General features: G+C 43.2%; 1 protein-coding gene and 3 pseudogenes across 1 annotated transcript; 3 read left to right on the top strand and 1 right to left on the bottom strand.

The window, feature by feature from the left end:
* Positions 1–17,507: 17,507 nt before the first annotated feature.
* Positions 17,508–19,083, top strand: LOC122890189 (annotated as a pseudogene).
* Positions 19,084–24,467: 5,384 nt separating this feature from the next.
* SPINK2 (serine peptidase inhibitor Kazal type 2) lies at positions 24,468–32,628 on the bottom strand. Its single transcript, XM_044224338.1, has 4 exons — positions 32,522–32,628; positions 31,629–31,681; positions 26,987–27,096; positions 24,468–24,783 (listed from the first exon to the last, which is right to left on the bottom strand). The coding sequence occupies exons 1-4, from the start codon at positions 32,574–32,576 to the stop codon at positions 24,738–24,740; spliced, it is 264 nt and encodes an 87-aa protein (XP_044080273.1). The 5' UTR covers positions 32,577–32,628; the 3' UTR covers positions 24,468–24,737.
* Positions 32,629–39,996: 7,368 nt separating this feature from the next.
* Positions 39,997–40,088, top strand: LOC122890581 (annotated as a pseudogene).
* A 17,719-nt stretch (positions 40,089–57,807) lies between these two features.
* Positions 57,808–58,599, top strand: LOC122919233 (annotated as a pseudogene).
* The last annotated feature ends 13,239 nt before the right edge of the window (positions 58,600–71,838 follow it).

Here is a 71,838-nt window from a genome sequence, read left to right as displayed (position 1 = left end):
ACCAAAAACCAGGTAGAATATGGCCATTGATTCCCACACATCAACCACTCTTCCCCCTCCTCATCAGAATGCCCTGACCCAGCCCTCAGAATAGATGCAACCCTAGCATGAAGAAGAGAGAGAAAAGAGTCTGATTGGCTGAGAAAGCTTGATTAATTAAGATTACCTTTCTGCCACCTGCCAGAATGGAGGCTTAAAGTTAAAAGTCAAGTTTAGTTACAGCAAAAACTAGAAAAGTTTCGTTGCTTGCCCACCCTACAATGTGTACAAAAATTTGTTTGTGCTATATATTAGTCTGGGTTCTCCAGAGAAACAGAGCCAATAAGATATATGTAAAGAGATTTACTATAAGGAGGTACCTTACATGATTATGGAGGCTGAGATATCTAAGATCTGCAGTCCACAAACTGGAGACCCAGGAGTCAATGGTAATGGTATAGCTCCGGTCTGAGTCTAAAGACTTCAGAACTGGAAGAGCTGATGGTGTAAGTTCCAGTCCAAGTCCAAAGGCAGAAGAGCAATGTTCCAGGTCAAAGACAGGCAGAGAGAGCGAATTCTCCCTTCCTCTCAGCCTTTTGTTCTACTAAGCCATCAGTGATTGGATGAGGTCCACTCCCATTGGGGAGAGAGTATGCTTTATGCCATCTACTGATTCAAATGCTATTTATAGAAATACCCTCACAGACTCCAAAATAATGTTTATTTTGACCAAATATCTGGGCACCCCATGGCCCAGTCAAGTTGACACACAATACGAACCATCACAGGTTATGACAGTTTTTAACCTATTCATGTGCCTCTCTACCCAGTAGACTATATACTCCTTGTGGCAAGGACCATGTCTTTTCATCTCTGGCTCCCCAGCACTTATCACAGGGCTTGAAGTACAGAGTGCCTCAGTGTATGTTCAGCGAATTCATCCATTTGATGTCTAGTAGATCTTCATAGTCAATGACAAACACTCTGGGGTAAACTAATCCATTGGGTCCAATCTGTTTAGTCAAGACTTCATTTGTATTTGGGACAGAGATAAAGAGATGATGAGGGTAAGGGGGAGATAGCCCGTGGAAAAGACACCTGTGTTCTTAGTCACTGGAAATTATAAGGTTACAAGATCACAGAGAAATCCTTTAGGGGCTGAGCAATCAGCTCAGGATCTAACCCAAGACAAAGTCAGACATTTTTGCCTCAAAGCCTAAAGACAGGACTGGTTTTAGTGTGAGTGGGTTATACCTTTGCCTCCATGGTGTGATTTTTAGGGACTCAAGCAGCCCCTTCCCTCCCATCTGCTCCTGCTGGGTGATGCCTGCTATTCAATTGTCAGCACTCTGTTCCTTAATCAAAATCCTGAGATTGTGATCCTTGCTAAAATGGAGGCACATTTGGGAGATATAATACTTTGAATTGCTGTCAATGCTTGAAGTGACCAAAGAGTTGAGGAATTTTTTACATAAGAGGTAGTAAGGTAGAGAAGAGGAGAGTAATTAACAGGTATCTAGAGATCGAGAAAGGTATTCTAGGCATACAGAGAAGAGACAGAATGGAAAAATCTGGAATGCAGATTGTGTGGACATTGCAGTTCTGCCTTTGACCTACTGTACATCTGTAAGAATGGAATTTGGCTCTGGATCTGGGAAGACTGGACAAAGAGAACAAAGATGACTGCCCCTCCCCCTGGCCCTCCTCACAGTCTCATTGGCACTATAGGAATTGCCCTGGCTGGCTTGCCAGTGGTTTTCTGTCTTAGATTAGTGGGTGCTTTTTTTTTTTTCCTTTTCTTTTCTTTTTAAGTTTATTTATTTAAATAATCTCTATACCCAGTGGGGGACTCAAACTTGAGATCCCAAGATCAAGAGGAACATGCTCCTCTGACTGAGCCAGCCAGGTGCCCCTACCTGGTGCTTTTCTAAGGAAGAAGAGAACTGAGTTGGACTACAGTAGAAGTAAACCCTGGGACACGGGCCAACTCACCAAATTGTTTCCTGGGCTTGGGATGCAGGGAACTATGTAATTATGAGACTGTAATACATAGAAGTTGGCTTAAAGAAATTAGATACATATACCCAGTGGCCAAGAGCAAGGAGAAAAAATAGATTTGTTGGAGTCAAATGGATTTTATGGAGGCCAGCAACTGAGAGGCCTGGATTTTCTGATGAGAAGATATTGCAGAACCCAATCCGATTATTTTATGAAGTTGCTCTCACCAAAGCAGAGATAGTGATGGCTCTGGCTGGGCTGTGACAGGCAGATTCTGAATCTGTGTCCCAGAATTCCCTGAAAGGTTTGACTGCCAGAGCAGCCCATTGTTCTCTTCACTTACTTGTGTCTTCTCCAATGGGGTGAAGAGGATCTGTCTCTTTCCAAGTTTATCTCAGCTGGGTTTCTGTCCAGTTATTGAACAAGGTATGTACCTGCTTGGAGTAGCTCAGAAATAGGTGTGCAGTCATTGATTGTAATTTAAGTGTCATTGGAAATGTAGCACCTTAGAATGACATGGAGTCGGGGGAAAATTTAAGAGATGGAACTTTCTACTTCCTCTTTGATCTTCGCCCTTTCTGCCAATGGCTCTGCCGACAGCTCAGCCTCTTGGTTAGCATGGTAAAGTAGCTCTTGCCAGGAGACGAGGAAATCCTTCTAGAGTCTTGGCACTAGGTTATTTCAGTATTAAGTGGGCAGGACTTTAATGCTAGAGCTTGAAATCCAGTGAGTAAGCATGCCCCCAGGGATTCCTCCTGGCAATTTTCACAGGGGGGAGAAACTGCACTGGGGTGCGACATCCCTTCCCTGTGCCTGAGAGACAACTTCAGCTGCGAGAATAAATAAATGTGTAAGAATAAATACACACTAATGTCAAGACTGAAAAAATACTGAAAAGAAATCAAGAGTCATTCACAATGCTGGAATTGACATCTCAAAATCAGGGTAATGGAAATATCAGCAGTTTCCCCCAAAGCCCACTGTATTAGACTTCTCCCGAGAAACAAAACCAGTAAGACAGATATCGATATAGATTTGTGGAAATTTCTCATGCAGAATTGGCTCACATGATTAGGGAAGCTGAGAAGTCCCATCTGCAGTCTGCAAGTTGGAGACCGAAAGCCAGTGGTGTCATTTTTAGCTGGAGTTCAAGGCCTAGAACCAGAGGAGCCAGTGATGTAAAGCCCAGTCTATTACAGGAGAAGGTGAATGAGATGTCCCAGCTTAATCGGTGAGGCAGAAGAACTAAAAGGTAAATTCCTCCTTCCTCTGTCTTTTGTCCTATTCAGGCCCTCACCGTACTGGTTGATGTTCACCCACACTGGGGAGAGCCATCAGTTTACTGAGTCAAAGAATTGAAATGGTAATCTCATCCAGAAACACCCAGACACACCCAGAAATAGAGTTAATCCCGGGCACCCTTGACCCGTCAAGTGGACACATACAATGAACCATCACAATCCCAGTCTTTAAACGTGTCATACACATGTGTATATTTAATGCATGAGAGTTTTTCCCATGAATTTTTCTCTTTTAGTTTAGCATCTTGAAATATCTAGCGGTCTTCTCCTTCACATGGGTTTACACAGTGGCTTTTACAAAGTATTCATCAAAGGTTTCTTTACTATCTTTGGGTTGGGATTTAATTTAGAAATATTTTCATTTAAACAACACACCAGGGGCACCTGGGTGGCTCAGTGGGTTAAAGCCTCTGCCTTTGGCTCAGGTCATGGTCCCAGGGTACTAGGATCAAGCCCCGCACGGGGCTCTCTGCTCAGCAGTGAGCCTGCTTCCTCCTCTCTCTCTCTCTCTCTCTGCCTGCTTCTCTGCCTACTTGTGATCTCTGTCTGTCAAATAAATAAATAAAATCTTTAAAAAAAAAATAAACAACACACCAGGGATATTTTTCATTGTAGGCAAGCTGCTCTTGTAAGGAAGGTAGAAAGCAAGGCAAATGTGAAGGGAAGTTGCCTTTCCCCCTTACAGTTCATGTTCATAAGCTGTCCATCCTACCACCTCCCTGTTCTTCCCTTGTTTCTACAATTATCTCAAGATCATCTGGCCATGTTCCCCCTAGGGTGAAAACACATTTATAGTGAATGTCTTTTGTGGTCACTTTTTATCGTCCTCCTTTCCCCAGCCTTCCTGTTTCCTTGCTTCTGTCCTTGCAAAGGAACCACCCCTCTCCCCAGACAGAAACCTCTGCCAGTCCCTTCTTCCTTCCTACAAAAGGAGATACGTGTCTACCCGCAGCCATTTTTACCCCTTCTTCGTCACCAATAAGCTTTACTTTTACTGCAAACGTCAATATGTTCAGGTCAGTAAATGTGGTCCGTCACTTTCCCCAGCCTCTCAAGTGGACGCATAGGAACAGGTGGGGGGCAACGCTCTGGCTGGCGAGCTGGAGGCAGAAGTTGAGCAGGACATCTACGAAGCTCATCAAAAGGGGTAAAGGGCTCACCTGGCAGACCCCTTAATACACTTCGCCTTCCCCTTTCCTGCTTGTGTATATGCCGCACAAATACATGTGTTTCAAGGATATATGTGTACTCAGGAGCACATCTCAATCACATCCGAGTGGGAGGGCTGCAGTTAGGCATGGCTCATAGCTGGTGTGGGTGGGGAAAATTCAATTGTAAGAAGAGAAGAGCTCTATATAGAGGGCTGATGAGAATGTTATTCTGAGACTGGTGTTTGTTTAACTCAAGTCTGCACCTGGTATGTTGAATAAAATGGAGGGGGCAGTGGAGGAGGAAGACCAAAACTAAAAAGGAGCCAGTGCAGAAAGTTGTCAATGATCTTATGAAATTCTGCAGAATGACATATGGAAAACATTCACCTGGCATCAGCTGACCTCCCATCCTAAGTCTTGTGGAGTCTGACTTCACACCTGGGAATGCTCAAATGTCCGGGGGCCAGGGCTCTGTGCATCACTAGGGGAATTCTCTGCTTGTAGTACCTCTCCCAGCAGATGTGAACAGGAACCCTGTGGTTCAAATCCAAACACTGGATTCCCTCTCCGGATACTCTGTCCTGGCTTTGGGCACCTACCCAGCTTCAGGGCCTTGATCATGGTCTTTACACAGCTGTCCCTTTTAGGACTCAACAAACTTAACTTCCTGTTTAGGTTCTGTCCTCCCTGGGGGGAAATTGCTGGCTGGCTTCTTCCTCCAAGCAGAGATGCATAAACGTAAATGTTAAGTAAAACCTCTGGGCCGTGAAAGAGGTTTTTGACCAAAGAACCTTGCAGTAGAAGCCTAAGAAGAAGTGTGTAGGCTGTCGTATTTGTAACCCACCATGAGCCATGCCTCCTGGCATTCATACCCTTGTAGAGCCCCTTCTCCTTGACTCTTTTTTTTTATTCAATTAATTAACATATAGTGTATTGTTAGTTTCAAAGGTAGAGGTCAGTGATGCATCAGTCTTACATAGAGTCCAGCGCTCATTACATCACATGCCCTCCCCAACGTCCATCACCCAGTTACCCCATCCCTGAACCCACCTCCCCTCCAGAAACCCTCAGTTTGTATCTTATGGTTAAGAGTCTCTTATGGTGGGCACCTGGGTGACTCAGTGCATTAAGCCTCTGCCTTCAGCTCAGGTCATGATCTTAGGGTCCTGGGATCGAGATCCACATCGGGCTCTCTGCTCGGTGGGGAGCCTGCTTCTCCCCCCGCCACCCGCCTGTTTCTCTGCCTACTTGTGATCTCTCTCTCTCTCTGTCAGATAAATAAATAAAAAAAATTTTTTTAAAAAGTCTCTTATGGTTTGTTCCCTCTCTGGTTTTGTCTTGTTTTGTTTTTCCCTCCCTTCCCTTATGCTTCTCTGTTTTGTTTCTTAAATTCCACATATAAGATCATATGATAGTTGTCTTTCTCTAATTGACTTATTTCACTTATCATAATATCCTCTAGTTCCACCCACGTCCTTGTAAATGGACATATTTCTTTTTTTGATGGCTGAGTTGTATATAGATAGATAGATATCTATATATATCTATATTGTATTTAATAATATAGATATATATTTAGAAATAGACTTAGAGGGAAAGGTAGTATTGCTTCACACAGGGAGACTGGTCTTTTAACAGATGGATTTCCAATCAAAGCTTCGGAGCTGTGTGTGTTAGTGCAGAATTTTGTGTGACTCCTAACTTCATCTCATGGCATGTCTCCTTAGTCCTCTCCTCTGCCTGCACTGCCTCGCAGCCCCTGCATTCGCCTGAGGCTTGTCCCGCTCCTGTGGGTTTTGCTGTGCTGTACCATCTCTGTATGATGTGTATGATGGCTCCTCCCCTCATCTCTGTGCATGAAAGTCCCACCAGTTGTCCCCGACCATCGTGAAATAGAACCACTCTAGGAGTTTCCCATGAATGCTGCAGCTCCCAGGGAACACTCGTCCTTTCCTCTCACCTCCATTCCCAAAGCATTTCTAGAACCGGAAACTCATTTGGCCATTAGCCATCTTGTAATATCATTTCTCTTGTTATCCTGAACTGATATGTAAAGGTATTTTGATTTAACTTTATACCAGTTTATTTCCTGCTCCCCGAATCAGATTGTAGCTTATCAGGCACAGGAACACGTGGGTGTCCCCCAGCAGAAGGTCTGTAAATGTCTATTGATTTCTCCTGTACTTCCCAGTTATCACCAATTCAAAGGACCCAAGAGTTACATTTCCTTTCTTTCTTTCTTCTTCTTTTTTTTTTTTAAGATTTTATTTATTTATTTGGCTGAGAGAGAGAGATCACAAGTAGGCAGAGAGGCAGGCAGAGAGAGAGAGAGAGAGAGGAGGAAGCAGGCTCCCTGCTGAGCACAGAGCCCGATGTGGGGCTTCATCCCAGGACCCTGAGATCATGACCTGAGCTAAAGGCAGAGGCTTTAACCCATGGAGCCACCCAGGCACCCCTCTTTCTTTCTTCTTGTATGAAGTCTGAAATAATGCTTTTTCAATGTTCATGTTTTAATTTATTTTTTTTGTGATACAGTTGACATCTATCATTATGTTAGTTTTGTGTTTCTTCTTTAAAGCTTTCCTTTCCTATGAGAAGGGTTGTAATTTTACATTTTTGCCCAAGACTGAAAGGGTTCCTGGGAAGTGGAACCTTCTGTTTTAAACCGATGTCAGGGGGGCTCCTGAGTGGATCAGTCAGTTGGGCCAACCGTCTGACTCTCGATTTTGGCTCAGGTCGTGATGTCAGGGTCAGGGGATCAAACCCTGCATCTGCTGAACAGAATCAGCTAGTCCCTCCCCCTCTGCTGCTCCCTCCACTCGTGCATATTTACAAATAAACAAATAAAAATCTTTAAAAAATAAAAAGTAAATAAAACAGATGTCAGGGAGAAAGAATTCCTGTCCCATTCAAGACTCCTTCTAGCTGGGCTAAGAATCAGATTGACACAAGGCAGATGAACAGGATAAAATCAAATTTAATAGCAAACATTCGGGGAATCCACACAGACATGGAAGTTCCAAAGACAGACAAAAAGGTCTATGTGTGATTCTGAACTAAAGAGAAGGGGGTGGGGGTCTGGGAATGCAGAGGACAGGAATGCATTTCACAAGGCAATTGGAAGAGCAGATGTTTGATAATTAGATGTTTGTCCCGTCACAGAGATGGGTCACTCTATCCCTGCTGATAACCCTTATTCTGGGAAAGACTCCCAGCTTAGATTCTTCTGTGTAGTTAAGGGAGGAACAAAACTTTCTCTTGAGCCTGTAGGGCCCCTATTGCCTTCAGCTCAAAATAATCTTCCTGCCAAAGTGGCTCGTCTTGGGCGGCCCACCTTCAACCCCTACACAGTGAGCCGTCTCAGTGGAAACGTCGGCCACCTTTCTACTAGGTCATTGCCATGGCTAATTCCCATGCTGCCCCACCCAGGGTTCCAGCTGCAGAAACTGCGGAACAGCTGCCCAATCCTGTTTTCACATAAATTGCACCTGTGCCCTATAAAGTTCTAGCAGGTGGTCCCCTAAACAAGTTTCAGTATCATTTAAATTTGATAGAAAGGGTTTTGAAAACCATTTGTGGTAACTATTCATTAGCATAATGGACGTTGCTGTCATGGTAGCAGCTATAAAAAGGAGTGATAAAAACTTGCTGGGTTTTCTCCAGCGTGGTTCTACAGAAGGGAGCGGTATGGAACAAACACATGCCATCCAGACCCCAGAGGGCTTACTGTGTTCTGTCGTGCAGCAAAGGCAGTCCAGCTCCTCACTCTACCTCGGTAGAGCATTTATTACCTATTCTATAACTTGCTTCTTTACATGTCACTCTTCATCTGCCACTACAGTGAGCTACTCAAAGACTGGTGTGTTTATTTGACAACATATACGACGTGCCAGACCGTGTTCACTGCTTTTTACTAATGTTAACTCATTTCATCCTTACATCTCTCCTACTGGATAGAGCAGATGTCTAGTCCCATTTTATAGATGAGGAAACTGAGGCACAAAGTAGTTATTTAACTTGCCAAGCTGACAAGTAACAGAGTTGGAATTTTTTAAAAGATTTTTATTTATTTATTTATTTATTTTTTTTTAAGATTTTTATTTATTTGACAGAGAGAAAGAGAGACAGAGAGAGCACAAGCAGGGGGAGCGGCAGAGGGAGAGGGAGAAGCAGGCTCCCCACTGAGCAGGGAGCCCTACATGGGGCTTGATCCCAGGTCCCTGGGATCGAAGGCAGTCGAAGGCAGATGCTTAATCAGCTGAGGCACCCAGGCGCCCCTGGAGTTGGAATTCGAATCCAGGCAATCTGGCTGAATACGCACCAACCGTGACACAGCCCAGCTTAGTCCTTATTCATAACAATGAATATCCATGGCACCCAGCCCCATCCCTGACATGAGACTCAATACATATTTATTAAAAAATGAGTAAGTGAGGGGTGCCTGAGTGGCTCAGTGGGTTAAGCCTCTGCCTTCGGCTCAGGTCATGGTCTCAGGGTCCTGGGATCGAGCCCCACATCGGGCTCTCTGCTCGGCAGGGAGCCTGCTTCCCTCTCTCTTTCTGCCTGCCTCTCTGCCTACTTGTGAATTCTCTCTCTCTGTGCCAAATAAATAAACATCTTTTTTAAAAAATGAGTAAGTGAGTATCTCATATGTAAGACTATCATATGTCCAGGATATTCTTGGAGAGTTCTCATTTTAAACATTCTGTCATGTTTTCAAGATATGTATTAAACCACACATCGCATGATACCTGATGATTTGGGGGTCAGAATCTGTAAGATTATCAGTTCAATTTACTCTTTTTTTTTGTTCAAATTGATCATTCTTAGTCTAGTAAATCTTGATGCCAGGAAAGGGGTCCCCTGGATAATAGGCTTCAAATATTAGGCATTGCAAAAATATCAACTATTCTTGGTTTTTATATAAGGTGATTAAGTTTGAAGCTAGAATACTCCTAAAAATATCCATTATATATGGTTCTGACAGATTTGAGTCATGCAAAGGATTTGGGGGAAGGGATAAGAAGGATTCTTCTTAGCCCTGTTATTATTAGATGTAAAAACCCTTGGAAAGTCTTAGAAGGGTTGCCTCACCAGGAATGCATCTTGTTAAGACAAGAGACTATTTTATAAAAGGGGTCACGATCTCCTGTTACAATCTGGTTCCCCAAATATTTCCAGCTAAGGACTGCCAGGTCCAGAAAATTATATATAGCAGTGATTCTCAAAGTGTGATCCCCGGCCAGCAGCACCAGCATTTCCAAAGAAGTTATTAGAGGTAAAAATTCTTGAACCCACCCTAGCCTTACTGAATCAGAAACTCTGAGCTTAGGGGTGCCTGGGTGGTTCAGTCGGTTGGACATCAGCCTTTGGCTCAGGTCATGATCCCAGGGTCCTGGGATCAAGTCCTGCATTGAGCTCCCTGCTTAGCGGGGAGCCTGCTTCTCCCTGTGCCTGCCACTCACCCTGCTTCTGCTCACGTGTGCTCTGTCTCTGTCTCTGTCTCTCTCTCTCCCTCTGTCAAATAAATAAACAAAATCTTAAAAAAAAAGAAAAGAAAAGAAATCTGAGCGTGGTTGCCCGTGCATTTTAACAAGCCCTCCAGGTGACTCTGCTGTAGGCTTGAGTTGAAGAATCATGAAACTATAACTAAGTTTGGTTTGTTTTTAACTTATTATTTTTATTTTTTTGTTAATATTTTATTTATTTATTTGACAGAGAGAGCACAAGCAGAGGGACTGGAAGGCAGAGGGAGGGGGAGAAGCAGATTCCCCGCTGAGCAGGAAGCCAATGTGGGACTCCATCCCAGGACCCAGGACCACGACCTGAGCCGAAGGCAGATGCTTCGAGCCACTCAGGTACCCCTAACTTATTATTTTTTAAAAAGAGAGATAATTTAAGAATAAGTGAACTGATACTGTGAAATGAACTAAATACAGGATTGTTGAATTAGTATCTAAACAAACTTGTACACACACTTCCATGTGACAAGCGTGACCCAAGTTTCCGGAAGTCCCCATAGGGTTGAGAGGGTGTGAATCTCACATTTAACCAGAGGCTGCAGCAAAACCTTCCATCTGCTTCAATGGCCCTATTACGTTCTGCTCTCCTGCTATGGGGAAAAGAGGTCCCAAAACAAAGTTCGTGTCTCCTGGTGACACATTTCTTTCTTTTCTTTCCATGGCCCCCTTCCCTCAGCCACATGTGATGTCTTGGAAGGGGCTGGAGGCCACGGTGGCCAAGACCAGCCCTCTAGAATGCGCTCTGTTGGGACAGTCTCAAGTCCCCCTGCTCAGTCCAGCTGGTTCTATGAGAAGGTCCAACTACCCCTCCTTTTGGTCCTTTCTTTGAAGGTCATGGTCCATAAGTCCAATTTCTACATGTCTGAACTATGGCTCTGGACTGGGGTCTGTTCCCGTCCCATAGAATTTCTGGGCCCCGTGTGAAGCAGGGTGTGTGTTTCGACCTCTGTGTTAGTCAGTGTCCCTGAGCATGAGAAAATGGCTTGGCTTTAAAGCTCTCAGAATATTTTCTAACAGCCAGGAAACTGACCTGTCTAAATTTCACAGGGGCCTTGTAGAGTGGCTAGGGAAGTCGAGTGGTGTTGCCTGATGTCACGTGCCAGCCTTACCTGACCTGACCTCAATGATCTGTCAGACATACTCATCCATTCATCTGTCCCTGCATCCAAAAACACGCATTGGCACATACATATCCCAATGCTTTTAGTCCTTTCTGAAAGAGGCAGAAAATACCAGGATTTTAAAATATTGGTATGTATAAATGTGTTGGTGCATGAAAAAAAAAAACCCAAGTACTATAAAATATGACTCAGGGGCACCTGAGTGGCTCAGTGGGTTGGGCCTCTGCTTTTGGCTCGGGTCATGGTCTCGGGGTCCTGGAATTGAGTCCTACGTCGGGCTCTCTGCTCGGCGTGAAGCCTGCTTCCCCCTCTCTCTCTGCCTGCCTCTCTGTCTACTTGTGATCTTTCTCTCTGTCAAATAAAGAAATAAAATATTTTTTAAAAGTAAAATAAAATAAAATATGGCTCAAAAACATGATTTTTATACACATAAAATACGACTACCCATCACTAAGGAATAAATGAAACTTTAGTTAGCTGAAGGTAATGGAAATATTCCTGCCTCGACTATGGCCGCCCTCCCATTTTCTGTCCCCTCAGTCTATATTTTTTGCTAATACTTTTCAGTAGCTACATCAAAATCTTTTTATTTTGAAAGAACAATTGTCAAGACTTTTCTGCTCGCCACCAAAGATTTTTCTCTCTCAATAGGTCAAATGTCAGACCAAGACCAGAAATGACTCTACAGCTTTAAATGACCTCACAGCTTTACCTCCTGCTGTTAATATTTATTAGGAGTTTTATTCATGTTCAGTGCTTTATGTCACGGCCCAGCTGCAGCTGCCACTTGCTTAAAAGGGCTTCTCTCTTTCTGTATGATTTTCCCCGTGCTTCTCTATTATGGGGATAGTTCAGACTGACTTTTGTTTAGGAGGAGAAATTCAAGGCAGTTCTTTTTTTTTTTTTTTTTTTTTTTTCAAAAAAAAAAAAAATCAAGGCAGTTCTTTAAGCAACACTGAAGGACCAGGAAAATCTCCCCCAAGTGTGCGGGAGACATTTACTCGTTATTTTCTGGGTGACACTGTCAAGCTCCCCTTGGTGGTAGCTGCTTAACGCTTTTCCACTTAGCAATTTCTGGCCCACCGTGTGTGGTCCTCCCTTGGCTCAGAGATAGGCGAATTTCTGTGCTCAAGACTTGATGAATGAGCTATCCGGAGATGGATAGTTACCCATGTAGGAAGGACGGAAAAGAGTCCACTGTTGTAAAGTGTGTGTTGCTAAAAGTATCATGTTGTAGGTCTGCCACCCTGATTTCTTATTTCTGTTATTAAATGGTATCAGGCAAGGAACCAGGGGTGAAACTGTGATGTAGGACAAGTTTGACCTTAATAGCTGCTCTCATGCCCTTATTATTCACAGTTTCCTGGTTTCTAGAACCCTGACCAAGGGGATATTATATTAGCAACGCATTGAGATCACACTGCTAAGATAGGGATGCCAAGTAGGCTTCAGCCCCTGTGCCAGCTCTGATGAGCCGTAGAGGCTGCCAGTCGTGCTGTGTGGAGGGTTCTAACCCCAGTCTGCATGAGAAAGCAAGTTCTGACAGGTTAGTAACATCCCCCACAGGCTGGGAGCGTGCCACAAAACTTGCCTAGAACTCGCCATTCCTGCATTAAGAATTTAGCACATTACCTTTCGGTGGGATATTTGCACATTAGAAGAAGAATGTGAAAGAGACGACACTTGATTAAAACACTGATGATGAATGGAAGTTCAGACATTGGTAGAAGGCTGGTGAGGTATATATTTGGGGGATGCCATAGAGAGAGAGCAGAAGAAAGTGAAAGGAAGATCTGTTCCAGCCGAGACACTCAGGGGCAGCTGGGTGGCTCAGTCAGTTAATATCTGACTCTTGCTTTCAGCTCAGGTTATGATTCTCAGGGTCAGAAGATAGAGCACTGGGGGAGGCGCTCCATGCTCAGCAGGGCGTCTGCTTCTCCCTGTCCCTCTGCCCCTGCTCTGGCTCATGCTCTTGCTGTCTCAAATAAATAAAGCTTAGGGGCGCCTAGGGGGCTCAGTGGGTCTTCAGCTGAGGTCATGATCTCAGGGTCCTGGGGTCGAGCCCCACATCAAGCCCCACATCGGGCTCTCTGCTCAGCGGGGAGCCTGCTTCCCGCCACCCCCCGCCCCGCCTGCCTCTCCGCCTACTTGTGATCTCTGTGTGCCAAATAAATAAATAAAAACCTTTAAAAATAAATAAATAAATAAATAAATAAAGCTTTAAAAAAAAAAAAAAAACAGCCAAAGAAAAAAGCAAGAGAGACACTCGGTTCAAAGAGCACAGAAAAAGTGTGCATCCCAGCTTTACAAGCTACCATTTCATGGACCTAACGTTGAGTCTATATTTTAGTTAAGTGTATAAAATGTGCCCAAGTTGCTGTGATTTATTTTGCTGCTAATACGGTTTCCGTAGAACGACAGCGACAACTTCCCATGCTTCACATTACACTCATCAGTCTGTTGCTTATTTCATTCTCTGTCTGTGATTTGAGCCAAGGAGCCTGAGAAAGGGGGCTCACAGAGGCACAGATGTACCCTATGTTGTGATCGGACACCCTCGGCATTCAACAAATACTAACCCCACCTCCCCCTCCAAGGGCTGCCGCTTGTTTGGACACCAGCTTCCTTTCCCAGCTGGGTCTAAGGAAGAAGCACCTCACTCAGCAGCACTGCAAACACCAAATTCTTTCAGGGCTGTGGTTTTGTATGTTCAGAATGGAAAACGGCAGCCACCAAATCTACCACAGAGAGAGGAAGCCGAGGTGATCTGCCAAAAGGACTCCCTTCACTGAGTTAGATTTTTTTTTTTTAACATTTCATTTATTTATTTGACAGAGAGAGATCACAAGTAGGCAGAGAGGCAGGCAGAGAGAGGAGGAAGCAGGCTCTCCGCTGAGCAGAGAGCCCGATGCGGGGCTCAATCCCAAGACCCTGGGACCATGACCTGAGCGGAAGGCAGAGGCTTTAACCTACTGAGCCACCCAGGTGCCCCACTGAGTTAGATATTTTGAGAGCACAGTGATTTAAAAAAATAATAATAAAATAAGGACACTACATTTGGAGTCAGAAGACACGCTGTGCCCTTTAGTTGGCCAGGAGCCAAGGTCATTTAACCTGTTTCAGACTGTTTCCTAAACCATAAAACAGAGACCCAACAACCCCCAACTTATAGCAAATCATTGCTGGTCGACAAAAGAGAAGCCATCATGAATTGAACCCCGATTTCCTACAAGCACAATGCTTATCACAAACATGATGAAACTAATCGTAAAAAGTCGAACAAGAAAGTTCGAATATGGTTACAGGCATTTATTAAATATGTAAAACCACAGAGTCCTAAAAACTTAGTAGCAAATGCTCCTTTGGAGAGGTTTTCTGCATAGCTCAGACTTTTTGCAGCTTATCACAATATTTGGTTTATGAGGACAGCTTCTCCTAAGAAATCACCCTATGGCAAACAAAGGATTTCTTCACTCCTCCAAAGACTAACATACAACATGGAAAGTTAGGGTCATCTGCCTCACAGATACTCATTGCCAATTTCATGAGCGTGGATGCCTCTGAAAGTCTTTGAGTGGAAAATGCTTCTCTGGTGCCGCCTGGCTCTTCCTTTGCAGAGAAGAATTCGTTGGGGAGTTCCATAGCCAAGATTCTAGCATCTCTGTTCTTCAGCTTGGTCCGTGTTGCCAGGCCAACGCAAAGGCCTTGGCACTTGGTCCCCAGACTTTCACTGTCGTTGTTGTGTTTGTTTGTTTGTTTTAATATATATTAGGTTTCTTACGGTGACGTTCTTATTTCCAGTAATAAAATTCACTAAAGTGAGGGTCAAAAGTCAAAACATTTCAAATTGTGGGTGAAAACATACATGAAAATGCTTACTAAAATATAAAAGACTGTTTTATTTTTTATATTTATTTGGATTTTTTTAGTAATCTCTACACCCATCATGGGACTTGAACTCGTGACCCTGAGCTGAGATCAAGAGTCACATGCTTTTCCAACTGAGCCAGCCAGGTGCCCCTAAAATATAGAAGACTTTGTAAACTGAAAATAGCCAAGGAAATATTAGATATTGTGCCTTATCAGAAGTAATGCAAAAGCTCACAAGGGTAGAGGTTTTCATCAGGATGAAGGCTACCAGAGAGGGATGCAGAAGAAAAGCTTGGGAAGAAAGTTTGGAAAGTTCCTCATATACTTGCCCACCACAGAGAAGGGGTCTCCTAAATTCTCTTAGGCTAGTTTCCGTGTCAGAGCTGTTTGCTCGGTCAGCTAAGCTGAGTCAGCTAACCCTCCTCCTGGGGCATCTTTTCAAATTCCAGCTTCTCCAGACAATCTGGGGATGTTTCCCTAACTCCTCCTCCAGAGGGGAAAACTGTTTCTATGTGTCTTTATTTCCCCTCTTGACACTTAGGTCCTTGACCCCATGTGGATCCCAAATGGACCATTCACTCAGGTTTTTTGTTGTTGGTGGTGGTGTTTTTTTGTATTTTGGTTTTTGGGTTTTTTTCCTGAAGAAATGTGTCTTCAGAGAATCAAAGGAAAAGATGCTGTAATAAGCAGTTGGCAAGTGAAATTTGACTCTCCCAGGCCAGTGGCACCAAATGAGAGACATGTCACTTAACTGGTTTCTGGCTGAGCTCCCAAGCCGCTGGCCGTTCCCAGGAAGCCACTGCCCCCTTGTGTCTCAGCATTGGCCAGGAATTACCCTGAGACGGGGAAGAACATTCGGCAAAAGTCTGTAAAAGATTATTGGTGGGCTATTCCTGGCTCTTACATTTGTTGATTCAAATAAGATTTCCTTTCATCTCATGGCTTCTTAGGTTATAAGTATTCTTCCTCCCCATGAATTTTTAAAAGGCATATTTTGTTATAATTATCAAAGTAGTGTGTACTTCTTGAAGAAAAATTCATGTAGATTGATTTAATTTGTTAACGTTTGGATATATTTCTTCCATGGTTTTTTCTTTCCATATAAGGAAGCCTAAGTTTACTTGGGGATAGGAAAAAAAAGCCACAGAACTATGAAATCTAATTTTATCATAAATGTTATGTAAACATGATCTCTCTCCACAATAGGAAAATTAACTTTTGAGTTTACTAGAGTGCCAAGAAACAGATTGTCTTTTTCTCTCAAAAAAATATAAGACACAAAGGATAGCACTTTAGATCATAGAGCCTTATAAAATTTGCTTATTGTTCCAATTCTGTGAATTACACAGTGGTGAATGCAACTGTTAGACACATTAAATTGAATATTATCTCATTTTCAAGACTGAAAAATAGGGCGCCTGGGTGGCTCAGTGGGTTAAGCCGCTGCCTTCGGCTCAGGTCATGATCTCAGGGTCCTGGGATCGAGTCCCGCATCAGGCTCTCTGCTCAGCGGGGAGCCTGCTTCCTCCTCTCTCTCTCTGCCTGCCTCTCTGCCTGCTTGTGATCTCTCTCTGTCAAATAAATAAATAAAATCTTTAAAAAAAAAAAAAAGACTAAAAAATAAAATTCTCTGTTCCAAAGATGACCTGTGGAATTCAGATTTTTAAAGATTTATTTATCTATTTATTTGACAGAGAGACAGTATAAGCAGGGGAGTGGGAGAGGGAGAAGCAGGCTCCCCACTGAGCAGGGAACCTGATGCAGGGCTCAATCCCAGTACCCTGGGATCATGACCTGAGCTGAAGGCAGACACTTAACGACTGAGCCACCCAGGGCCCCCAGAATTCGGAAATTTGGCAGTCTAAATGATCCAGTGTGGTGTGTCATATTTCTAAATGCTGTGTAGATATGTTGCTTCCTCCCCACTTTGGAGAAGATAGAAACAAAGGCACAGATCTGGGCAAGCCAGACCTAGCTGAGAAGGAGTCCTTCGTTTCTCCACGTTCCTTTTCTTCTGTATCTTAATTCTTGTCCGTATCATCTAGATGTGTGTACAATACAACATAAATACAAACATATGGTGTCAGATTGAGTCATGGCTAAGAACTGGAATGGGCTTAGAGGAAGTTCAAGGTCACTCTGTGGCTTTATCTGATCCTTTATTCTCTTTGGAGACCTTGTGACTAAGAGGCTGTTTCAAAAGAGCCCTGGAACAGTAGTTCTCCATTTCTTTGACCCATAGACCACTTTAATTCTACAGGAAAAAAGTCCCACAGGCCACCTACTTCCTGTATGTCACTTTTAAAAAAATGTAAATGGGGCACCTAGGTGGCTCAGTCAGCTGCGCATCCAACTCTTGATCTCAGTTTAGGTACTGAGTTCAAGCCCGGTGTTGGGTGCCACGCTGGGCACAGAGCCTACTTTAAAAAAAAAAAAATGCATGTAGACACCATCTTTGGGGTAATCCATGGTGGACATTTTGAGGGCAACTGACCCGCAGCCAGCACACCCCAGACTGCCTCCAGGGGACGCCTGAGCTGGCTGTGTAGCTTTCTCCTTTTGTCTCATAACCATGTCCACCAACGAAAATGCTAATTCACCAGCTGCCCACCTTAACAGGTTCAAGAACAAGGGGAAAGACAGTACAGAAACAAGGCGGCGTAGAGAGTTCATGTGGCGCTGAGGACAGCTAAGAAGGATGACCAGATGCTGAAAAGGAGAAACGTAAGCTCGTTTCCCGATGATGCTACCCCTCCACTGCAGGAAACCCGCAACACCCAGGGTGCTGCAGAACGGTCTGTTGATGACAGTCAAGGGCATAAAGAGCAACAATGTGGAAAGCCAACTCCAGGCTGCTCAAGCTGCTAGGAAACTGCTTCCTAGGGAAAAAGACAACATAATCCAGGCTGGTTTAATTCCAAAATTTGTGTCCTCCTTGGGCAGAACTGATTGTAGTCCCGTTCAATATGAATCTGCTTGGGCTCCCACTGACATTGCTTCTGGGCCATCAGAATGGACCAAGACTACAGCAGATGGAGGTGCTTTCCCTGCATTCCCAGCATTCCTTTCCCTGTTGGCATCTTCCCACGCCCACATCGGTGAACAAGCTGTCTGGGCTCTAGGAAACATCGCAGGTTTTTGAGAGGTTATCAAGTACGGTGCAGTTGGCCCGCTACTGGCTCTCCTTGCAGTTCCTGATACGTCATCTGTCTTTAGCATGTGGCTACGTCCGTAACCTTCCTCGGACACGAACCTTTGTAGCAACAAGAATCCTGCCCCCCCCTTAGATGCTGTCGAGCAGATTCATCCTACCTTCGTTCGTCTCCTGCATCATGATGATCCAGAAGTATTAGCAGATCCCTGCTGGGCCATCTCCTGCCTTCCTGATGGTCCAAATGAACAGACTGAAACGGTTGGGAAAACAGGAGTTGTGCCCCAGCTTGTGAAGCTTCTAGGAGCTACTGAATTGCCCATTGTGACTCCTGCACTAAGAGCCATAGGAAATCTTGTCACTGGGACAGAGGAACACTCAGGCTGTACTAGATGCAGGAGCACTTGCTGTCTTTCCCAGGCTGCTCACGAGCCCTGCTAGGAAACTAATATGCAGAAGGAAGTCACGTGGACAACGTCAAACATTATAGCGGGCCACCAGGACCAGATCCAGCAAGTCATGGATCATGGATCAGTCCCATTCCTCGTTGGTGTTCTCTCTAAGGCAGACTTTAAGACACAAAAGGAAGCTGTCTGGGCTGTGACCAGCTGTACAAGTGGTGGGACAGTTGAACAGATTGTTTACCTCATTCACTGTGGCGTAATAGAACTGTTGATGAACCTCTTAACTGCAAAGGATACCAAAATTATTCTGGTCATTCTGGATGCCATTTCCAACATCTTTCAGGCTGCTGAGAAACTAGGTGAAACTGAGAAACCTAGTGTAATGATTGAAGAATGTGGAGGTTTGGACAAAACTGAGGCTCTACAAAACCATGAAAAGGAGTCTGTATACGAAGCTTCATTAAACTTGATTGAGAAGGATTTCTCTGTAGTGGGGGAGGAAGATCAGAATGCTGTGCCAGAAACTATCTCTGAAGGCCATCCGTCCCAAGTTCAGGGTCGCACTCCTGGGAACTTGAACTTCTAGATCGTAGAGCTGAGGAAGAAAGTTGTTAGGTGCTCTGTGTGGTAGAAGTTTGTCTTACTGCTTCTCTTCTAAGAACTCTTTTTAAATGTGTTTTGTTAATGTAGCACTTTTTACAACAAAACTCTATTTGACCAGTTCCAAACTGTACAAACTGTAGGAAGCTGCCCTCTCAGTGGGTTTCTGATTTCTATATGGAATCTCCTGTCTTGCAGTGTCCTGTAAATAAAGATTAAATTCCACCCGAAAACAAAAAATGCATGTAGACCTTTAGCCATTTTCAACAGAGAAAAATAAAACTTCCTTCTGTAGAGATGACCTATGGGAATTGTGGAATTTGGTCGTTTGAATGATCCAGTTAATGGTGATTGCAAATGGCCAGTATTATGCATAAACGAAAAATAACAATGCCTAAACCCACACAGCTTTATCAAAAAAGTCTACTGAATATTAAACTCTTAAGTATAACATCTCAAAGTCTCTGATCGGGGATAATACACATTTTTATTTGTTAACATGCTTGCAACTGGTGCCCTTTGTTTTTGTGCTCTCTTCTCAGAGAAACTTACAAGAGTAATCCTGTAGACCGCAATGGGCAGAGGCATGTTTTATTCATCATTGTACACCAGTGCCCAGCATGTAATAGAAACCCACAAATGTTTATGGCATACAGCAGTGGATGAGCAGATACTTAATTTAAAAAAAAAAAAAAAAGTCCTAAACCAGGTTTAAGACACGCTCCTAGAATTGTTCAAGATTCTTGGGCATTTAATGCTGTTCTCTTTTTCAGAGTAACGTAAGAACACAAATGAAATTCAATGTTGGGCAGGAATCCAAAAGCTTATTTCTCTTGTGCGGCATAAGCTGTGTGTTTGAATTATCTTGTCTTTTGGGGCGAAGGAAGGAAATTCAGGGAGGTTAGTGGTTTTGTTGCCATTATTTCATGATGCCTCCCAAACATTCCTTCAGTCAACAGATACACCCTGTGCTAGGCACTGTCTCAAGCATGGAAGATACCATAATGAGTAAGACTGGCAAGCTCTCTAACCTCTGGGAGCTTCTATTCTAGAACTCTCCCTAGACTTGTACTATTATTCTTTTCACTACTTACTTTGGGTAACTGAATGATGACATATCATTTTTATAATCAGAATACTTTTAAGAGAATATTTTTTAAGGAATTACTTAATAAAGGGTTACAAATCTGAATGTGTAATATGACTCTGAGCATTTTTGGGGCAGCACTGCCTCGATTACACAACCATGAAAGTGAAAAAAGACCAGGCACTCCCTTTACCACAAAAAAAGCACATAAATAAGTATAACCTTTGCAGAAAGAAATTTTGCAGTCTCTTTCAACATTTTTTTAAGTAGTCTCCACACCCAAAATGGGGCTTGAACTCACAACCCCAAGATCAAGAGTCATATGCTCTACCAACTAAGCCAGTCAGGCACCCCCCTTTCAACATTTTAAATCTGCCTGTCTTCTAACCAAGTAATCCCAATCTTGTAAGTTTATCCTAAAGATTGCTTGCACAAATAAAGAAGGATACATGTACCAAAATGGCACTGCCACATTATTTGTCATGATGGGAAATGACAACCTAAATGTCCATCACTAGGGAATTGTAAGTAAATTCTGGTATGCCCATACAATAGGAGATAATGCAGTCCTTTTTCAAATGAAGTAAATCTCTATGTAATGACTTGGGAAAATATACATCATACCTCGGGTAAGTCAAAAAAGCAGGCTGATTTTTTTTAAAGGTATGGTTTTCTATAAAATAGCCAACGTTTCAGGTGTGCTAAGCACCTGACATGTATTATTTTTTCCTCACAACAACACTGTGAAATAGGTACTGTTATCATCCTCACTTTGCATAGGAGGAAAGAGAGCTAAATCATAACTTGCTCAATGAATGCAGGTATGTGACTGTGAGCCCATGTGCTTAGTCATTCGGCTGTATCCAGGAACCACTTCTCCCTTTAATTAGACTCATTGAAGTTGGGGTTTTTCCACTTTCAACCAAGAAAATCCTAATAAAAAATCCAAACACAGCTCAATTGAGCCTCGATAAATAATAGCACAATGACATAATGTACTATGTAGCTTTAAGGAAAAAGAAACTACAGGGGTGCCTGGGTGGTTCAGTCGGTTGAGCAACTGCCTTCAGCTTGGGTCATGATCTTGGGTCTCAGGAACCTGATGTGGAGCCCTGCATAGGGCTCCCTGCTCAGGAGGGAGTCTGCTTCTCCCTCTCCCCCATCCCTGTCACGCAGGCACGTGCTCTCTCTCTCTCAATAAATAAACTCAAAAAAACAATAAAATTAAATAAAAAGAAGAAACTACATATATTAATATAAAAATAAACCTAATATTAAAAAGAAAAACAAGTTTACGGGGCGCCTGGGTGGCTCAGTGGGTTAAGCCACTGCCTTTGGCTCAGGTCATGATCTCAGGGTCCTGGGATCGAGTCCCGTATCGGGCTCTCTGCTCAGCAGGGGGCCTGCTTCTCTCTCTCTCTCTCTCTGCCTGCCTCTCCGCCTACTTGTGATCTCTCTCTGTCAAATAAATAAATAAAATCTTTAAAAAAAAAACAAGTTTATAGGCGATATATATAAGTATATATGCTTTAAGATAATAGACAAAAGTTTACACAAAAAAGCATAGAAGTATTAAGAGTTAAATGTCATAAAACCAATACTGCAGCAAAATTCTTTTTTTTTGTAATATCACTCACTTAAAAATATTTTTTTCCAATTTATTTATTTTCAGAAAAACAGTATTCATTATTTTTTCACCACACCCAGTGCTCCATGCAAGCCGTGCCCTCTATAATACCCACCACCTGGTACCCCAACCTCCCACCCCACCGCCACTTCAAACCCCTCAGATTGTTTTTCAGAGTCCATAGTCTCTCGTGGTTCACCTCCCCTTCCAATTTACCCAAAAGCACATACCCTCCCCAATGTCCACAACCCTACCTCCCTTCTCCCAACCCCCCTCCCCCCAGCAACCCACAGTTTGTTTCATGAGATTAAGAGTCACTTATGGTTTGTCTCCCTCCCAATCCCATCTTGTTTCATGGATTCTTCTCCTACCCACTTAGCAAGCAGCAAAATTCTTTTAACACATTCTTACACTGGTGAATCTTTTTTTAAATCATTTATTGAAATCATTATTATTAGTTCTTTCTGACTATAAAAGCCTTCCATGTCATTGTAGGAGGAGTGGACAGAAGAATGAGACTAAAAGAGGGGCGCCTGGGTGGCTCAGTGGGTTAAAGCCTCTGCCTTCGGCTCAGGTCATGATCCCAGGGTCCTGGGATCGAGCCCCACATCGGGCTCTCTGCTCAGCCTCTCTGCCTACTTGTGATCTCTGTCAAATAAATAAAATCTTTAAAAGAAAAAAAAGAATGAGACTAAAAGAGAGAGACCCTTTTACTTTATATGTTTCCAAATTGCTTGAATTTATTCGAAGAGTTTATGTGGTAACAACACAACTCCCAGTGCTATAGGAAAAAAAAAAAGGTGTGTAGCAGGGAATATTGAATGGACAGTGGGCCAGCTCACAAAATCAAAGGAAAAGTTGACCAACTAAGCCTAAACCTTGGCAAAGCAGGAAACAGGGATCCCTCAGCCCTAGCCCAGAATGTCAGCTTTTACCAAGATGCTCTGAGTCTTCCGTCTCTGCTTGCTTGGCGTGTTGGCCTCACGCCCTCTTACAATAGTCTTTCTCCATGGCGAGGGGTCACCATGCTTCTTTAGGGCAGAAGGGAGAGGTCCTGGGTACACCCAATGACTAATGTGTACTCCACAAGCATAAATTTCTCTCAAAAAATTTTTAGAGCTATCTTCATCTTGTTATGTGTAAATACGTTTTTTTTCAAGTGACAAAGATGTGTGTAGAGGAACGTTCTCTGAAACAGTTTTATAATCATTCGAAGTTGTAAACAACCTGTAGTTAACATTTGTTGTTTTTTTTTTTTTTTTTTCTCTTGGATTTTCGTCTTTCTTCCCTCTGGGAACAATGCACCCAGTGTACCATGTCAGCTGAACAGGTCCTACACCACCTTACTTCCTGTGGCCACAACAATCGGCCTGAAGCGTGGATGTCTAATGAACCAATCATGAGTCTTTGTCCAGAAGAGTCATTTTCTTTTCAGGTAGTACAATTTTAGGGGCTGTGACTTCAGATTCTTTTTTTTACCTGGAGCTCGTAGAAAAGAATGATTTCCTGTTAGTTCAGGAAGTTGCTAGGACGGAATCTAGAACTTCAGATTTTTGTCTCTTACACAGGAGGTGAAGCTAGTCTAAGAATGCAGCTCTTTATGCTAAAATAAACAGAGATAAGGGGCACCTGGGTGGCTTAGCCAGTTGCAGGTCACCTGGGGTTCAGGTCATGATCTCAGGGTTCTGGGATCCAGCCCCACAAAAGTCTCTCTGCTCAGCAGGGAGTCTGCTTCTCCCTCTCCCTCTGCCCCTCCACCCCACTTGTGCTCTCTCAAATAAATAAATAAATAAATAAATCTTAAAAAAAAAAAAATTACCGGGGCCCTGAGTGGCTCAATCCGTTAAGCATCTGCCTTTGGCTCAGGTCACAATCCCAGGGTCCTGGGATACAGCCCCATATCAGGCTCCCTGCTCATCAGGAAGCCTGCTTGTCCTTGTCACTCTCCCTCTGCCTGCCACTACCCATGCTTGTGTGTTCTCTCTCTCTGTCAAATAAATAAATAAAATCTTTTTAAAAATTAAAAAAATAAAGTAATCCGCCATCGCCTTTATTATTGCTAACGTTTATTCTTATTTTGTATCAAACTCGAAAACAGGATGTCCCAACCTCAGTACTACTGATATTTTGGACTGAAAAATTCTTCGTTGTTGGGAGCTGTCCTGGGTGCTGTAGGATGGTTGGCAACATCCCCTGCATCTACCCACTAGATGTCAGCGGTGCCCACCCTTCAACAGTGACACCAAAAATGCCTCCAGACAGTATTGAGAGACGTCCTCTGAAGGGGAAATCGCCCCAGAGCTGAGAACCACTGCTCTAAAAGGAGGGAAAAGCCAAATATCTGCATTAGCCCTGATGGGAAGCTATTGAAAGACACTGAATCTAGGAAATATTTCTACCTGCATGATCCTGGATTTCACCAGCTCGGGTTACAGTCAGCTCCAAGTATTTCACAGGCATGTGCCCAGTGCAGAACACTGTCCAGGTACCTATACTTTAACTGTGAAAGATGTGTAGGAAGGGAGAAAGAGAATAAATCTTGCCCTCTCAACAAAGACTCCACTTCGCCCTCATGAAAGTCACCTTTGCCTGCGAGAAGAAGAGCCACCAGGAGGCTGAGGAGTAAGAATGGGTATTCAACAGAGAACAGCACTACTTGAAGAAAAGGCTGATTTTATTCCAGCTAAATAAAGCAATGCACAGGGCAACAGGCAATAAGCTTAACTCAAGGGGCAAAAGCCAAGAAACAAGGGGTTTTTTTGTGTTTGTTTTAATTATCAGTAACTGCACATAGCTCTCTTCCACACCTCCCATGGGCTAAGAAATCCCATGCAAAGGAACATAGGAAAGAGAAAAGGGGAAATGGAATTCATCTAGCATACTGTTGAAGGTGGTTCCTCCGAGTTCTCTTCTATAAACTGCTCCATCAACACGGTCCACTCCGGATTATTTTAATATCATGACCATCTTCCCTGCAAATTGAACAACCATAAAGACACACTTATTACCCATCATACTGAAACTGTCCTGCCCTTTGTACCAAGAAGACCCATGAGATTCCCTCTCAGGGGATGCTGACTTAATCATTTTTAAAGCTAAATCTGGTACACAGTGAGTGTGAAAGCCTCAACTCTATCATTTTTTTTTTTCCTAATCCTGGGCACTAACCTCAGAAAAATCACTCCGAGAAGACCAAGGTAACTCACCAAAGACTGACATCAGAGAATGGACCCCCAATCTACAAAGCAGAATACCCTGTCCTGGCGTGATACTTTGGATATGATTCCTTCCCACGGAACACATTAGGCTAAGCTAGAGTAAGATGACGTAGGGTGTCAGTGGCCAATGTGAACTCCCGTATTAGTTGTTGGTCGATGTCTGACGTAGGACCTAGAGCATGCCCACACATTAGCTCTGTGACCAACAGATAAGTTAGAACTTGCTTGAAAAACGTGTGGTAAGACGAAGTGGGCTGAGCTGATGTGGCAGAGACTCTTGGGTACAACTGGTACACCCAACTAAGCAGACTCTCACGCAAGGGAGCTGTCCAGCAGACATCTGAAGGCTGATCGACCACCCAAGCTGTAGGTGTGAAGATGCTGTGTCAGGACAGATGCTGCTGGAGGCTCTGTCAGCACAGAAGGTGACCTGCCTGAAATCCAGGCCAAAGCTTGTTGCAGGACAGGTGTCTCCCTGCTCGCCTTGTGACACCCTCCTGGATCCTCTTCAGAGGGGCTTGTTAATTCCCTCCACTAAATTTTTTTTTAAGATTTTGTATTTATTTGACAGAGAGAAACACAGTGAGAGAGAGAACACAAACAGGGGGAGTTGGGGAGGGAGAAGCAGGCCTCCTGCTGAGCAGGGAGCCCAAGGCAGGACTCCATCCCAAGACCCTGGGATCATGACCCAAGCCAAAGGCCGACACTTAACCGACTGAGCCACCCAGGGGACCCCCTCTACTAACTTTCTTGTGTGACTAACTTGTGTGATAAAATTTGCAATTAACTGAGGAATTCGTGAATTTAAAATTGGCACTACATGGTTATTTGAAACGTGCCTAATTCTGTGATTTGCCCTGCTTTACCCCTATGGGAGGAGTCATAGTCACCTGTGAGGGACATGAAGGACATCAAGTATAACACATACTACTTAGTATTCTCCTAGGTAGAATTATTAAGACCTATGTCCCAACTCATAATGAAGGGGGTACAGGTTACCTGCACATGCCTCTGAATTTTTTTTTTTAAGATTTTATTTATTTATTTGACAGAGAGAGATCACAAACAGGCAGAGAGGTAGGCAGAGAGAGAGAGGAGGAAGCAGGCTCCCTGCTGAGCAGAGAGCCCGATGCGGGGCTCGATCCCAGGACCCTGGGATCACGACCCGAGCCAAAGGCAGCGGCTTAACCCACTGAGCCACCCAGGCGCCCTTTTTTTTTTTTTTTTAAGATTTTATTTATTTGTCAGAGAGAGAGAGGGAGAGAGAGCAAGCACAGGCAGACAGAATGGCAGGTAGAGGCAGAGGGAGAAGCAGGCTCCCTGCCGAGCAAGGAGCCCGATGTGGGACTCGATCCCAGGACGCTGGGATCATGACCTGAGCCGAAGGCAGTATGCCTCTGAATTTTAAAGACTATTTAAGGGGCACTGGCTGCCTCAGCTGATGGAACATACAACTCTTAATCTCAGGGTCATGAGTTCAAACCCCACACTGAGTTTGGAACCTACTTAAAAAAATTTTTTTAGGGACATCTGCATCAGGATCCCCACTTAGCGGGGAGTCTGCTTCTCCCTCTCCCTCTGCCCCCTCTCTTGTTCCTTCTCTCTCTTTCTAATAAATAAAATCTTTTTAAAAATTTTTTAATAAATAAAAACTACTTAGTATTTCACAAGTTTAACTATTAAATATACTCCTAATTTGGGGAAACTGCCCATCCATGGATAGTAACCTAGCCTGATTATCTAGTCTATAGTTGGTTAATCACAAATGCCATTCTCTAGCTTTGATCTGGAAAATGCACTAAAAGATTCTGTATTTATAAATGTTGTCTGAAAACAGAACTACTATGTCACATTTGATTCTGACATTCAAGAAAAGAGCTGCTACTTCCTAAGCAATCAAAAATCAAGAAAAGGACTAAAGAAAAGTTGTCTAGTCTGTACTGTAAAATTATGTTACCTGATTTTCATACACAGAGTACATTCGTTGGGATAAGTGGACATGTCACTTCCACACACAGGGCTAAAGTCTCTGGGACATCCAGGTAATTTATACTGATTGCAGTTTGGCTAGAAAAGAGAAAGGAAGACAGAAATTACAGAACTAAGACATTCTTATCACAAAATAGTGGAGGGGAAGACAAAGTCCTAAGGCTCCCAGATTTCCTAGAAACATCTTACAAAAATATTTCCATTTGCTGCACACAAAATGATTTTTCAAATGCAAAAAAAACCAGATGCAACATTGAAGCAATGGTTTAATACCTAATATGTAAGAAAAGGACCTCAGTCTGATTGATTTTTATTCATTTATTATTTTTAAGTTAAATTAATTTTTTTTAGAAAGGGAGGGGAGGTAGCAGGGGTAGAGGGAGAGGAAGATAGAGAAAATCTCAAGCAGACTCCATGCCCAGGACAGATCCTAGTGAGGCGCTCGATCCCACAACCCTGAGATCATAACCTGAGCCAAAATCAAAAGTTAGATGCCCAACTGACTGAGCCACCCAGGTGCCCCAGTCTGGGTGATTTTTAAATGAAAGGCCAAGACAGGACACCATACTCACTTTCTAATCCTTTAACTTTGTAATTTGCATCCTACTATTATCTCCACATTAATGTTGTTACGTTCCACCTTAATCCCTTGGCATAATATCAAGATAAACTCAAGAATCTAATCTTTTAGTCTGGACCATTAAGGCACTAGCATGTAACAGCACCAAAGAAAGCAGCAGGTTCATAACTGGACCTTCCTTAGGGGTTGCTATGGGTTGAATTGTACCCACTCAAAAAGTGATGTTAAAGTCGTAACTACCAGTACCTCAGAATGTGACTCTATTGGACATAAGGTCTTTGCAAAGGGAATCAAGTTAAAATGAGGTCAGCAGAATGGACCCTAGTCCAGTATGACTGGTATCCTTATAAAAAGGGAAAATTTGAGGGCGCCTGGGTGGCTCAGTGGGTTAAGCCTCTGTCTTCAGCTCAGGTCATGGTCTCAGGGTCCTGGGAAAAGTTGGGCATCGGGCTCTCTGCTCAGCAGGGAGCCTGCTTCCCCCTCTCTCTGCCTGCCTCTCTGCCTACTTGTGATCTTAAAAAAGGGGGGAGATTTGAATACAGAGTCACCAACAGAGGAACGATCATGTGAAGACATTCTCTGATGGACTAGATAAACAACTAATTAATATCAATCTATTTAGCCTGCAGATCTTAGGGTTTTTTAATATTCAACAGAAGTTTCCAAATGCTTTCATCTCAAAGAATGACTAATATACGGATTTGGAGAAGGACTAACAGGCCGGTAAGGAAGTTCTGTTTATTTTGTTTTGTTTTTTAAGCAAAAGACCTTTGATGTCTCTCAGATTCCCCAAGAGATCTATCCAGCGGGAAGACAATGTTGGTATCCCAGGCTGTTTTCAGTCTAATTCTCGTGATTTCAAAGCCAGCTTCGACTATCTACCATTTAACTTTATTAAATTCAGGTTACTCACTTCCTGGATTTTCTCTGAGCTGAGACATGAGGCTTTATGAACAAATACTTTTCACTCTTATCAATGAGGTCAAATAATTTCATTAATATATTATGCCCCCACTAACCTTAGTTTTATAATTTTAAAAAATTATATATGTACACACACACATATATATATATACATATATATATATATATAAATTCAGAATAGGTTCACCATCTAGGGAGGCTCTAAATTACACCCCACAACATGCCAACTATAGAAGAGAGTTTACCCATAGTAGTCTGCTCCTCAGAGCTTTTGAAGACACTCTCATTCTGGAAGAGGGCCACATCACATTTTTACTTACTCCTTAGAATCAATATAATTTCTGTAGAAGGATGTGCTATGTTTCTAGATAATTCTCTGAGCTTTATATTCTGAATCTTTTCTTCTGAAAAGTTCTTAAATACTTTACCAGATATATTCCCTTGTTTGTGTATTCGATAAATGAAAAAGATTTTAAGATAGATGATAAACAAGGACAAAGACAAATTGAGTCCTGCCTGTAAGAAGTTCAGTGTAGAGTAAGAAAACAAAAAATAGGGACGCCTGGGTGGCGCAGTTGGTTAAATGACTGCCTCCGGCTCAGGGCGTGATCCTGGAGTCCCGGGATCGAGTCCCACATCAGGCTCCCAGCTCCATGGGGAGTCTGCTTCGCTCTCTGACCTTCTCCTCGCTCATTCTCTCTCTCACTGTCTCTCTCTCTCAAATAAATAAAATAAAATCTTAAAAAAAAAAAAAAGAAAACAAAAAATACACATGGAAAAAATAAATAAATAAAATAATTTTTAAAAAAGAAATATACACGGTGGCAGATAGAATGTAGATCAGAGAGATTTGGGAGAATGTCTACCTCAAGGAAATAGAGCAGACTAACCAAAAGCACAGTGGTGAGGGAAGTGTTTGATCTGAGAGCAAAGCAGTTTAATTTAAAGGAGCATCCAACGCTCTTTCATAATAAAAACTCAACAATCTAAGCAGAAAAGACATCTTCCTCAACCACCTGTAAAACACCCACACCTAACATTATATCTAATGGTAAAAGACTGAATGCTTTTCCCTCCAGATTAGGAATAAGACAAGGATGTCCATTTTCATTTCTTCTATTCAACCTGATATAGAATATTCTAGCAAAGACAATTAGGCAATAAAATAAATAAAAGGCATCAGATTGGGAAGGAAGAAATAAAACTATTTCTGATTTATATAAAATTTCTCTTTTTATAGAGACAGGTCTGAGGAATACAAAAGGAATGATTACAACTAAAAATGAAGTCTAACAATGCTGCAGGATACAAGATCGATATACAAAAATCAGTTGTATTTCTATACACTTGCAGTGACGCATCTGAAAATGAAATTAAGAAAAAAGACCCATTTATAATAGCATTAAAAAGAATAAAATATTTAGGAACATACTTAACAAAAGAAGTGTAAGAATTAAACACCAAAAACTACAAAACATTGTTGAAAGAAATTAAAGACCTAAATTAGTGAAAAGGAATCCCATATACATAGATGAAAAGATTTCACTTTCTTAAGATAGCAATTGTCCCTAAATGGCTCTACAGGTTCAATGCAATCCCTATCAAAAATGCCAACTGCCTTTTTTGCAAATTGGCAAAATGTTCTTAAAATTCATATGGAAATGCAAGTGACCCTGAAAAGCCAAGACAATCTTGAAGAAAAAGTTGGAAGATTCACACTTCCCCATTTTGAAACTTACTACAAAGCTACAGTAATTAAAACGGTGTGGCACTAACATCTGAAACTCATATAACACTGTATGTTAACTACTCTGGAATTAAAAACAAAACAAGGGCGCCTGGGTGGCTCAGTGGGTTAAGCTGCTGCCTTCGGCTCAGGTCATGATCCCAGGGTCCTGGGATCGAGTCCTGCATCGGGCTCTCTGCTCAGCGGGGAGCCTGCTTCCTCCTGGCTCTCTCTCTGCCTGCCTCTCTGCCTGCTTGTGATCTCTCTCTCTTTGTCAAATAAATAAATAAATTCTTTAAAAAAAAAACAAGGGCGCCTGGGTGACTCAGTCATAAGTGTCCAATTCTTGGTTTCGGCTCAGGTCATGATCTCTGAGTTGGGAGATGGAGCCCCGTATCAGGCTCCCCACTTCACAGGGAGTCTTCTTTCCCCTCTCTCTTCCCTCTGTGCCTCTCTACACCATGCCCTTTCTTTCTCTCTAAGATGAATAAATAATGGCACACCTGGGTTGCTTGGTTGGTCAGTTAAGTGTCTTCCTTCCACGCAGGTCATGATCCCAGGGTCCTGGGACTGCATCTAGCTCCTTACTCAGCCAGGAGCCTGCTTCTCCCTCTGCTGCTGCTTCCCCTGCTCGTGTGCTCACTCTTTCTCTCCCTCTCTCTCTTTGACAAATAAGTAATTAAATCTTTAAAATGAATAAATAGGGGCGCCTGGGTGGCTCAGCAGGTTAAAGCCTCTGCCTTCGGCTCGGGTCATGATCCCGGGGTCCTGGGATCGAGCCACGCATCGGGCTCTCTGCTCGGCGGGGAGCCTGCTTCGTCCTTTCTCTCTGCCTGCCTCTCTGCCTACTTGTGATCTCTCTCTGTCAAATAAATAAATAAAATCTTTAAAAAAATAAAATAAAATGAATAAATCTTAAAAACAATAATAAAAATAAAACAAAAAAACACTGTGCCAAAAGCAGAAGGATAGAAGAGCACAAGCTATGGGAAAGCAGTGGAAGGTACAGGAAGAAAGCCAGGCTGCAGTCAGGACACTCTGTGGACATTATTATTCAGACAATGTTCATAAAATGTCTAGTACAAGACGTAACCATTAGACCAAGGACCTTTTGACTCATCAAAGAAACTATTAAAGGAAACTGTGTGCCGAGGCCTTCAAGGACTGAGCTATTTTTAACCAAAATTTACAATTTTGATCCACATGAAAAGATCTGCCTTAGAATCTGAATTCTGAAGAGGCAGTCAACAGTTTCAGAAGTGGAAGGTAAAAAAAAAAAAAAAAAAAAAAGTGGCAGGTCCGGCCTGAAAACTAGCCCCAACCCAACCCGTCTGGTCTTCACTACATGAGTGGAAACAATACAGGCGGTTTCCTACTTACTGTTCTGTATTCGGAAGGCTGATCAAACTCAGAGCGCAACGAGTCCAAAGAGGCTGCAAGAAGACACGGTCAAGGTCAATTCTTACTCATACGGGGCTTTTAAAATCCAGCTTGTGGTTTATCCCGGCCCACCCTCTCCCGTTGTCTCAGATGCCTAGCTTCTTTGAACAGCCCCCACCGCCCACCCCCACACCCCCAGATAAGGGTATTCAGGCGTCCTCTGGCACCGCTCCCGCAGGCACAGCGAAGGAACATTTGGCACCGGTTCTGTAATGCACCACCCTAGCAGGCTCGCCTGAGATAGAACTTCGGAGCTTTGGAATAAAAGAGAAGTAACTCTTACTGATTCTCGATATTTTTCTCCTCTGGGGCTCAGGGCAACAAACGCACCACTTAACGTTAGGGGCTACAGTTTTAACTCCGTTTTCAAACGGGCGTCTAATGCGGCGGGCCTCAAGCCCCTTTCTCCTAAGCCTCAGCGTGCCCGACGCACTCGGCGGTCACCAGCCCTCTCCCTGCTCTCCTGCAGAGCCTCGGTGGGGCCCCTGTGTCCGTAAAAAACCAACGTCTGACACTGGGCTCCAGAAAATCGGCTTCAAGGGAGAAGGGGCAGACGGCAGGGGGTCACTGTGGAGCAGCCGGGAGCCAAGGCCAGGCAGGAACCAAAGAGCTTCGCTGCCTCCCCCGCCACCCTCCAGCCCTGCACGCCCCCGACGCTGGCGCTCCTAGACGACCGCGGGCCGCGGGAACCGCCAGTAACGGGTGCGCGGAGGGCCTCCAGGGGGCGGGGATCCCGGAGTGGGTAGCGGGGGGCCAGACCCACTCCCCGATGGTCCTCCGCACCGCCCCCTACCCGGTCCTGGCCCAGCAGGCTGGTGAGCGGTGAGCGCTACCTGCCAGGTCCGCGGCCAGGAGCAACAGCACCAAGCGCACGGCCGAGAGCGCCATGCTCCCTCCGCGGTCAGCCGTCTGATCGCCGTCTGAGCGCCGCCGGCTCCCGCGATGCGCGACCAGCACCGCGCGCCCGCGTGGGACCTGCGACGGGCCGGCTGGGAGGGAGGGGGAGAGGCGGGGGGCGGGGAGGGGCGACGCGAGGGGAGGGGCCGTCGTTACCCCCCACCTTCCATCCCGCCCAGGATCGGAGCGAGCTATTGAGGGCGCGATCTCTCGATCTCTCCCTGCCGCAAACAAGAACCTCGTGGGAGCCCCTGGGGGAACAACTTTGGGGGTTCCGTCAGCCAGCCCCTATTTCTTCAGCATCCACTCCGTCCGAGGCGGTGTTTGGGCGCTAAACAGGGGAGGCCCCTGCTCTCCGGAGGTTTTCTCGTGTAGGTGTTGGGGATGGGGAGACGCAGGAAACAAGTGAATCCAGGCGGTAATTTCTCGAATTAAGTGCTAGAGAGTGGTGGGAGAAGGGGAAGACTCCACGGGGAGGTCCGGGAAAGCCTTTCAGAGGTGGCTTTTGAGCTGAAAGCTGAAACCGGAGAAGAAGGAAACCTGGTGAAGACGAGAGGCTCAAGGAAAGCCAGCGCGGAGACCCAGAAGCAGGAGCAGACAGCTCAGGGTTTCAGCCGAGCCACCGCTGGTGAATTAGAGGGAGGGGGAAGGGAGATGGGCCCCAAGGCCAACAACATCCGGTGTGGAGGTACCGGCCACGATAAGGAATTTGGACTTGTTCTGGCTGCAGCAGGAAAACTAATGGAGGATTTTAAGCTTGGGAAGGCCCCTGATCTGGCATGTGCTTTGATTGATTGGATGAAGAATGGACAAGAGATAGGTAAGAGCGGAGGCAGGGAGAGAAATCAGGTGGCTTTTGCGGTAATCCAAGCAAGAGATGGTGGAGGCTTAAATTAATGCGTGGCATGCACTGGTGAGAAGTCAGATTCAGGATTTACTCTGGAGGTGGAGCCAAGTGGAGTGAAGAGAGTAACCAAGGATGTTTGCTGGACTTTTGTTGTGAGCAGCCCCGGGAGTGAGGGTGGGAGGTCTCTGTGATGGAGAGCATTTGGAGACAGCGCCTGTGGGAGATCCGGTGGACATGAGGACAAAGCAGTTGGAATTACAGTTGGAGCTGGAGATACAAATGAAGAAAACGTCAGCATGTCAAAGGTACTTGAGAATCCTAGGTCCAACGCCCAGCAAGAAAGTATTGCAGGGGTCCAGATCAGAGCGCTGGGGCACCCCTGGATGCAGAGGTTTGACCCGTGTGGAGAGGAAAGCTATGAAGGAGGAAGAAAACCAGGCCAGAGTCTGGGGTTACAGAGCACTGGGGAGGGGTGCAACCATGCCCGCTGCTGCTGTGAGGCTGAGAATTTGGCAAACTGAGTGCGGTCATGGGCTTTAGCGGGATGTAGTCAGTCACTGACGGCCTTAAGAAGGACTAGTTCAGAGAAGTGATGGGGTCCAGGGCCCACGTAGCAAGGGTTGAAAGGAATGAAGTGAAAAAGTGGAGACAGAGTTTAGATAACTCTTGTGAGTTTTGGTATAAAAAGGAAGCCAGGTATGGGCAGGAGGCAGCCTATGAGACTTCCAAAATGTCTTATGAGGGTCATGTCAAAACTTTCCAATGTCTTCCCACCTTGCTAGGAGTGAAAACCAAAGTCCTTACTATGGTCTCCAAAGCTTCTGCTTGTGTGTGTGTCTCTCTCTCTTTTTTAAAAAATATTTTGTTTATTTATTTGACAGAGATCACAAGTAGACACAGAGGCAGGCAGAATGAGAGGGAGGGAAGCAGGCTCCCTGCTGAGCAGAGAGCCTGATGCAGGGCTCAATCCCAGGACCCTGGGATCATGACCTGAGCCAAAAGCAGAGGCTTTAACCCACTGAGCCATCCAGGTGCCCCAACCTCTGCTGGTCTCATACTGTTCGTGCCTGACTCACTATTCCCGGCCACACTGGCCTCCTTGCTCCCATCCTGGAGCCTTCGCACTTGCTGCTCCCTCTGCCTCAGTACCAACATAGCTTCCTCCTTCCCTTCCATCTGTCTCTGCGCAAACAGCCCCCACCAGAAATGACTTCCCTGATCATAAATAAAGTTAGTAGGGCGCCTAGGTGGCTCAGGCAGTTAAGCGTCCAACTTCAACTCAGGTATGATCTCGGGGTCCTGGGACTGAGCCCCGCTTAGTGGGGAGTCTGCTTCTCTCTGTCTCTGTCCTCCCCTGCACATGCTTTCTCTCTCAAATAAATAAAATCTTTAAAAAAATTAGTACTCCCCCCTCCCTCTTCTCCTTACCTCCCCACCACAGAATTTTATCTTGACTTTTTATTTTTAACTTTGTGACACTCTCCACCTGTTTAAGCTCCAAGAGGGAAGTAATTCTGTTTTGGTTTACTAGTTTATCTCCAGCACCTAGAAGAGTGCCTCACCTGAATCCCAGCAGCTTGACAAGTATTGAATAAATAAATGAGGGATTCCTAGGGAATCAGGACCTGACCTGAAAGGGTGGTCAGAATAAAACAAATCACCAATGCGCATACGCAAAATGGCTCTTTGGGTTAAGGAGGAGTTAAACCTTAATTCCTGGGTTTGTACGTGTTTTTGCAGCATCACATAACATGGCTGCGAAAAGACTGGCTCTACAAATTACTAAAGGAGCTCTACACCCCAGAGTTTCCACTTCTGCCCTCTCCTCATACAATGGTGTTATGATAATAGGATCTTCTGAGTATGAAATGAGGTAATGTACATAAATGTGCTGAGACAGGGCAGAATCCAGTACCTCTTAGTCCCTTTCCACATTCTCCATGATGACCTTTGTAAAGAGGGCAGTTATTCTGTGCCTAGGCAACGGGGCACCTTCTCCTATTTCAGATCACATTGGCCATTGTAAGGCCATAGAGCCCTTGTAGCCTGGACACAGGGACATTGTCTGTTTCTCTTACTTGCCTATCCTTTGTGCCTAACCCTGTGCCTGACCCAAGCCCAGTCTATGATTGCTGAATGAGTGAATCCCTGAAACATAAAACTGACATCACAACAAGGAAACAGACCAAAAAGAGGAAGACAGAGGATCCAGGACACAAGAATTCAAACCCGGGAGGGAGAGTTGTTATGGTAGATCCTAATCTAGTACCACTAGTGTACTTACAAGAAGACGAGATCAGGACACAAACACAACAGAGGGATAACGTTGGGAGGATCCAGAAGACAGCCATCTGCAGTCCAAGGAGAATGGCCTAGAAGAAAGCAAACCTGCCAACACCATGGTCTTGGACTTCCAGCTTCCAGAACCGCAAGAAAATACATTTCTGTTATTTAAGCCACTCAGTCTGTGGTACTTTGTTATGGCAACCCTAGCAAACTAGTCTATGTATGTGATTAAATAAATAAATAAATCCATAAATAAACAAATGCATCATTTTGTCTTAAAAGATTTCATTTTAAGAAATTTTTAAAAAGAATGGTTATTCTGAAAGAAACACATGCATTAATATGCTCTAACAACAACTAATATAGTACTGGAGAATAATATTGATTTACTGATTTTTTTTCCTCCCTAGGCAAGCACCCTTTGAGGTATTTACTAATTCTGAATACAGATTTTGGTAACTATTCAGCAAATCTTAATGAGAAGTTTGGAGAAAGATAAATAATTTTGCCAAAGAGGCACAGCAAGTTAGTGACTTGGCAGATCCATTTCTTGTTTGCCTCCTATGCCTAATTGTCAGATGTTGGCCCTATGAAATAGTCCCTGTATCAGTCAGGGTCCAGTCTAGAAAACAAAAGCCTCACTAGAAATTCCCCCAAAGAGAATTTAACATAAGGGATTGACCAGGCCAGTACTGGAAAACTCAAAAAAGCAAAAAGGGAACAATGAGGTAGCACACAAAGACGGTAATTTCTAGCCTTAGGTGTCACCTCTAGGTCTGGGGAAAAAGAAGAGGTTGAGATTATCTAGAAATTTGGAGGAGAGTCGCCGGAAAGCGGAGACTCAGACTTCTGAGCAGGGATGTTGCAAGCCCAGTGCTGATGGGTGTGAGGGAGCACAGTGAGGCCGGCTGAGTCTGAGGCACGTGACCAAGCCAGAGGCTGGAAGCAGCTGCTACCACCAGTGAAGGGAAATTTGAGGGGTGGGGGGCGGGGAGGGCACAGCTGAAAGAAATAGCCAGCAAGCCGGGATCAAGTCTCTCCTGGGTCCTGCCTTGTGGGGTCCTCCCAACACATCCTACTGGAAACCTCAGGAAGCCAGCTGGCAACGCAGAAATGAATTCTGGCATCACAGGATCCAGAAAGGGCTGGATCCAGAGCTGACCTACAGTAATGACTGGCACAGTCATGGATCCCACCCTTTGATTTTTTTTTTCTTTTTTTTTTTTAAAGATTTATTTATTCATGAAAGAGAGAGAGGCAGGTAGAGGCAGAGGAAGAAGCAGCCTCCCCCAGGAACAGGAGGCCTGATGTGGGACTCAATCCCAGGACCTGGGATCATGACCTGAGCCAAAGGTAGACGGTCAACCATCTAAGCTACCTAGGTGCCCCCCACCCTTCGATTTTAGCAAGCGCGAGTACTGGGAAGAGAAGACAACATGCAGTTTTAAACTCCCACCTGGCACCACGCCCAGCTGAGTTCTGACTAGCGTCAAGTTTTAGGCCAGAGGGTACATTTGGAATGACTGTTAATACATTTCTGAGTCACATAATGTATGTTCTTGGAATAAAGGCCATAAAATGAAGATGGCTCATTTTGCCAAAGATGTTCATCAAGGAGTATATACATTATATTATACACACACACACTTGTTCAACTTTGTTAGATTTCTAGTACCAAATAATAAATACTTGCTAATAAACATCTTTATTTCAGATGCTCACGAACACAAACTGAGATCTGAACATAGACTCAGGAATGATGCGTTGAGTTGTGTTTGTAAAAATTTCAGCTTCAAAAAGGAAGCCACTGGGACATCTGGGTGGCTCAGTGGGCTAAGCAGCTGTCTTTGACTCAGGTCATGATCCCAGGGTCATGGGATCAAGTCCCTCATCAGGTTCCTCACTCAGCAGGGAGCCTGCTTCTCTCTTTGCCTGCTGCTCCCCCTGCTTGTGCTCTCTGTCTGACAAATAAATAAACGTTTTAAAAATATTAAAAAGAAAAAAAGAAAGCCATTTACCCCCTCAAGATAGATTTGTTATTAATTTATGTGTGTGGATGCTGCTGCCTTCATGTAATTTGGTTCCAAACAGTTGATATTACAACTTAGAAATATTTTATGCCATGGTGCTTTTCATATAGTCGTCTTAGCATTTGTTCACCAAGAACAAGAGTCAACACTTTTTGTAAAAGGCCAGGGAGTAAAGACTTTAGACTCTGTGGATCATGTATTCTGTCACAACTAGGCAAGGCTGCCGTTAGAGTACAAAAGCAGACATAGACCAAAATTCAAAAAAAGGGCATGGCTATGTTCCCATAAGATATGGATTTGTAAAATGTAAAATGTGAAACTTCTAGATTTTTAAATTATATCAAAAAGAATTTAAAAAACACAAAAAGCATAAAATATGTAGGAATAAATTTAACAAAGGAGGTAAAAGACCATTACTCTGAAAATTATAACACATCAATGAAAGAAACTGATGACACAAAGAAATGGATAGTTTGTACTCACTGATTGGAAGTTTATATTGTTAAAATATCCATCCTACCTAAAGCAATCTATATGCTGGGTATTTATCCAAAGAAAACAAAAACACAAACTGAAAGGACATATGCAGCCCTATGTTCATACCAGCGTTATTTACAAAAGACAAGGTATGGAAGCCATCTTAATGTCCAGAAGTGGATGAATAGATAAAGAAGATATAACATATGTATTACATCTTCTTTACCCATAATATATATATGTGATAGAATATTACTCAGCTATAAAGAATGAAATCTAGGGGCACCTGGGTGGCTCAGTTGGTTAGTGCCCCAACTCTTGATTTCGTGATATGGAGCACCATATCAGTCTCCCTGCTAGGCCTGGAATCTGCTTAGAATTCTCTTTCCCGGGGTGCCTGGGTGGCTCAGTGGGTTAAAGCCTCTGCCTTCAGCTCGGGTCGTGATCCCAGGGTCCTGGGATCGAGCCCCACATCGGGATCTCTGCTCATCAGGGAGCCTGCTTCCCTTCTTCTCTCTCTGCCTGCCTCTCTGCCTACTTGTGATCTCTGTCTGTCAAATAAATAAATAAAATCTTTTAAAAAAATTCTCTTTCCCTCTTCCTCTGCCCCTTCCCCAACTTGAGCTCTTTCCCCCCTCCAAAAAAATTAAAATTAAAAAAGAAAAGAAGAGAAAAAAGAATAAAATCTTGCCATTTCTGATAACATGGGTGGACCTAGAAGGTATTATGCTAAATGAAATAAGCTAGACAGAGAAAGACAAATACATATGATTTCACATATATGTGAAATCTAAAAAACAAAACAAGTGAACAAACAAAACAGAAACAGACTGGTAAAAATGGTGGTTGCCAAAGAAGGGGGGTCAGGAGATGGGTGAAATGTGAAATAGGTGAAATGGATTAAGAGGTTCAATCTTCCATTATAAAATATATAAGACACGAAGAAGTAATGTGTACATTATATAGGGAATTTAGTCAATAATATTATAACAACTTCGCCTGGTTACAGATGGTAACCAGTCTTACTGTGGTGACCATTTTTTTATAAATTTTTTAAAAGTTTCTTTCTTTATAATCTCTACACCCAATATTGGGCTCAAACTCACAACCCTAAGATTGAGAGTTGCATGTTTCACCAACTGACCTTGTAAATCTGAAACTAATACAATATTGTATGTCAATCATTCTTTGAAAAAGAAAATAATCTTCAAAAAAAGATTTTAGAGAAAAACACAGGAGAAAACCTTGAGAATCTAGGGAAAGTGTTCTTAGACCTGACACGAAGAGCACGATTTATAAAAAGAAAAATTGGGGGGCGCCTGAGTGGCTCAGTGGGTTAAAGCTTCTGTCTTCGGCTCAGGTCATGATCCCAGGGTCCTGGGATCGAGCCCCGCATCAGGCTCTTTGCTCAGTGGGGAGCCTTCTTCCTCCTCTCTCTCTGCCTGCCTCTCAGCCTACTTGTAATCTCTGTCTGTCAAATAAATAAATAAAATCTTAAAAAAAAAAAAAGAAAAATTGGTTAATTGGTCCTCTTCAAAATTAAAAACTTTTCCTCTGTAAAAGACCTTGTAATGAGGAGGTGCCTGGGTGGCTCAGTTGGTTAAGTGTCTCTGTTTGGTTCAGGTCATGATTTCAGGGTCCTGGAGTTGAGCCGTGGGTCAGGCTCCCTGCTGAGCCGGGAGTCTGCTTGTCTCTCTGCCCCTCCCCCTGCTCATTCTCTCTCTTTCTCTCTCTCAAAGATATAAAATCGTTATAAAGAAATAGACCTAGTATTGCTTCTCGGCCTTTTGGCTAAGATTAAGTGTAGTATCTGTTATCAGTTTAAAAAAATAGATCTTGTAATGAGGATGAAAAGAAACTATAGACTGGGAGAAAATATTTGTAAACCACATATCCAACAAAGGACTTGTATTTAGAATATACAAAGAGAACGCCAGAGTAAAAAAAAAAGCTGATTAGAAAATAGTCAATTTATAAGCAGATATTACACTAGAGAGGATATACAGATGGTGAATAATAAACACATGAAAAGATGTTCAACATCATTAGCTAGTAGGGAAATGCAAATCACAATGTAATGATACCATTACATATCTGTCAGGATGGCTAAAATAACAATTAGTAACATCAAATGCTGTCAAGGTTGTAGAGAAACTGGATTATTCGTTGTTGGCAGGAATGTCAAATAGTACAACTTCACTGGAATGTAGTTTGGTGGTTTCTTTAAAAATACTAAGCAAACAAATATCACATAACCCAGCAATTGTACTCTTGGGCATTTCTCCCACAAAAATGAAAGCTTATGTTGACACAAAAGCCTGAGCATGAATGTTCATAGCAGCTTCATGTGTAATAGCCAAAACCCGGAAACAATCTAAGTATCCTTTATCAAGTGAGCAGTTAAACTGTGGTAATTCACACCGGCGTACTACTCAACAGTAAACGTGAATCCAAAACTATTTCCTGCAACAATGTGGGTACATTTCAAGGGCATTATGCTGAGTTAAAGAAAAGTAACCCAATCTCAAAAAGTTAAAAAACAGAAAATAGTGGTCAAAACAGTTTAATGGAAGCATTTTTTGCTAGCTCATTACCTAGGCCACTACCAAAGGCTCTCAGAATTTTAACTAATCAGCAAATTTATACTCATTTGAGAAGGATTCTCAAGAGGTATGTATGACTCTTACCACAGAGAAGTTTTCAGAGCCCTCTTTGAAATATAGGTGGTAACCTCCAGGGTCACAATTTGGAAGTTAAAAAAAAAATTGTTAGGATAATTATTTTTGAATGAAACCATACTCACTATCTAGAAGGATATATGATTCTAGAAACGCCGTTCATTGTATTCATTCATCCATTCCACAAATATTTCAAAATGCTATTAAATGCACTATCTCAGTAACCAGATTAGCAGTGAGCAAAGCTACTTAAAATCTGTGCCCTCAGGAAGCAGGGATTAATCCTAGTATCTAGTGATATTACTATGATAAAAGGCCCTTAAAAAAATACAAACTGTTAAATTAATAGTCACTGTCAATGTATATATAGCCCACTATACAGAAGTGATTACAGGAATCTATGGGTCAGAGTATAAAAATTTAGTCAGTATAGTAAATCAAGCCATATAAATACCAAATATATATATTGTCACTCCTAGGTTTGTCTTGGACCAGTATGTTATCAAATCTCATCTAAATAGAAATTACTGCCTCAGAATCTGGCCAGCTCAGTTGGTGGAGCATGAGGCTCTGATCTCAGGGTCATGAGTTTAAACCCCATGTTGGGCATAGAGATTACTAAAAAAAAATTTTTTTTAAATAAATTATTGAAGTACCAAAGGCACTGTGGAAACTTTAACTGGGTCCTTCCCAGAGTGCTGGGATCGAGCCCCACGTCGGGCTCTCTGCTCCGCAGGGAGCCTGCTTCCTCCTCTATCTCTGCCTGCCTCTCTGCCTTCTTGTGATCTCTGTCTGTCAAATAAATAAATAAAATCTAAAAAAAAAATTGTTATTAATGTTAACAAGTAATGAGTTTATTCTTATTATTATTTAAATGAGAATATTTTCTAAATTTCTCCACTCTAATTTCTAATATGATGGAATATTGATAGACATAACAGGAAACACTCTGAGATCTTCAATAAGTTTTAAGAGTATTAAAATTTGATCTAGGTGGTTCAGTCAGTTAAGTGTCTGCCTTCAGCTCAGGTCATGATCCCAGGGATCGAGAAGCAGGAAGCCTGCTCTCCCCATCTCCCTCTGCCTGTGACTCCCCCTGCTTGTGCTCTCTCTCTCTCTCTCTCTCTCTGTAAAATAAATAAAGAAAATCTTAAAAAAAAAAAAAAAAGGAAAAAGAAAAGAAAATTTGGTCTCAAACTCTAAGACCAAAATATTTGAGATCAACTGCTTTATGAAATAGATGTTATGCCCATTTTATGGTTAGTGTAGTCGGGCCCAAGGAAGGTCAGGAAGATAATCTTTTAAAAGAGAAACCTAATTCTATCTCGTTTTCCTTTCTGTTCAGCTATGTGATGTAGATATTCACTTCATCCTCTGAAAGGAACTTATTCTACTGTATTGTATTAAGTTTGACAGCCCAACATGTATATTTCTTATTACCTCTGTCATCAAGTTTAAGCTTTTAAGAAAAATTATTGAAAACCTGGAAATAAGGCAAAATATTGCTATGCGCCTTTTCAAAGTCATCCCGGAATATTGTCTAAGAAGCCGAAGTGGGGCTCATCTGACTCTACATCTTATCTGGCTTGTAATGTACTATCGACAGGGCCCAGAGTCGGTAAGGTCAGATACTAACCTGTGGGAGGTCAGTGGCAAATGGTATTGTCAGGGAGAAAAGGTAACTCCGAAGCCCACTGCGCTCTTCCTCTGACCGCAGAAAGCAGTGTGGTTGGGGTGCCTGGGTGGCTCAGTGGGTTGGGGCCTCTGCCTTCCGCTCAGGTCATGATCCCAGAGTACTGGGATCGAGCCCCACATCCGGCTCTCTGCTCGGCGGGAAGCCTGCTTCCTCCTCTCTCTCTCTGCCTGCCTCTCTGCCTGCCTCTCGGCCTGCTTGTGATCTCTCTCTGTCAAATAAATAAATAAAATCTTTTTAAAAAATTAATTAAAAAGAAAGAAAGAAAGAAAGAAAGAAAGAAAGAAAGAAAGAAAGAAAGAAAGAAAGAAAGAAAGAAAGAAAGAAAGAAAGAAAGAAAGAAAAAGCAAGCAGTGTGGTTGCCTGTGATATTGCAGTCTTATCCCCAAGTTCTTTTCCTCACAGACTGTATGCTTACTCGTGTCTTCCATTCTCCTTGGAGCCGGGTGTCCGGTCCTGCTGGTTCCTTCACTAATGAGTTTAGTAAGAAGAACAAATAAGGTGCCAGTTTGCCCAGCAGACGGGGAAGGAGGTGGCTTTGACTTGGAAAGACGACTCTGTGCAATGCCTCCCTGGTAAAAATCATCATTTTTTTTTTCTTGCAATCTACATCAAACAAAACAATTCCTAAGCCCAAGCAGGTAGTTCACTCGTTTGAAATACTCTATGCACTCAATGAACTCCACCGTAGTCACATAACCCTGCTAAGTAATTTCCTGGAAATTGTCCTCTTAACTGCCCTCCCTTAGCTACAGATTTAGCTGAGCTAAGCTGTATTGGGTGGTGTCTACTGCCATCTGGTGGCCTTGAGTTGACATAACTAGTGCCTCATCGAGTAGTTTCAAAGCGCTCCTGCTTTACCCTCACAATAACCTATGAAGTAGATATTGTTATTCCAATTTGTTTAAATTTTTTTTTAATATTTTATTTATTTATTTGAGAGAGAGACAGCGAGAGAGAGCATGAGCTAGGAGAAGGTCAGAGGGAGAAGCAGACTCCCCACGGAGCTGGGAGCCCGATGCGGGACTCGATCCTAGGACTCCGGGATCATGACCTGAGCCGAAGGCAGTCGTCCAACCAACTGAGCCACCTAGGCGTCCCTAAATTTTTTAAATTAATATTGTAAGCCAAGCACTATACATGAGTGATCTTATTTATTCTCCCGTGTGTGTGTGTGTGTGTGTGTGTGTGTGTGTTTAAGATTGTGTTTATTTCAGAGAAAGAGAGTGCCCGCCTGCAAGCACATGCAGGGGGAGAGGCAAAGGCAGAGGAAGCAGCTGACTCCCCACTGAGCAGGGAGCCCTCCACAGGACTCCATCCCAGGACCCTGGGATCAAGACCTGAGCTGAAGGCAGATGCTTAAGCGACTGAGCCACCCAGGAGCCCCTATTCCCCGTTAAAACAAAACAATAACAACAACAACAACAACAACAAAACCAACAGTGGAATACATTTGAAAATGTAATTGGAAAATTGTTAAATGAATTAACCATCTGGCTGCATCCCTTCTAGCAAGAAGAGGGAAGTCCTGAGGAGTTGTACAAAATGAAAAAAGGATGGTCCCAAGGAGGATCCTCTTCCCTTAAGGGGACAGGCTAAGGTCTTACCATGTAGATTGCCTCATCTTCCCTTGCAGAAGGGAGCGGAGGACAGAGAGGGTCTGTGTGACGTTACTGTGCATCACAGTACTGGGGCTGATCAGAAAAGTCTTGACTGACCAGTTAGGACCAAGTTTCTGTGGAAGGTTGAAATTGCAATTAAACTGGGTAGTAAGCCCCAGTTTGGCGACTTCGCCTGGCAAAAGTGACTCAACCTTGGGCCAGTGGCTTTGTTTTTTAACACCCATGACAATCTTATATGATACCATGACCTGTGTTATTATTCCCAATTACAGATGAAGAAGCTGAGGCTTAGTGGATATAAGAAACATGCCCACACTCCAACAGCTAATAAGTGGGAATGCTGGGATTCAAACCCAGAGGAGGCACACGTCACCAGCACAAACCATCATCATTGCTTTCTTCTTCTTCGTCGTCATCGAAAAACCTGGTAATTATGTGCCAGTCATTTTCCTAAACCCTTTACAGGTATTACATAATTTAATCCTTACATTTCTTATGAGTTAAGTATAATTATTGTTCCCATTTTATAGATAAGGAAATCAAGGCACAGAGGAGTTAAGCAAGTTACCCAAAGTCAGCAGTAGCGAAAAGGATGGCAGAATTGGAGCTTAGGGAATTTTTTTTTTTAAAGATTTTATTTCCAAGTAATCTCTACACCCAAAGTGGGGCTTGAACTCACAACCCTGAGCTCAAACATCACCATACTCTTCTGACTGAGCCAGCCAGGTGCCCCAGAAATTTTTTTTATTTTAATATTTTACTTAATTAAAGTTAAAATTCACTTCTCTGACATCTATGAAATAGATCTTTTATCCCCTATTTCTTAGTTTTTTTCAGGTTTTTTGAGATATAATTGATGCATAACATTGTGTAAGTGTAAGGCATACAATGTGATGATCTGATTATATATATATTGAGAAATGATTACTGCAATTAAGTTAGCACATCCATCACCTCACATAACTACAATTTTTTGTGTGTGGTGAGAACATTTGAGAATTACTCTTAGTAACTTTTTAGTATATATATTTTTAAATATTTATTTATTTATTTGAGAAAGAGGTAGAGAAAGAGCACAAGCAGGAGGGGCAGAGGGAGAGAGAGTCTCAAGCAGACTCCGCCCTGAATGTGGGGCCCAATGCAAGGCTCGATCTCATGACCCTGAGATCAGGACCTGAGCGGAAAGCAAGGGTTGGCCACTTAACCAACTGTGTCACCCAGGTACCCCACAACTTTCTAGTATTTTAATATAGTATCATTAATTCTAGTCACCATGCTGAATATTAGATACCCAAAGCTTGTTTATCTTATAACTAGAAGTTTATACACGGCCCGTTGCCCCCTTTCCTCCACATCAAAGCTCCCAGTAGCCACTATTCTAGTCTTTGTTTCTGAGTTTGGCTCTTTTTTAGATTCCACATATAAGGAAGATCTTACAGTATTTGTTCTTCTCTGTATGAATTATGTCACTTAACATAATGCCCTCAAGGGAACCTGGGGAGTTTTGGTCCAGAGCCCATTCTCTTAAAGGAAACAATTTAAAAAATAAAGGTAATTTGGGTCTCCTTGTTACAAAATTAAGGCATATTTAGAAAAGCAGAAAGGAAAAAGTCCCCAAAATTCTATCTCCCAAACACAACCACACTTAATACTTAGTGTGTCACTCCTAGCCATAATTCTAAGCTACTTCATTTTAACTATAGTTGTTATGTTACTAGAGGAGCTATTTTGTATTCTGTTTCTTTTATTTAACATCACAATGGGAGCATTTCCAATATCCCTGAACTCTTCATAATTGTTATTGTTAATGGGTCCTTTATTATTGTTATAATTTGTAGTGCCTACTATGGGTCAGGTACTTGTGAGGAATTTCTATGTATTTAATCTTCACAAAAACTCCATAGTACAGAGACTATTATAAGCCCTACCCTATTTTAGAAGAGGAAACAGGTACAGCTGGGATTTGAAGCAAGGGAGTCTGGCTTCAGAGTCTGCCATCATATAACTTTGGAAAGCAAGGATTTAAATTGTTTACATTTTGATATGTTAACTAACTAGAAATTAAATAAAAACTTTAAAAATACATTGTTTATATTTTGAATCAACCCGTGAGAACCATATAAAGCAGCATCAAAGCCATCTTCTAATAACCATTCAATTTTTTAAAAAACCTTTGCAAATAATAATGATAATTAACATGTTGCTAATCAATGAGGCAAACCTGGCATATAATTAGATAAAGAGAAAAGTATTAATAGCCACCATTTATCAAGTGCCATGTACTTTTTATATACATTATCTCTAATCTTCACTGGGATCGGATAGGATAGTGAATATTATTCCCTGCTAACGGAGGAAAGAAGGTGCAGAGAGGGCAGTTTGCCCAAGATCACAAAGCTAGTAAGTGCTGAAGTCTGGTTCATCAGCTGCAGTGTCTAATACTGTAGCCATTGGTCATGTGGCTACTAGGTACTTAAAATGCGGTGGGGTGAAACCACGTGTGCTGTCAATGTAAAATAGTCACCAAATTTCAGAAACTTCCTACAGAAGAAGCAGCAAAAATGCTGCAATCATTTTTATATGTGTTACATGCTGAAGTTATAACAGTGTGGATATATTGAGTTAAATGTGTGATTACAGTTGATTTCACTTGTTTCTCTTCACTTTTTTAAAGATTTATTTGGGGGGGGGGGCGGTGCCTGGGTGGCGCCTGGGTTGGCTGTCAGTTAAGGACTGCCTTCAGATCAGGTCCTGATCTCGGGGTAGTGGGATGGAGCCCCGCATGGTTAGGCTCCCTGCTCAGCGGGGAGCCTGCTTTTCCTCCCTGTGCTACACCCCTGCTTGTGCTCTCTCCCTCTCTGCCCATCAAATAAATTAATAAAACCTTTTTTAAAAAAGAAAAAATAATAAAAATTTATTTATTTGTTTTTATGGGGGAAGAGCAGTGGGAGAGGAAGAGAAAGAGTCCCAAGCAGGGGCACCTGAGTGGCTCAGTGGGTTAAAGCCTCTGCCTTCGGCTCAGGTCCTGATCCCAGGGTCCTGGGATGGAGCCCCACATCGGGCTCTCTGCTCTGTGAGGAGCCTGCTTCCTCCTCTCCCTCTCTGCCTGCCTCTCCGCCTACTTTTGATCTCTGTCTGTCAAATAAATAAATAAAATCTTAAAAAAAAAAAAAAAAAAAAAAGAGTCCCAAGCAGACTCCAGGCTGAGCGCATGGGGCTCTGTCCAATGACCCAGAGCACCAACCAAGAGCCGGATGCTTAACTCACTGTGCCACTCAGGTGCCCCGTCTCTCCACTATTTTTTTTTTTTAAGATTTTATTTATATATTTGACAGAGAGCACAAGTGCGCAGAACGTCAGTCAGAGGGAGAGGGAGAAGCAGGCTCTCGGCTGAGCAGGGAGCCCCTTGCGGGGCTCCATCCTACTAGGATGTTGGGATCATGACCAAGGCAGACGCTTAACCCACTGAGCCACCCAGGCGCCCCTCTCGCCACCTTTCTAACTGTAGTTACTAGACATATTAAATTACACATGCAGGGCATGCATTATATTTCTCTTGGCCCGTGCAGCTACAGACCAGCCATCCTTCAACTTTAACGTGTGGATGAGTCACTTGGGAAAAATGCAGATTCTGATGCGCGAACGCCAAAGGAGGAGCCAAGACGCTGCATTTCTCCCAGGCTGTCTCTGATGCCCATGTTGGCGATCGAGGTAGAGCACATTTGGGAACAATGTTCTAGATTGATGGTGGGGGAGAGAAGGATAAGTGTTAGACTCCTTGGCAACAGGTGTGTTTACGAGGCAGGGGCTAAAAATGAAGAGACCCTGAACTGGAGGCGGGGAGAAGTGGCCGGAAGAGATCCCGGGAGAACCGGCAGAGGTGTGGCTCGCGCAGCCGCGGTGGGGTCGTGCGCAGGTGGCGCAATCAACAGCAGCCATGCTAGGAGACCAAACGGGGCCCCACGGGGTACTCGATGAAGAGGCCCCTGACCAATGTGGTGGGGACAATTTCTGTGAGTAATGGATGCTGCAGGCAGATTTCACAAGGCCAGGGAACAGGGAGTGAAGAGAAGTGAGGCTAATCACGCGCTTTTTCTCTAGCAAGGGAAAAGACAGTAGCTAAAGCCGATGGCAGGGGCGAGCCAGAGGGCGTGGGGCCAGGGGGACGGTTATGGGGGTGCTTGTTTGGTTTGGTGTTGCAGGGGCGAGCGGTGAGTCTGTGATTTCTGCAGAAAGGGCGGGGCGTGAGGGAGAAGTCAGCTCGGAGAATACTGGCGGCTTCTCTTCCTGAATATCCAAACATGTTTACCGATGTCAGCTGTGTGTCGGCTCCCGGAATAAATGACACAGCCTCGAACCTCAAGCATCCCACAGTCTTGGCTACTGCGAAACTTTGAGAAGGCAGTGAACCAAGCATGGAGTAGTGATGAACAGTCTTTATTCTTTTCTTTTTTCTTTCTGCGAAATGTATGTATTTGAGAGAGAGAACGTGGGCAAGGGTGCAAAGGAAGAGAGAGAATCCCAAGCAGACTCCCTGCTGAGCACAAAGCCCACGCTTGGGCTCCGCCTCAGGATCCCGAGATCAGGACCTGAGCCGACATCGAGAGAACATCTAACCCACCTAGCCACCCAGGCGCCCCATGAGGAAGAGTCTTTTCTACACGAGGCCCAATTCAGGAGAAATATATATGGATATAAGGTCCTCAATTCTTTTGGAATTAGGTTTAAACTTTTTTCTTCAGTCACTGAAGGGTTCCTATTGATTTATTTATTTGAAAGATCACAAGCGGGCAGAGAGGCCGGCAGAGAGAGGGGAGGAAGCACTCTCCCTGCTGAGCAGAGAGCCCGATTAGGGGCTCGATCCTATCAGGACCTGAGCCGATGGCAGAGGTTTAACCCACTGAGCCACCCAGGCGCCCCAGGGCTCCGTTTTTAAGCTAAAATTCCACAAATAACGTCACCGGTAGCAAGCACTGCAGTATGAGCTCACAGTACCAGGTGTTTGAAGAAATGTTGAGTGAGATGACACACGTGGGGTTGGTGAAGGGGTCAAGACACAGAAACGGGGGAGGAGATTTGGCATTAGGATATAGTCACCGACCTGGAACAACCACAAAAATGCTAGCCTCTTGGAAAATTCTACATCTGGTGGCAACCGGAGGAAAGCACCTTTTGGCGGTTGCTGTGGAGTAAAGCGGCAGAGTACAGGGAGGGAATGAGGTGGGCGTGGGGTGCAAGACAAATCTCCCATTTCCTATCAGTGTAAAAACAGTTAAGAGAATACAAATTCAGGCCCCACCCAGTCTATCTTCTGATTCACTCGGCAGTCCTTTAAGTTGTTTTAAGAGATTCTCAGAAGAATGGAAGGCCCATCTTCCTTTAATTCTGGTCCTGAAACCAGCCCCCCTGAGGGGTTTGTGCAACTACAGTCCCATTGTGTCTAAGTCATATGTAAACATTCTAAAGGATGGCAATCAAAGAACCACCCCCAGGGGAGTCCACAAGCTTTAGACCCACAATAAAAAGGCCACACCCCTTCCAGCTTTAAAAGTGCCTACGGGGCATGAAACCGGCCCACAGTAGATTTCTCCGGTGGTTCTAGCATCCTGGTTTCACTGAGTCTCAAAACTGCCACCTCTCCGTGACTTCTTCCTTCTCACTATTGCCTCTTCCTCCTTGGGGGGAGGGGGGGTCAGAGGTGTCTTAAAGCAGCCCGGCCCAAATAAAGGAAGAAGCATTCCAGCCCTTTTCCTGCAAGAATGAGAGGTGCGTTCAGAAGTGGCTTTGTGTAACACATCTCTGGATGTGTTACACAGATTAGGCCAAATTAGGCACCGCCTAATGGACCATCCATCCAACCCAACAACATAGCTGCCTGGTACAGTTTTCTGATACCTGAATCATTACGAACCACGTACCTCACCAGCGTGGTTTGAAAACCTATGTGTTCTTCCAACTTCCTGCTTGCAGTCCTGGATAAGCTGCTTCCCCTCAGCCTCCTCCCCAGGCTTCTTGGGCTTCTCCAAAAACCCGATCCAGCTTGCCAGCATGGGACACCCTGCCAAGCCTTGGCCCTTTCGCGCAGCATGTCTGAAATTTCACATTCTTTGAAAGGCACACCTAGCCCTCATGAATGATTTCTTTCTCTTCATTCCCATGGTGAGATCTGTGAAACCTCCCCACTCAGACTTGTTCCTTCAGGAAGTGTTTGTGAGGGCTTCCTGTGTGCCTGGAGATTTTGTAAGGTACACTCACAATTCCAAGATGAATGAGGTGGGCGGTCCCATTCCCCAAGGAGCCTGCAGTTCATTGAGGAAGGACAACGTGTACATTTATTACTATATGGTGAGTGCTATGTGTGGGATGTTCCCCGGGTCCCTTGGAAAACTAACTCAAACTTAGGGATTCTGGAAAGGCTTTCTGGAAGAGGAATGGGCAAGGGCACTCTACCGCAGGCAAGTAGACAGGCAAAGACCTAGAGAAGGGCCCTGGCTTAAGTATGGAATATCCGTGGGTCAGCTGGGCTGTGGAGGCAAGGTCAGGCAAGGAAAGGGGAGAGTGGGATGAGGCTGGATAGGGAGCAGAGACCAGAGCCAGAAAGATTTTTTGAGCCAGGCTATTTGCTCTTGATCCTTCAGGGCTGATGGGCCATTTAAGAAAATAACTCGGGGGGATTCCTGGGTGGCTCAGTCAGTTAAGCATCTGCCTTCAGCTCAGGTCATGATCCCAGGGTCCTGGGATCAAGTCTTTCCTCCAGCTCCTTGCTCAGCAGGAAGCCTGATTCTCCCTCTGCCTGCTGTTCCCCCTGCTTGTGCTCTGTCTGTCTCTCTCTCTCTCTCTCTGACAAATAAATTAAAATCTAAAATAAATAAATAACTCTGGGGGTTCCTGGCTGTCTCAGTTGGTGGAATGTGTGACTCTTGATCTCAGGGTCATGAGTTCAGGCCCCATGTTGGAAGTGGTGTTTACGTAAAAAAATTTAAAAAAGAAAAGAACTCTGGTGAATGCATTGGTTGGGGGGGGAGGGCCGCAAGGTGAAGGTGCCTCACACATGGTCTGCTATTCACAAAGAATCTGGACGAGGATGTCTTTCTCGTGAGGAGGCAGGTAGAACGCTGTGAGGTCACCCAGGTGAGCAATGACTGAGGCCGAAGCTAAACAAATAATTGTCTTCAGAGAATATATTTCTTCCTTTGTGCATGTATCGTCCCTGTCCCCTTCCTTCGTTGGAAATGGAAACTGTTGAGCTAGCACTCTTGTCTTGTTCACTGCTTGCTGTAAGCCCAGGACTTCTGATAGTGCCTAGACTCTAAGAGGCACTCTGTATATGTGTGAATGAAGGAGCAAAAGCTGCTGGTATATGATTGGACCGATGACTCATGGTGGGGGTGGGGTGCAGGGTCGAGGGGAGCAGAATTACCTATAATGCCTACCCTTAATGCCATGACCCCCCAAATGAGGCACCCTCAAAGTTTGTGACTGTTACTGGTTTCCTGTCATTGCTGTAGCAAATTGCCACAAATTTTGTGGCCTAAAACCCCACAGATGTATGTTCTTACACTTCCTGAGGTCAGCAGTCTGAAATCAGTTTTGCTGAGCTAGAGGCAAGGTGTAAGCAGGATGGCTCTCTTTGGAGGTGTAGGAGAGAATCCATTTTCTTGCCTTCTCTAACTTCTCAGAGGCTGCCTGTGTCCCTTAACTCCTGATCTTTCTGGAATCACTCTTCCTGCTTCTTGCTTCTATCCTCAAATCCCCCTCCGGCTCCCTGTCAGAAGGGCATTTGTGATTATAATTAGTGCTCCCTGGATAATCTGGGATAATCCCTCTCTTTCCAGAGCTTCTGTTTAATCACATCTGCAGAGTCCTTTTTGCTATATAAGGTAACATTCACAGGTTCTGGACATTAGGACATGGGTTATCTTTGGGGGCCATTATTCAGCTGACCATAGTGACCTGCACATGAGCTGGATACTGGGCACTTGAGTGAGCCTTCCTAGAGGTAGATAGGACTGGACACTTCTCCTGAGAGGCAGGGAAACATAGTGGTTAGGAGCATAGTCCGGAACCACATTCAAAGCTCTTCTGTTGGGACGCCTGGGTGGCTCAGTTGGTTAAGCAGCTGCCTTCGGCTCAGGTCATGATCTCAGCGTCCTGGGATCGAGTCCCACATCGGGCTCCTTGCTCGGCAGGGAGCCTGCTTCTCCCTCTGCCTCTGCCTGCCTCTCTGTCTGCCTGTGCTCGCTCTCTCTCCCTCTCTCTCTGACAAATAAATAAATAAATAAAATCTTTAAGGGCGCCTGGGTGGCTCAGTGGGTTAAGCCGCTGCCTTCGGCTCAGGTCATGATCTCAGGGTCCTGGGATCGAGTCCCGCATCGGGCTCTCTGCTCGGCAGGGAGCCTGCTTCCTCCTCTCTCTCTCTCTCTCTCTGCCTGCCTCTCTGCCTACTTGTGATCTCTCTCTGTCAAATAAATAAATTTAAAAAAAAAAAATCTTTAAAAAAAAAAACAAAAAAAAAAGCTCTTCTGTTCACTAGCTCTGTGACCTTAGGTACTTAACCTCTCTCTGCTTTCGTTTCTTCATCTTTAAAATAGAGCTAATAATAACTGCCCCATGAGTTAATGCACAGAGCACGTGGGTAACTTGTGCCAGTCACACAGGAAGCCCTCGGGAAGTGGTAACTATTTGGGACTGCCCACAGGGAAAACCTGGGGATGCCCTGAACCCACCTTTCAAAACCAGGTGTGTCCACTGTCCAGCCCTGAAGAAGCAGACTACACTGGGAATCTGACGTCTTACACATGCAGGGGAGACTGAATGACTTACAGGTGATGAAGCAGGACTCTGCATTGCTACTCGTAATTCTCCCACTGAATCTCTGTCTTCAGTGTCAACACCTCCCAATTTTAGAGCAGCTTTCTACAAGTTTCCTAAAAACAAAGGGGAAAGGAGCCCCCTTTTTCTTATATCCCCTTCCACTCTTCCAATATGAGTTCCAATCTTGGCAAATTACTTCTCTGGGACTTCATTTCCTCATGTATAAAATAATAATAAAAATCAACATTAAAATAGCACTTACTGTATGCCAGCTGCTGACCTAAACACTTTACTGGAATCTGTGCAATCCTCATATCAGCACTAACTTACAGGAACTGTTACTGTGTCCATGTTACAGACAGGGAAATTGAGGACTAGAGAAAAGGGACAGTCCCGCTGGGGAGTTGCCATTGGTACCACAGCTGCGGAACCCTCAGGGAAGATGCTGTGAAGAATCATTTCTCACCCCTCCCTACTTTAAGGATTTAGGTCACTAAATCCCAGGCCATTCCTGGACAGGCTGAGCCTGGGTCATGTGCCCATATGTGCCCATATTCATCTGGAATTGAGGACAGACCATATTTGGCTCCTTTCAACACCAAAGACAGAGGCTGAGCCATGCTTCCAACAAGGCTGAAACAATGGTGACTGCCTCAGTATTCATTACCTTTGGGGTCTAACAAATTACCCCAAATCATACTGACTGAAAACAACAAACATCATCTCACAGTTTCTGTGGGTCAAGAATCTGGATACAGATTTGGCCCTGGATCTCTGATAAGGAAGGTTATTAGCCAGGAGAACATTCACCTCAAGGCTCAACTAGGGGAGGGTCCACCTCCAAGTTCACTCCTGTGGCTGTTGTCAGACCTCAGATGTTTGCTGACTCTTAGCAAGTCTTCAGTTCCCTGCCACACAGAACTTTCCAGAGGGCTACTTTATGCCATGGGCAGCTCCTCCCCCAGAGTGTGGGCGGGGAGAGAGGAATGCCAGCGCCTTCTCAGTGCAATTTAGGGGTAAAGTAGAGAAGAGCAAGAAGAAGGAATTAAGGTAGGAGGTAAGGGCAACCTAAAGGACTGGTGAAAAGGTTTGATCTTCAGCATTTTCCTTGTGTTCTTCCATATGCTAGGCAGATAGATTACATATGGAAAAATATATATATAGCTTAAAACTAAAGGAAAAATAACATAAAGTTTAGGAATCCATCATGTAGCAAGAAACGAACAAATTTTCAATATAAAAAAATGCAAGCATAATTTTAAAATGGATAAAACTGAAGAAGTCTAGCAGCTGCCATGAAATACAAGATCATTGGAACAGATGGAAATTACCAATGGTATTATACAGCAGGTGGAAAAAGGAAGGTTAACCCCTGGAAAAAATGAGTCACAGTTTGAAACCTATAAGATTGTGGCATATGTTTTAATGGCAAAAAGTCATCCCACCATGTTTTGGTGTTGGGGCTCCCAATTAAAGATACTCTTGGAAGCTCTCTGTGTGTGCAGAATACTTTGCATATATCCTGAGTCTGCACGAGTGACTTTCAAATGCTTTTGACTGGACAAAGAGGAAGAAATTTTTTTTTTTTTTTAAGATTTTATTTATGAGGCAGAGAGTGCACAAGCAGGGGGAGCTATGGAGTGAGAGGGAGAGGCAGACTCCCGGCTAAAAAGGGAACTGATGCTGGGCTAGATCCCATGACCCTGGGATCATGACCTGAGTTGAAGGAGGAGGCTTAACCCACTGAGCCACCCAGACACCCCAAGAAATACATTTTATCTAACAACTAATGTGCATGCATAACCCACACATAACTGAAGTACAAGTTTTATGAAAACAACACTTATCCTTATTATGTGTTATTAATCGTGTGTATTAATAGTGTATATTATGTTTTATTAATAGTGTGTATCACATTCCAATTTTCATTGTATGTCATTTTAAAATTCTGGTCAAGAGTCACTACATGGATTTCATGACCATTATTAGATGGTGACATGCTGGTAGATTAACACTGCTTTGTAAAATTTTTACCCAGTTTCACCCTGAATTACAGAGAATAATCAGCATATAAGACATAAAGCCCAAACTTACATCACCTGACTTCCCCATAGGGAAAAGGAAGGAATCAGGTATGAAATAAACATTTTCTTTTAAACTTGAATAATTCATAAAATTGAATCAAGTACTTTTTCTTTTCTTTCTTTTTTCCAAAGGGACAGGCAAGGTTTTCTTGGGCCTGTGGCTCAGGGTAAAAGGATAAACAGCCCCAACAGAGAGCAGTTAGACTAGCTTCTCAACCAAGTACTCCTAAATTTTTCTTCTATATCTGTGATTATTTCCCCATTCTCATTTCTTATTTTGTATATTCATGTTTTCTTCTTTTTTATTTCTTAGGTAAGTTAGTAGTTTACTGCATTTCAAAGAGTCAATTCTTGGATTTATTAGTTCTACCATTTCTTCTATCTCTAAATTGTTGATTTTTGTATTTGATCTTTTATGTTTTTTTTTTTAATTTTTATATTCAGTGCTTAATTTGTTTAATTTTTCTTATTGTATTATTTGCTTATTGATAATTGTTGCTAATAAATTACCTTAAAAGTTGGTGGTGTAAAATAACATCTTTTTATATTTTATTTATTTATTTTTTAAGATTTTATCTATTTATTTGTCAGAGCGAGAAAGCGAGAACAAGCAGGGGGAGCACCGGGCAAAGGAAGAAGTGGGCTCCCTTCTGAGCATGGATGGAGCCCAATGCTGGACTCCATCCCAGGATACTGGGATCATGACTGAGCTGAAGGCAGATGCTTACTGGGAGCCACCCAGGCATCCCCAGCATACTTTTTAAAAAATCAAATCATAGTGGATACACAATGTTACATTTGCCTCAGGTGTACACCATACTGATTTGACATGCTAGGCTGGCCACAGGTGTAGCTACCGTCTGTTATTACCATACAACACTATTACAGCATGATTGGCCATGTTCCCTATACTGTCCCTTTCATCTCCGTGACATACTCATTCCACAACTGGAAGCCTGTATCTTCCAGTCCCCTTCACTCTTTTTGCCCATCCTCTCATCCCCCTTTCCCTCTGGCAACTATCGGTTTGTCCTCTGTATTTATGGGTCTGTTTCTGCTTTTTGCTTATTTGTGCATGTGTTTTGTGTATTCTACATATGAGTGAAATCATATGGTATTTGTCTTTCTCTGATTTATTTCACTTAGCAGAATACCCTCTAGGTCCACTCATGTTGTCACAAATGGCAAGAGTTCCTTCTTTTCTAATGTGGAATAATATCCATTGGTTTTACATGCCACATCTTTATCCATTCATTCACCAGCAGACACTACAGTTGCTGCCATGTCTTAGCTAGTGTAGATAATGCAATAAACATAGGGGTACATAGGCCTTTTCAAGTTAGTGTTTTAGTTTCCTTCAGATAAATACCCAGAAGTGGAATTGTTGGGTTATATGGTCATTCTCTTTTTTAATTTTTTTGAGGAAGCTCCATACTATTTTCCATAGTGGCTGCACTAATTTAAATTCCCACCAACAATGTGCAAAAGTTCTCTTTTTTCCATATCCTCTCCAACACTTGTTATTCCTTGTCATTTTGGTAGTAGACAGTCTGACAGGTGTGAGGTGGTATTGTGGTTTTGATTTGCTTTTACCTGAATACTTGTGATGCTTAACATCTTTCCATGTGTCTGTAAAACAACATACATTTATTATTTCATAATTTCTGTGGGTCAAAATTCCAGGTTTCACAGGCCCCCTGCTTCAGGGTCTTTGGTGAGGCTGCAGTCAGGATATTGGCCAATGAGGGGTGCCTGGCTGTCTTAGTCAGTGGAGGATGCAGCTCATGATCTCTGATCATGGGTTCAAGCCCCATGTTGTGTGTAGAGATTACCTAAATAAATAAACTTAAAAAAAAAAAAAAGGTACTGGTCAGTGACACAATCATCTCTAGATTCAACTGGGATAGAACCACTTCCAGACTCACTCAGTGGCTCAGTTCCTCTTCCACCTGGTGGTTTGAGGTTGGCTGTTAGTTCCTTGATAGCTGGCCTTCACCATCAGAGCAGGCATGAGAGAAGAGCCAAGGATAAAACCGACCAGGAAGATGAAAGCAGTATTTTGTAATGAAGGAAACCAAAAGATTTCATCCCAAAATATGCCTTTAAAAAAAAAGTTTTATTTATTTGAGAGATAGAGAAAACAAGCACAAGTGGGGGAAGTGGCATGGGGGAGAGGCTGGCTCCCTGCTGAGCAGGGAACTTGATGTGGGGCTCAATCCCAGGATTCTGGGATCATGACCTGAGCTGAAGGCAGATGCTTAACAGACTGAGCCACCCAAGAGCCCCTAATATATGCCTCTTTGATATAAAAATTATTTGGAACTAAAGACAATTAAGAAGCAGATACAAGGGGGCACCTGGGTGGCTCAGTGGGTTAAGCCGCTGCCTTCGGCTCAGGTCATGATCTCAGGGTCCTGGGATCGAGTCCCACATCGGGCTCTCTGCTCAGCAGGGAGCCTGCTTCCCTCTCTCTCTCTGCCTGCCTCTCCATCTACTTGTGATTTCTCTCTGTCAAATAAATACATAAAATCTTTAAAAAAAAAAAAAAAGAAGCAGATACAAGGAAATGTCTCTGCCCTCCCCCTATTTGCCTAAAAGTAGAGCATAAATATTAAAAAGATGTCTCTCCTCCACTTTCTACCAGGAAGGACAAAAGTTAATTACCACTCTCTTTTTTGTGGCACCTCAGAGGCGGTAGGCTGCTTCAGGATGAAGCTGAACATCTCTTTCCCAGCTACTGGCTGCCAGAAACTCATTGAAGTGGACGATGAATGCAAATTTCGTACCTTTTATGAGAAGCGTATGGCCACAGAAGTTGCTGTGGACGACCTTGGTGAAGAATGGAAGGGTTATGTGGTCCGAATCAGTGGTGGCAATGACAAACAAGGCTTCCCCATGAAGCAAGGTGTCTTGACCCATGGCCGAGTCCGCCTGCTGCTGAGTAAGGGGCATTCCTGCTACAGACCAAGGAGGACGGGAGAGAGAAAGCGCAAATCTGTTCGGGGTTGCATCGTGGATGCCAATCTCAGTGTTCTCAACTTGGTCATTGTAAAGAAAGGGGAGAAGGATATTCCTGGACTCACTGATACTACTGTGCCTCAACGCCTGGGGCCCAAAAGAGCCAGCAGAATCCGCAAACTCTTCAGTCTCTCTCAAGAAGATGATGTCCGCCAGTATGTTGTGAGAAAGCCCTTAAACAAAGAAGGTAAGAAACCTAGAACCAAAGCGCCCAAGATACAGCGTCTTGTTACTCCACGTGTCCTCCAACACAAACTCGGTGTATTGCTTTGAAGAAACAGCGCACTAAGAAAAGGAAGAGGCTGCAGAATATGCTAAACTTTTGGCCAAGAGAATTAAGGAGGCCAAAGAAAAACGCCAGGAACAGATTGCCAAGAGACGGAGGCTGTCCTCTCTGAGAGCTTCTACCTCTAAGTCTGAGTCCAGTCAAAAATGAGATTTTCTAAGAGTGACAAATAAATAAGATTAGACATTATAAAAAAAAAAGTTAATTACCAGAGACAATGTTAGATAGACCTATATCAACCTGGAGATAGCAAGAGGAATCTACCTAACAAGCTTTACTAACTAGCTTTTATTTCTATTTTTTTCAGATTTTATTTTTGGGGCACCCGGGTGGGTCATTTGGTTAAGCATCTGACTCCTGATTTTGGCTCAGGTCATGCTCTCTAAGTCATGAGATCAGTCCCTGAGTTGGGCTCTGCACTGGGCATAGAGCCTGCTTAAGATCCTCTCTCTCCCTCACCCCCTCCCTGCCCCATGCGTGTACTCTCACCTTTCTCTCTTAAAATAAAATAAAATAAAAATTAAGTAATCTCTACACCCAACATGGGACTGGAACTCACAATCCCAAGATCAAGAGTCACATACTTTCCCAAATGAGCCAGCCAGGCACGCACTAACATGCTTTTATTTGCCATTAGCTCCCATATATCTACCTTCCTATAGTTTGCCACCTTTAGAAGTCTAAAACTACTTTCCTTTGTCCTGTCATTTCTCTACAGATTTATTGTTGTTTGTTGAAGATACTGTATAAGCCAGAGCTCTAAGCCATCTCTTTGAGTTATTCATAGTCTCTCCCATGCATATATGAGCTATACAAGTTAACGATGTCACTTTGTTTTTTTCTTGTTATGTCTTTTGCCACAGAGGCCCCAGCTGAGGACTTAGAAAGGTAGAGGGAAACGGATTCTCTTTCTCCCCTGCAGTAATCTGCTTAAAGAGCCTTCAGTCCATTACTACTGTTGTATTCTATTGTTAGTAGGAAATCATTAGGTCTAATCCATGCTCAAGGGAAAGAGATTTCACAAGCGTGTGAATACAGGAATTAGGAATCCCTAGAGCCATGTCAATACTGTCTACCACACTTACATACTATCAATCTTTGGGTGCTTTTGCAATCATTCTCAGACATGTGCAGCATAGCAAAAACTTGAACTGGGCTGATGTGCCTGTTCCCAGCTGAATTGAATAAGGTTGAATAAGGTAACACTCTTGCCTTTTTATTTCAGCTCTCATACTATAAACAAATGTCTTTCCACAATCTGTGTAATGCCCCATTTTCCACTTTTTCCCAAGATTTTATTTATTCATTTGAGAGAGAGACATCATGAGCAGGGGACAGTAGCAGAGGCAGAGGGAGAAACAGACTTCTGCTAAGCTGGGAACCTGATATGGGGCTTGATTTCAGGACCCTGGGATCATGACCTGAGCCGAAGGCAGACACTTAACCATCTGAGCCATGCAGGCATCCCCATTTTCCACATTTTTGTGTGGTTATTTATTTGTGATTTCACTATTTATACCCCTACATTAAGTGCTGAAGGGCTGCCTACTGTTCCTAAGCCCAAGAATGTTGTGAGGGGCACCTGGGTGGCTCAGTGGGTTAAAGCCTCAGCCTTTGGCTCAGGTCGTGATCCCCAGGGTCCCAGGTTTGAGCCCCGAATCGGGCTCCCTGCTCAGCAGGGAGCCTGCTTCCTCCTCTCTCTGCCTGCCTCTCTGCCTATTTGAGATTTCTGTCAAAAAAAAATAAATAAAATAATAAAAAAAAAAGAATGTGATATACCATAAGGAGAAAATACACATGTTAGATGAGCTTCATTTAGACATGAGTTATAGTGCTATTGGACATTAGTTCAAAGTTAACCTATCAACAAATATATAACTAAGACTTCTTTAAGTAGAAACACCCATAAAACAAACTTACACATTGATTGTTGGACAAAAATATGATCAAAGGGTCACAGGAATCTTACCCTCTGTTTTCCACAGGAGCAGTGGTTCAGTATTTGTTAAATCAGTGTTCGCATCAACTTTAAAGAATTTACAAATAGAAAAAAAATTTTACAAATAGTGGTGCCTGGGTGATTCAGTCTACTAAGTGTCCTACTCAATCTCAGCTCAGGGTTTTTTTTTGTTTTTTTTAAAGATTTTATTTATTTTTTTGAGAGAGAGACAGAGCATGAGCAAGGGGGGGAGGAGGCAGAGGGAGAGGGAAAAGCAGAATCTCTGATGAGCAGAGAGCCTGACACGGGGCTGGATCCCAGGACCCTGAGCTCATGACCAAGCCAAAGGCGACACTTAACCATCTGAGTCACCCAGGTGCCCCTTAGCTCAGGTTTGGATCTCAGGGTCATAAGATCAAGCCCTGTGTTGGGCAAAAAAAAAAAGAATTTACAGATAATAATATTACTACAAATAACATGAATCAAGCTGTATTAGTATTTGTATTTAAGATTGTGACTTTTCTTTCAAGCTTGGCTTTACATGCATCTTAGCATTCTGACATGTGAAGTGTATCTTTTGTTAAGCTATTCTCTGTCAAATCCAAACCTAGAAAAAATTGCTTTCCAAGGACCTTGAGTCCTACATGCTGGTGGTTTTGAATCCTCCTTGCTGGACTCCATGAGGCGGGGCTGGAACTGTACAAGCTGCATTCCTTCTCTTTGTCAGTGGGCTGCTGTTAGGTTCTACCAGGAGGGGGACACTGGTGGGGGGGTGCTTGAAATCCAGAGGAGGAAGCCGGCAATGTCTGTTTACTGGCAACGGCAGCAGTTTGTTTTAGCCTCCAGGTTCTTTTCCATGCTCCTTGAACCAGCCCCACTGTACCCCTCAGAGGCCTGAGTCTCAGTTCATTGGGACCTCTGCCAGAGTATGGCCCCTCCTACCTGCAGAAAAGAAAAAATTTGGGTCACCTGGATGGCTCCGTGGGTGAACCCTCTGCCTTTGGCTCACGTCATGGTCTCAGGGATCAAGCCCCGCATGGGACTCTCTGCTCAGCAGGGAGCCTGCTTTCTCTGCTTCCCCCTCTCCCTCTGCCTGCCTGTCTCCCTACTTGTGATCTCTCTCTGTCAAATAAGTAAATAAAATCTTTTAAAAAATAAAAATAAATTTTAAAAAAGTTTTTATTTATTTGAGAGAGAGCATGAGTGAGAGAGAGCATGAGCAGGGGTGAAGGGAAGAGGGAGAGAGAGAAGCAGACTCTCCACTGAACAAGGAACCCAACTGGGATCAATTTCAGGATCCCTGGATCGTGACCTGAGCCAAAGGCAGACACTTAACTGACTGAGCCACCCAGGCACGCCTACTTTATGTTTTTTAAGATTTTTGAGAGCACACACATGAGCTCTGTTGGGAGCAGCAGTGGGAGAGGGAGGGAGAAACCCAACCAAATGAACTCCCCACTAAATGCAGAGCTCCCTGTGGGGCTTGATCTCACATGAGATCAGACCCAAGCGGAATCCAAGAGCTATATACTAAACTGACTGTACCACCCAGGCACCCCACCACATTTGCTTTATAATTCACTAACTCTTGATACATACCTGTGCATGCATATTTATGCATTATTATTTTTTACCCCCTATTGGAGAGTAAATTGCATATGTCACATTTCTTTAGCTCTTACTATAATTACATGAATTTACAAAGAACAACATTCTTACAAACCTTTGGTACATTACTTCTATCTATAATCTGTAATCCCATTTTGTGAATTGTCCCAATAATGTCCTGTATAGTATTATTTTTCCTATTCATTCCAGACCCAGTCCCGGAAGACATATAGTTGAATTTAGTTTTCATGTCTGTTTAGTCTCTTTTAATGTGGACTAGTCAGTGCTTCATAGCATTGACATTTTTAAAAAAACACAGGTCAGTTATTAGAGTGTTCTTCAGTTTGGGTTTCCTTTTGAGTACAGTCTGGTTTTACATTCCCGTAAGTGAGTTGTGACCTTTTCAGGATATCACTAAATATCTGTCTGCCTCTGATGGTGATATTAATTTCAATCATCCAGTCAAGGTGCTGTGCAGTTTCTTCACTGTATACTCTTTTGCCCCTTGCTACTAATGAACAATCTGTGAAGAGACACTTGGAAACCATGAAAATATCTAGAAATTTCATAATATTTATCTTTTGTACAGTTTGCAGTTCCGTCTTGGATCTTCTCTTGGATTTTTCTTGGAGTCAAACTTATTACAAAGAGTGCTTTCAAATGTCAAGGTTTTAGGGTGTAAAATGGAACCCCACAATTTCTGTTATTTATTATTTTTTAAAGGAAAAAATATTTATTAAAAAAACTATTGTTATTCTTATTTTGTGATTATTTTGTAATTGAATCCTTTCAATTAAAAATCATCCTTTTAAATTGTTCATATAGTTCAATCCTCAGCAGATGCAAAGAGCGTACAGTAGTCTTTCACGAGCTCCCAGTTCTCTGAAGTAATCAATGTTACAAGTTTCTCTGTGTCCTTCTAGAACTAGTCTCTGCATATAAAGCAAAAAATATATATAGCCCCCCCATACAAATAAACTTTTGTCTGTGCTTTCACCACTGTCCGCATTTGGCCTTTTTCATTTAACAATATATCCTGGAGCTCATTAAATCTTAGCTTCCTTATTCATCCTGATGGCTGCATGCTATTTTTTTTTCTTATTTTTTTAAGATTTTATTTATTAGAGAGTGAGAGAGAGCATGAGCAGAGGGGGAGAGGTAGATGGAGAGGGAGAGGCAGATTCCCCACTGAGCAAGAAGCCCAATGTGGGGTTGGGGGGGAAAGGAAGCCCAGTGTGGGAACTCGGTCCCAAGCTAAACACTTGACCAACTGAGCCACTCAGGAACCCCTTAATATTTTATTTTATTTTATTTTTTTAAGATTTTATTTTTAAGTCATCTCTACAACCAACGTGGGGCTTTAATTCACAACCGTGAGATTAAGAGTCGAATGCTCCATTGATTGAGCCAGCCAGCTATCCCCTGATGTCTGCATAGTATTGCATTGTCTACGTGTACTATTATTTATTTAGCTACTCCTCTTGACTTTTAAGTTGTTTCCATCCTTTTGCCTTGTATAAAACTATGGTGCAGAATAACCATGTACCTATATCAGTACACGTGCAAGTATATCTATAATATAAATTCCTGGATATAGTATTTCTGAGTCAAAAAGTATGTAATTTTTGTACTGCAATTTTAATAAATGTTGCCAATGTATGTTTCATCAGGACTGTGGTCCACAGAGAGTATACCAATTTACAGGGACTGGGTCTTAACCACATTTGTTCTTTTATATGCAGTAGCTGTGAGAAAGGAAATTTGAAAATGTTATCAACCCAAGAAAATTCTAAAGGAGTGGCTTCTCTTTTTTTTTTTTTAAGTTTTTTTTTTTTAAGATTATTTATTTATTTGACAGAGAGAGAGAGATCACAAGTAGGCAGAGACAGAGGGGAGGGGGAAGCAGGCTCCTTGCTGAGCAGAGAGCCTGATGGGGTGCTCAATTGATCCCAGGACCCTTAGACCATGACCTGAACCGAAGGCAGAGGCTTAACCCACTGAGCCACCTGGGCACCCCAGGAGTGGCTTTTCTAAAAATGATACATACATTCCATTTTGCAAAATATAATTCTTAAAATTCAAAAACCTTACTTCATAGATAAGGCTGGACTTTTAGCTTAATTCTTAGACTTGTAAAGACAGTTGTTTCTCCCAATCTGAAGTTTTGCTGTTTGGCTTAATTTTTACTTCAATGATGTGCATATTTGCAGGTCTGTGTGAAACAACTGAGGACAGACTCAGGAAGGTAGCAAATAGTTCAGCTCTTACAGACATGAGCCTGGCAAAGGGGAAGAGGAAAAAGGGCTCTCAGCTGAACCTCTCCTGCAGGCTCTTACTGTCCCTGAGGCATTTTCCTTGCCCAAATAAGAAGGAAAATTATTTTCCAGTCTTGAACTGAACGCCAAAATTATTCTTGGAATTGCTCCCTTCATCTGTCAGTTTCATTTTTCCCATGGAGGCGTGATCCGGGTGGCCAAAACTTCCCAGTCAGAATGAGGGTTGGAACTTGATTGCTCCCGCAGACAACTACTTCAAAAAAACTCCTGGCAAGGTGATTTTAATAAGTGACTACAAACATCAGAGAGCTAGTCCTGGGATCTGAAACTCTAACTGCACAGGTGACTTCCATCTGTCTACAGTCTAAGAGCTAACAGAGATACAGAGGAAGTTGTCATTTCCAGGAAAGAGAAGGCTGAGGAGTCAAATTCCAGGGCTCTTCCATGTTGATCTCTAGCTCATTTCTTAAGTTCTTCATTTTCTTTCTCTTCCCCAGTCTGATCTGAGTCAAGAATTTGGGCTTGGGAACCAGACCCACCTCTGCTCACATCCAGGCTTTGTCCCTTGCTGTCACACGTGAGTTAGATAGCCTCCCAGAGACAGAGGGTCCTCACCAGTAAATCTGGAATCCCACTACCTTCCCTGCAGTGTCGATGTGAGGATTGCTGGAAGTCAAGTGCATGGGCACAGTGCCTGGCACAGTCTTGAGAGACCTCTGTAGATGGGTTTTTTTTCCTTCCTAGTATCCCCTTTCCAAAACCCCTCTGTCCAATGGCCTGAAACCCCTTCTTTCAGAGCTTATAGTCTTGAATATATATACCATATATTATATATAATTATATATGTACATTAATACTATATATTATATATAACTATATATATACTATATATAATTAATACTATATATAGTATTAAATTAGAAAAGAAACATTATAGTAAGGCAAACAGGGGAAATACCAGGCTTCACTTGGGCCTAAATCAGATTTGGAAGTTTAAAAAATACCCATTCCTTTCTAGGTGGTAAGACTTTAAAACCTCGGAAATGTATTTTGCAGTGTTGACAGTCACACTCTTAGAAAATCCACACCTTTGGATACAACTCTGGCTGGTTTTGTAATCAAGTCAAAACTATAGCTTATATTTCAACATTTCACAATCTTGTAAGGCAATTTAGATACAAATTAAGTTTTTACAAAGATCAAATTCAAGTTTCTCCTTTTTTTCCTCTCTCCAGGGAATATAAAAGACAGCTCTCAAAAATAAGGAATGGTTTTATCATAGACGGAGACTATGGATATTCTCTGAAACAAATGGTTTCCAGATTTCATAAATATAAATATACAGTAGTGAATTATTTTACTCTAAACTCTTTATTTCCAGATACCTAACAGGAACCAACTTACTTAACTACAGCGGCAAAGTTGGGCTAGCTGTTCAGCTGACCTGTTTCCTTCTCCTTCTAGGCATGCAGCTAGAACTGTACTCCCCAGCCTCCCTTCCACTTAGGAATATCAAGTGCAGTGTGGTCAAAAGTGGTATGGAGCCCTTCCAGGCCTGGCCTATTAGAACTCCCATGACTCATGCTCCTGTGCCCAGCCGACAGGAATGGAGTTGACTCCCAAGGCAACCTTGGGAGCCACATTTTTAATATGGAGGGAGCCTGGATCCCCAAATCACTACTTAGAGGAGAACTGCCCAGCCAGGAACATCTGCATTAGACTATTTTGTGAGTAAGAAATCAGCTTTTTTGTATTAAGCCAGTGAGATTTTGAGGGATTAATCTCTCATAGCAGCTAGTATTACCAATATAGTCTTTTTTTTTTTTTAAAGATTTTATTTATTTATTTGACAGAGATCACAAGTAAGCCCAGAGGCAGGCAGAGAGAGAGGAGGAAGCAGGCTCCCTGCTGAGCAGAGATCCAGATGCGGGGCTCGATCCCAGGACCCTGGGATCATGACCTGAGCTGTCCTGGGATCATGACCTGAGCCGAAGGCAGAGGCTTTAACCCATTGAGCCACCCAGGCGCCCCTACCAATATAGTCTTAAACACAAAGTGCTATCTCAAAGTCCTTAAAATGTCTTTATACCAGTCTCCTTCTTCTCTCCTTTCCTCTTCCTCCCTCCTTCCCTTCCATTCTTCCTGCCATCCTCCCTCCTTCCCATCCTCCCTCCCTTCTGTCCCTCCCTCCCTCCCTTCTTTCCTTCCTTCCCTCTCTAATGAGCATCCAGTATGCTCCTTCTAGGGTCTATTCTAGGCACTGGAGATGTTGGGTAAACAAAGGAGACAAATCTTAGCCCGCCTGAATCTCACATTATAATGGAGGAGACAGGCAATAAACAACGAAATAATATGGTTTCCAGCATTGCTAATTGGTTAAAAGAAAACTAAAGAATAATAAAAGGAGTGGGAGAGTGGCAAGAAGGATCTTTCAGACAAGGTTAAGAAAAGGCTTCCTGGGCATGTAGAATTGAGCAGAGACCTGAATGATACAAAGAAGCTAATCATACAAATATGCAAAGGAACGAAGATCTTAATCATTTCCCTAAAGGTAGTGACTGGTAGGGACGCCTGGGTGGCTCAGTCAGTTAAGTGTCTACCTTCTGCTCAGGTCATGATCCCAGGGTCCTGGGATCGAGCCCTGCATGGCCTCCTTGCTTAGCGGGGAGACTGCTTCTCCCTCTGTGTGCAGCTCCCCCTACTTGTGCAAGTGCACTCTCTCTCTCTCTCTGGCAAATAAATATATAAAATCTTAAAAAAAAAATGATTTATAGAAGGGGAAAAAACAACAGTACAAAAAGAAAAACAGAAATGACAACTTAGTCAAAATGAATCAAAGGGAGATGAAACTCAACCCCAAGTTCCTAACCTGATGTCACCCTTTACCAAGAATATTTAGCATCTTCAGTAAGCTCTTTCTTGCATTCTTGGCTGACCAGTTTCATACCTCAGAGTCCTTCAGTTTGAAGTTTGCCCATATATTCAGGAAGCCCAGAAACTGTAATAATATGTCAGGCTCTAGCCTTAAATTTTTTTTTTTTTTTTTTTTTAGGGGATGGAGGTACAGAGGGAGAATCTCAGGCAGGCTCCATACCCAGTGCAGAGCCCAAGGTGGGGGTCAATCTCAGGAGCCTGAGATCACGACCTGAGCTGAAATTGAGTTGGATGTTTAACTGACTAAGCACCCAGGCGCCCCAGTCCTTAGACATTTCTAACCCATTGAAATGAGCTTAGCTGTGGAAACCCTAGCAGGTTATATAACTCTTTAGTCCTTCACTGCCTCATCTCTCAAAATGGAGAGTCCTAGTAGCTAAGTTACTTCACAGATTTGTTCTGATAATAAATGAGATTGTACATGTAAAATGCTAGCTCAGGGTAAGCACTAAAGAAATATTTAAAGAGGGAACCTGGTTGGCTCGGTCAGTAGAGCATGCAGCTCTTGATCTCAGGGTCGTGAGTTCAAACCCCACATTGGGTGTAGAGCTTGCTTTAAAAAAAAAAAAAATATATATATATATATATATATATATGATTAAGTTAACCTGCTACTTGCCAAAAGTCTGTCTGTCCAATCCCCAAGTCCATGTTCTTAAAATGCCAAGATAGTTCTGACTTCTTTAGGGTCACACTCTAATTGAATCCTGATCTGAAGGGAAAGGGTAATATTCCCCACAGCCTTTGTAGACAGGAACAGGCAGGAGTTGGCTCTGATATTCAGGAGGCTTTGTGTTGGGGACACTTCTGAGGCTGAGACATCCATCTGGCTGGCTGAGGCAAGATCACTACCAGTCACTGTCCCATACAACTCCATAGGGCACCACTTTATGGAACTGTGAGCAGCAGTCTGTTCGTGGGTTGGAAAATCAATTTGTAGGTCATGGCCAGCATCTTTAAAAGTTTTTATTTAAGTATAACCTAAGTATAAGCAGAAAGTGCACACATCAAAAGAGCTCAATAAATTTTTACAGAATGGACACACCCATGTAGCCAGCCTGACCTGAAGAAACAGAATATTGCTAGCATCTCAGAAACGCTCCTCAGTCACTACTTTCCTCCTAAGCTAACCACCAGCCTGATTTCTAGCACTAGAGATAAGTTTTTCCTTTTTTTAAAAAAAAAAAGATTTTATCTTGAAGTTTTCTCTGCACCCAACAGGGGCTTGAACTCACAACCCTCAGATCAGGACTCAACACTACTGACTGAGCCAGCCAGGTGCCCCAAGTTTTGCCACGTTGACGTTTCATACAGACGAAATCATATGGTATGTCTTCTTTTGTATTCGACTTTTTGTATTTGACTTCTTTTGCTCAACATTATGATTTGTGAAATTCATCAATGTTGTTGTATGTATCAGTAGTTCTCATTGCCCTAAAATATTCTATTATATGAGTACAATTTATCCATTCTGTTCCCAGTAGACATTTGCAATTTATCCATTCTGTTCCCAGTAGACATTTGGGTTGTTTTCAGGTTTGGGCCATTATAGATAGTGGTATAAAAAATGGTCATTTGTCGTGTTCACAGATTTCTCTGAGTTGGGAATTTGGAAAGGGCACTTGTGGGGAATAGCTTAGCTCTGCTCTGGTGAGGTCTGGGGCTCTGGCTGAAAGACCCAGCAGCTGGAGGTGAATTGATGGTGGTGCTGGTACATGTCTGGCACCTGGGTTGAGAGGGCTCTTAAGACTGAGTAAGTCAAGGGGCACTGGGGTGGCTCAGTCAATTAGAGGTCTGCCTTCAGCTGGGGTCATGATCCTGGGGGTCCTGGGAGCGAGCCCCTCTTCAGGCTCCCTGCTCAGCGGGGAGCCGGCTTCTCTCTCTGCCTGCCATTTACCCTGCTTGTGCCCGCACACTCTCTCTGTCAAATAAATAAATAAAAACCTTAAAAAAAAAAAAAAAAAGACTAAGTAGGTCAATTAGGTCACCTGTAAGTGGATTCTTCTGGTTGTTGGCTTCCTTACAGTATGGTGGCCTTAGGGCAGTTGGACCTCTCACAGAGTATCTCCAAAGGCCAAGCACAACCGTCCTTAAGGAGGAGGTAGAAACTGTGAGGCTTTTTCTGATAGAGCAGAGAAACACTGTTTCCCCTCCACCCATCTTAGTTGATTGGCTGAGGTCCTGTAAATTAGGTTGACAAAAAAACAGATTAAGGAGGAAAAAACAGTGGATTAACATGTAAACTCGGTGATGAGTTATACACAAAGGGCCCTTAGAACTTGACAAAAGAGTAACAAAGTTTTAGAGAAATGGCAGATGAAGAGGACTTCAAGTTTTTCGGATGTCACGTTGTGGGAAGGGAAAAATATATGAGGGAACTACTGGGAAATAAAGCTCAGGTTAGAAGGTTTGTTATGTAAATTCCTCTAGTACCATCTCTGGACTGATAAGATCTACAGTTGTTTCGGATGATTAACTTCTGTCCTTCCTGGTGGAGAGGAGAGGAGCACCGCCTTTACAAACTAGGCCCCACCTTTAGGCCCAGACGCCGATGGCAGAGAGCTTTGCCTATACATGCTTTTTCTCAATTGCCTTTTGCTCAAAAGAATCAGAATGCCAAAATGCCGCGTTTGGGGGCGGTGTATTCTTCTACCCTCCGTTGACTTAACTTTGCTTTTGACTTAACACAGCATTACTTCCACGCCATTTTATTTGCTACAAATGAGTCATAAGCTTGCTTAGTTTCAAAGGGTGGAAACACAGATCCTACTCCTCTTAGTAAAGTGAAGAGTTTCTAGGTTACATTGGAGGAAAGGATAGCAGACAGGAGAGATTGTTGTCGCCATTTTGGGACATATGGCTTGCCCTAGCTGCTAAAACCATTTTAGATATGTTTCATGGCCACATGTATGTTTTTGTTGGGTTTGTACCTTGGAAGTGCAACTGCTAAGTCGAAATGTGTATGTATGCTTAGCTTTAGTACACAGTGCTAAATAGTTTTGTTTGTTTTTGGATTTTTTTTTTTTTTTTAGCTTGTGCCAATTTATACTCCCATAAATGATGTGTGAAAATTCCAGTTACTCCATAGCCTTACTAACAATTGGCATTGTTTTTCTCAGTTTAGCCCTTTGACTAGGTACTGCCTTGTGGTTTAAATTTGCACTTCTCTGATGACTAATGAAGTTAAGGATCTTTTCATATGGCTATTTGTGTATTGTCTATGTGAATATCTTTTGTGAAGTGCCTGTTCAGAGGGTCTGTGTATTTTTTCAAATAGAACAGAACAGAAAACATAAGAGTACACTATACATAGCAAGAGTAGGTATTTTGGGGAGACAAACCATAAAAGACTCAATCTCAAAAAACAGACTGAGGGTTCCTGGGGGGAGGGGGACGGGAGAGGGTGATGGGGATACGGACATTGGGGAGGGAATGTGCTATGATGAGTGCTGTGAGATGTGTAAACCTGGCGATTCACAGACCTGTACCCCTGGGAATAAAAATACGTTATATGTTTATTAAAAATAAGTAAGTAAATAGATTTTTTTTTTAAGGGTAAAAATTTAAAAAAAAAAAAAAAGTAGGTATTTTTTCCCCTGAAACATTTGTTTAGTCTTACACATTCTAGTAGATGCTGTGGTACCCTACCCTGATGACTCCCTACAGGATTAAGACACATAGTCCCCAACTCCCAGGAATGTTGCCTACTGCTGACGGAGTGCTCAAAATTAGTCTCTCCCCAGAAGCTGCCCTTGGTCTGAAAGAACAGAGTCATCCAGGGTTAAGATCCCGCCCCGGGGAAAGCCCACATTCAATGGCTGGTCAGTTTGGAAGGTGGGTACAGAGGTGTACCCCTCCTACAGGCACCAATTTATCCTGGTTTGTCTGGAACTTTCCTAACTTTAAAACGGAAAGTCCTGTATTCTGGGAGACTGCCCAGTCCTAGACAAAGTGGGATGGTTGGCCACCATACTCTGGCCACAATTTCAGACAGTACTGATGAACCAACTTCAGAACTTTCTGTAGAACCAAAGGAAGCTTCATCTGGGTTGCAAGAGCATCACAGTTCAACTTCTCCCTCTCCCCAGTCCTGCATCCTTTGTCTTGTCACAGGTGCTGATCCCAGAGTACTCCCCAATAAATAAGTTGCATGCAGTGCTCCATCCAGAATCTGCTTCCCAGGTAACCCAAAGTACTGCATACAGGTAGTAGTCCTAACGATTTCTTTCGAGGCATCAAGGTCAAGAAAGATAGGGAAGCCACTGTTAGAATAGACATTATTACTACTGTCCACCCAATACTCCTCTCTGCCGTTAGTGGTAGCATTCCAGTTCTTTATGAGAGGTACAACTCCTCTGACTCAAGTCAGGGGTTCTTGTGGGCACCTCCAATTTAAGCACCCCAGCCTTCACTCTCAACCACCATTACAGCAGTAGGCCTAGGTCTCAATCCCACATCCTTTCCTAGAATTTCTCCCTTCAGCATTAGAGAAAAAGAGTCCTTTCCCAGGTCAGTCTCTTCCACTACACTAAACGAGGGGCCATGTAGCCCCTACACAGGGCAAGGAGCGGGGAAAATATGGAGAAAGGGATTCCTGTGACATTAGAGTCTGGCTCCAGGACAGCCCTGAGACCCATTTGTGCCTCTTCACCTCCCTGATT

Source organism: Neovison vison, chromosome 11 (assembly GCF_020171115.1).
Source record: "Neovison vison isolate M4711 chromosome 11, ASM_NN_V1, whole genome shotgun sequence".
Lineage (NCBI taxonomy): Eukaryota > Metazoa > Chordata > Mammalia > Carnivora > Mustelidae > Neogale > Neogale vison.
Note: the sequence above shows the minus strand (reverse complement) of the source record. Positions and strands in the feature narration are given on the sequence as shown.

What these genes read in the sequence shown, in the direction of transcription:
- SPINK2 (XM_044224338.1), bottom strand. Translation starts at nt 32,576, where the DNA reads ATGGCGCTCTCGGCCGTGCGCTTGGTGCTGTTGCTCCTGGCCGCGGAC. An exon ending in CCTGGCCGCGGACCTGGCAG is followed by an intron (nt 31,682 to 32,521) that starts GTAGCGCTCACC and finishes GTCTTCTTGCAG; the next exon opens with CCTCTTTGGACTCGTTGCGC. An exon ending in AGCCTTCCGAATACAGAACA is followed by an intron (nt 27,097 to 31,628) that starts GTAAGTAGGAAA and finishes TCTCTTTTCTAG; the next exon opens with CCAAACTGCAATCAGTATAA.